This window comes from Jaculus jaculus, chromosome 1 (assembly GCF_020740685.1).
Source record: "Jaculus jaculus isolate mJacJac1 chromosome 1, mJacJac1.mat.Y.cur, whole genome shotgun sequence".
Classification (NCBI taxonomy): domain Eukaryota; kingdom Metazoa; phylum Chordata; class Mammalia; order Rodentia; family Dipodidae; genus Jaculus; species Jaculus jaculus.
In genome coordinates this window covers 130,975,821-131,034,732 of record NC_059102.1, presented here as the reverse complement: position 1 = coordinate 131,034,732, position 58,912 = coordinate 130,975,821, and the positions used below count along the sequence as shown (strand labels likewise).

Sequence of the window (58,912 nt, the reverse complement as noted above, 5' to 3'; positions counted from 1 at the left end):
GAACTCCTTCCATTTTCTTATCTATTAGGTCTAGTCTAATGATGGCAGCATCCACATGATTATTGGTCCTTTGTTGCTTTTCTGCAAGTACTACCAGTAGCTTGGTCAGGGTTGTATTGCTCATAGCTTCATTTTGGTGTTCTGATCCTAATGACTCTTCTATGTGTTGATTAGAGATGTTCATTGTAGGACTGGGTAATCTAACTGAATTTTCTTGCATTTGATTTCCCATGTTATTTCTTTTGCACTGTGGTCTGTCCATTGCAGTGTATGGGCACATAGGTGGTGGACCAGCCTTGGATCAAGCACAATGGGAATCTGAAGCAGCCTGAGGCTGTTGCTAAGCAGCCTGGGATTTGGCTCTCACTTGCCAAAGCCACCTGAGTTCCTGCCTGGCCAGGGCGCCAAAGTTGCCTGAGCTCTCAGGGAGTAATGTGCCAAAGCTGCCTGTGCTTGCGCTAGCATGCTCCACTTTTTTCATCTGGCTTTACATGGGTACTGGGAAATCTAATCCAAGTATTAGGTTTTCAAACAAGTTCTTTGACCACTGAGCCATCTCTCTAGCCCTATTTTTATTTTTATTTTTGTTTTTTTGGTTGTTGAAGCATAGAGTTGTGTATTTTATGAATGGGGATGTTGACACAGAAGTCTCTCATATTTCAAAAGGATGCAATCATTTAACTTACTTGATTTACAAAAAGTAGCAGCTTTTCCAAACCATAAAGACTAATACAAAGATAGTAGATGCGGAGGAAAAATCAAATTATCCAACTAGGAAAAAACACTGTCATAAGACTTCACTTTATTACTTTTGGTTTTTTTCAGTTTTCAGGTTGCTGTGACAAAATACGAGGCCAAAGACAGCTAATGGGAGAAAAGGATTTATTTTGGCTTATGAAATTGAAGGGAAGCTGCATTATGGCAGGGGAAAGCATGGCATAAGCAGAGGCTGGTCATCACCTCTGCCACAGCAAGTAGAAAATAGCAGCAGGAGAAGTGAACTGAGGCCTGACAAGGAGGAGCTGGCAATAACACCCCTAAGTCTACCTCCAACCACAAACCTCCTCCAGCAAGACTTTCCACCCAAAATTGCTACTAACTGGGGACCAAGCATTCCAAGCACATTAGTTTACAGAGGACATATGATTCAAGCTACCACAATTACTTACACATTTGTATTTTGATTGTATTTTATTTATATTGTTGTATTTTAACTTGTATCTCACCTGAATAGACTTTTATGGCTGTCCTTTCTTTCTCTACACATACTGTACAATATTTTCTTTCCTATACTTATAATCCACATACTTTGCTTTAGATTCTTACTTTACTCCCTCTTCTCTCCATATTTTACTACTAAAATATTGACAGCCTTAGCTTTAAATCTACAGACTACATTTTCCCCAATGAGTACTCTAGTGCCACCAACTCTGAACTTCATCCATTATGCAAGTGAAGTACACAAATGTCTTCTACTGCAAGTCAAACCAGGACTGCGGGCACATCAACATGTTTGTCACTGCATTTGGATTCTCCCCTAAGCAGCAGTGGGGAACACTTGGATTCTCCCCTAAGCAGCAGTGGGGAACATTTGGATTCTCCCCTAAGTGACAATGGGGCACATTAATCCAAGTAAAGACAACTCACCAAGAAGGCATACATAAAATAAGACAAAAAAGAAGTTGAAGGAAAGGAAAAAAATTAAAAACCAGAAGAACCATTCACCCCAACATCAAATAAACACCCCCCAAAGTGATAATATGACATCTCAGTAGGCACATATCAGTAACAGAAACTGATGTTAATGAGATAGCTGAAATGCCAGAAAGAGATTTCAGGGTCCTACTTTTCAAAAGTATCAGTGACAACATGGAGAACTCAAATGAGGCAAAGAGCTAACACCAACACTCCTCAGACTACTCCCAAACACAAAGAGGGAAAGCACGCTACCAAATTCACTCCTTGAAACCAGTATTATCTTATATTATTAACCTAAGGACAAAAAACATACAATTATCTCAATAGATTAAAAAAAGAAATTTGACAAACTTAAACATGCTAGAGCCTTCATTTTTGGAGCAGGGAGTTATAATGGAATGAATGATGTGGCATTGCAATACTCCTGTCTAACATCACAATTTCAAAATATGACATTACAATACATCATTTTGACATCATAACCTCCTCATGTGATATCATACCCCACTGTAACATCACAATACCCTACTGTACAAGCTAGATGTGGTGGTGCATGCCTTTAATTCCAGCACTCAGGAGCCTATCAGATCTCTGAGGTCAGCCTGGGCTGCAGAGTGAGCTTCTGGTGAACCCGAGCTAGAGTGAGATTCTCCTTCAAAACAACTGAAAATAAAAATACCCTAGTGCGACATTATAATACCCCACTGTGACATCACAGTGTTTGACAGTATCATCATAAAACCCTGCTGTGACTTCATAATACCCCATGGTTTCAACACAATCTAGCACTGTGACATCACAATGCCCTGATGTGCAGTCACAATATCCTATTGTGACATCACATCATCCTACTGTGACAACACAATAGCCCATTGTTAATCATAATGCCTTACTGCAATGTCACAATGCCCCACTGTGCTATCCCAATATCACGTTGTGACATCATGGTGTACATTGTGACATCACAGTGTCTATTCTGACATCATAATACCCTATGACAACACAATGATTGACTGTGATTTCACAATACTTTGCAACATCCCAATGCCCAGTGTGACAACATAATCCTCCACAGTGATACCACAATGCTCCAATGTGACGATACCCATTGTGACATCAACATCACAATACTGTACTATGACCCATTAATACCTCACTGTGCCATGATAATGCCCTACTGTGATGCTAGAATGGCCTAAAAAATACCGCATTTTATCTCATATGTAGATCCTAACACTTAAAAAAATACTTTACTTATCCATTGGTTCTGCACCCCTTTTAATCCCAGCATTTTGGAGGCAGAGGTAGGAGGATCACTGACAGTTCGAGGCCACCCTGAGGCTACATAGTAAATTCCAGGTCAGCCTGAGCAAGTGTGAGACCAAAAACAAACAAACAAAAAAAAGAGGCAGGATCCAAGCATGGTGGTGCATGCCTTTAATCCTAGCACTCTGGAGGCAGAAGTAGGAAGATTGCCGTGAGTTTGAGGCCACCTAGAGACTACAAAGTGAATTGTAGGTCAGCCTGGGGTAGAGTGAAACCCTACCTCGAAACTGCCCCCTTCAAAAAAAGAAGAAACAGGGCTGGAGAGATGGCTTAGCAGTTAAGGCACTTGCCTATGAAGCCTAAGGACCCATGGTCCATATTTCTCCAGATCCACATAAGCCAGATGCACAAAGGTGAGGCAAGTGCAAAGTCACACATGCCCACTAGGTAGTGCAAGCATCTGGAGTTCAATTGCAGTGGTTGAGGCCCTGGAGCTCCAGTTCATTCTCTCTCTCTCACTCAAGTAAATAAAAATATTTTTAATGCTGGAGGAGGTGGTGCACCCTTTAATCCCAGCACTCGGGAAGCAGAGGTAGGAGGATCACCCTAGTTCGAGGCTACCTTGAGGCTAAATAGTAAATTCCAGGTCAGCCTGAGCTAGAGTGAGACCCTACCTCAAAAAAACCAAAAACTATGTATTTTTTAAAATAAAGATATTTTATTTATTTATTCATATATTTATTTTTATTTATTTATTTGTTTATATTTATATATTATAGAAATACATATTTATATGTAAATATATAATGTATAATATTATATATAATATATTTATATTTATTTTTATTTAGATATTTATTTATTTTAAATAAAGTAATAAAACTCATTACTCTGTTCTAATTTTAACAGGATACAAACAATAAATACAAAGCACAAAATGTTTTAAAATTATTAAAATTGTTGATTGATATTACAGAACAATACCACTAAGACATTAAAAAGCTCTGGGTGAGGTGGACCGGGCTCGCAGGGGACGGAAGTGGCGCGCGGAGGGTCTCTCGCGGGCGGTGACCTAGCGGCGTGGGGAGGAGCTGAGGCCAGCGGCTGTCCAGGTCCTGCGGGCGGCCATCGGGTCCGAGGCTCCGGTGTGGCAGAGGCGCCGCATCGCATGCCGCCAACCCAGCCAGCGGCAGAGACGAGGCGCGCAGGGCCCAGCAGAAGGAGCGGCCCCGGGGCCATGGAAGCGGAGGGCGCATGCAGCTATTCCCTTGAGCAAGCTCAGGGTTTGTATTCGTTTCCATTTCAACAATAATGATGGCTAAAACTCCTAACGTGGCCCTCACGATTGAACAGCAAGTGCCAGCAGAAGGTCCTACCCCAGCTCCCACCCAGGAACCAGTGCCAGCGGCTCCTAAACGAAGGAAAAGAAACGCCAGAACAACAGAATCCCAGGCCCCAGTGGAATCCAAAAATCCGGCTGCATCAAAAAACATCTGATTGGCGTTAACACAGGACTAATGGCTGCTTACAAAGGGCATCAGTATCCTGGACCTGGAAACCATTTTTGGAAGTGTCTGTTCATGTCTGGACTGAGTGAGGTGCAGCTGAATCATATGGATGACCACACCTTACCTGGAAAGTATGGTATTGGATTTACCAACATGGTGGAAAGGACGACACCAGGCAGCAAAGATCTTTCCAGTAAAGAATTTGGTCAAGGAGGGCGTATTCTAGTACAGAAATTACAGAAATATCAACCACGAATAGCAGTGTTTAGTGGAAAATGTATTTATGAAATTTTTAGTAAAGAAGTTTTTGGAGTAAAAGTTAAGAACTTGGAATTTGGGCTTTAACCCCATAAGATCCCAGACACAGAAACTCTCTGCTATGTCAGGCCATCGTCCAGTGCAAGATGTGCTCAGTTTTCCCGAGCCCAGGACAAAGTCCATTACTACATTAAGCTGAAGGACTTGAGGGACCAGTTGAAAGGCATTGAAGGGAACACAGACACTCAGGAAGTACAGTACACATTTGACCTGCAGCTTGCCCAAGAGGATGCCAAGAAGATGGCTGTCAAGGAAGAAAAGTACGATCCGGGCTACAAGGCAGCATACCGTGGTGCCTGCGGCCAGAAGTCATGCAACAGTGTGCCCCATGGCCTACCTTCAAACGGGCTGCCTGACAGGGCAGAGTGGAGAGGAGAATCAGCTTTGACTGACATTCCGGATGGGCAGTGGATGACCCAGTCATTTACAGACCAGATGCCTACCTTTAATAATGGTGTCGCTCCGGAGCAGGAAGAAGGCAGCCGTGCCTAAGGATGGCTTCTCGGCTCTGCCTCAGTGCTGCGGTTTAATGCAGGTACCAAGACATAGACCTCAGTTTACTAACTGAAGTATTATTAGTGCTTTACTCTAGCAGTGTAATACAGTACAGAACAGTTGTGTGGTAGAATCAACTGTATGAACCCAAGTAGTTTGGGATGAAAAAGTAGAGGTTTTATATGTGAGTTTTTGTATTTGAATAACCATCATTCCAGATTTTTATACACTATATTTTCAGTTATGAAGAAATCAGTTTTCTTTGGGGAGTTGCTTTGATCAGTAATTTTAAAATGTAACAGTCTGAATCTTTATAGTTGATTTTTCACTGTGCATAACAACCCTAGATATGCCATTTTCCCTTTCACTGCCTAAGATGGGCATGCTGTTCATAATTATCATTGGCAAAGAGGCACATGTGCTGTCGTCCTATATGAAGCCGGCCTGGCTAACCCTCATTGGAGTCTGACCAGTTTCTTTCAGTGGCTGAGGGTAAACTCACAACTCCAGGTCAGAGTCATTCAGACCTCTCTCCCAGTGGCGAGTGTGTGTGAGAATTGCTTAGTAGAAACATAAGAGTGTGGCCTTGTAGGGACACAGCTGATGGGGCCACAAGCCCTACCTTGGGCCTCACTCCTGTGTGTCAGTCCTCCTGGTGGCAGAAACTGTTCTGCTGAGCTGCTAGGTGCTAGAGAATACAGTATACTTTTCACAGTTTGTCACTCATCTGTGTCTTACTTAACAGAGAAGAAACTGAATTTCTGTCAGGATTCATCGCCTCTTTTTATCCTTCACTTGGAGGTTGGCATGGAAGGTGATAGGAAATGAACTTTCAGGGTGAGCAACAAGATGCTCCACGTGTTTGATAATCATATTTAACTGGTGCTTTGTGTACATGAGATGTACTAAAATAATTCAGAATTCCTCCTGGTAGTAAAATTAATAAGCCAATAATTTTAACAAAGTCTGTGCATCATTGCTGTTGGTTACTGTGGACAAGTGAGCCTCATGAACAAGTTGGCTGGAATCATGTACCTTTGTGGTTTTCTAATGCATTTCCCATGGTGCTATAAATAGTCCAGTCTATTAGGTCTGGTGGACATTAAAGCTGGGTATTCAGAAATGCCATTTGCTTTCACTCCTAATCACTCCTGAGCATTCTGGTTTGATGTGTTCCCCAAGGAGCATGCTGTTTCTACAATATGAATTATCAGTGAGGTTTTTGTGTTCCCCACAGGAGATTGTGTAGTCTGTCCTTCTATTTATAAGAGAAACATTCTTCTGAATCTTAATATGCTTTTTTAGCTGTGGCAACAATGGATATTATTTCCCCTTAAGTCTAGGTCAAGCTGTGTTCAAGTCATTCATGTTATGCACTGATGGTGCACTGTACTGCTGTTTACGTGGACGTTTTGTGTGGGTGCTTTGAAGTGCCTTGCAGCAGGGATTAGGAGCAACTGAGTTATTTTTTCTTGGGACTATGTAAAGCATGTAACTAGGTATTGCTTTGGCATATAACTATTGTACCTTTATCATAGATAACCTTATTTGAGTGGAGAAAATACCCTTTAAATTATGACAAGTATGCTAGAGAATGGGTGTGGAGATTTTCCAAGCATATAATCTTGGTGTTTTAGTTGTGTTGGTATATCCTGTACATGACAGGATGGGACTTTTCATTAAATAATATTGAGAAGACTTTTAAATCCATATGGAAGTCTGATGATTTTTACAATAAATGATATGAATGGCAAAAAAAAAAAAACCCTCTGGGTGAGGGCTGGAGAGGTGGCTTAGTGGTTAAGGCACTTGCCTGCAAAACATAAGGACCCATGTTCGACTCTCCAGATCCCACATAGGTCAGACACCCAAGGTGACACAAGCATATAAGGTTGCACATGCACACAAGATGGAACAAGTGTCTGGAGTTTGATTGCAGTGGCTGGAGGCCCTAGTGCACAAATTCTCCCCCACCAACCCCTAACATAAAAAGTGCTTTAAAAAACTCCTGGTGAAAAATGGAGTTTGAAGCCGGGCGTGGTGGCATACGCCTTTAATCCCAGGACTCGGGAGGCAAAGGTAGGAGGATTACTATGAGTTCGAGGCCACCCTGAGACTACATAGTGAATTCCAGGTCAGCCTGGGCTACAGTGAGACTCTACCTTGAAAAAAAAAATTGAGTTTGAACTATTTTTAATACATCTAGAAGCCTAACTTTCTGGTCTTACCTCCGGCCACACCAGCATATTCACTGTAAGCTTGAGTTACCTGTATCCATTCACAAATGTCCAGATAGAACAAGCGTGCCCACAAGATGGCCCTCTGACTTCCACAGCCTGTCTCCATAGTTCTTCCATGTTAAATGCTTTTGTCAACCCATCTCTAATCCATGGCTCCACCCAACATGAATGCAGAACTCATTTTTTTCTGTATGTCCCCAAATTCCTACATATTTTTATTTTATAAAACTGGTCATTCCACATTATAATTGCATATTGTATTGCTGTCTTCCAACTAAACTGTAAGAATAAAAGCTCAGTGTTATTGGTTAATTTCTAGCATCTAAAATAGTATTTATTTATTAAACCAGGCATTGTGGTGCATGCTTTTAATTGCAGCACTTGGGAGACAGAGGTAAGAGGATCACTATGAGTTCAAGGCCAACCTGGGACTACAAAGTGAGTTCTAGGTCAGCCTGGGTTAGAGTAGACCCTACCTTTAAAAAAAACCAAAAATTAAAAAATAAAATCAAAGCCAGGCATGTTGGTGCACAGCTTTAATCCCAGCACTTGCAAGGCAGAGATAGGAGGATCTTTGAGAGTTTGAGGCCACCCTGAGACTACATAGTGAATTCCAGGATAGCCTGAGATAGAGTGAAACCCTAACTCGAAAAATAAAATAAAATAAAATAGTATTTACTGAAAGTTTGATTGTATGTATGTATGCGCCTGTGTGCACAGTTGTGCATACCCTGTGCACAAACATGAGGAGGCCAGAGAAAAATATCAGATATCTTCCAGCACTCTTCCATTTTTTCTTCTTAGTTTCCTGAGATAGAGACTCTCACTGAACCTTGAGCTACTCATTTTTTTTTTCAGTTTGACTGGCTAATCAAAGAGCCCCAGCAATCCTCTTTTCTCTGACCCCATTGGTGCTAGGATTACAGACATGCACAGTCACAATAGGCTTTCCAAATGGTTGCTGGGGATCGAACTCGGGTCCTCAGTCTTGAAAATTTTAATCAAAGGAACAGCATAATCAAAGTCAAAAAGTTCTTTCAAAGTATGTAGATTCTTTTTCCTTTTGAAAATTTGACTGATACAATGTCTGCATTATATCAGATATGGTAGGAGTATCTATAGAGTTCTCTCATTTTGATATGTCAGAATATAATATTGTCCTTTATCTTAAAATATTAATAAATATAATTATTATTTTGGTAGTAATAGCATGAATTTCTTCCCATTGAGTATTCGTTTTTAATTTCTTTAAAGAGAAATTATGTGTCCAACTTAACTATTTAATAAATGGTTTTTAGACCCTATTTCAACGCTGAAGGATGCATCCATGAATGAAAAAGAAGACATGATGTCACCCCCCTGAAGCCATGAGACCAGTGCATAAACCTCATGGTCAGTCATCATCATCAGAATAGGGAATGGGAGTAGGCAACATCTCAGGATGAGCCAGTACTTTCAAGGAAAAAATGTCATGGAGTTATTAAAGACATTCCTGATATAGTCTGCCAAAAAAAAAAAAAGAAGAAGAAGAAGAAGAAGGAGAAGAAGAAAAAAGAATGTGTGTCGAGTTTAGGAGCAACATATCTCTCGATTTAGACATAGCTCCGTATTTTCCCAGCTATATGACTGTAATCAAGTTATTTATTTAATAAGAATGAGCCTCAATTCCTCCATCTATAATCATCAAAGATACTGCACTCCAGTAGTTGCATATAAAGTATCACTTGAGCACTCAGTTTACCATCATTCTTGTCCTTGAGTTTATTTAATTCTCCAGATTACTGGCATTACAAAACCAATGTTATGGACAAGGAACCTCAAATTGAGAGGGGTTATGCGCTTGACCCGAGTTACAGCTCCTCATTGGCTAACTAAAGACCATGGATCTTCATTCCCAGGATCCTTTCCATGACACCAAACATCTTCTACCAACAGCCCCAGGCCTAAGCCTTCACTACCTACCCCAATTTCTCAACATCACAATGACAACGAACCACTAATTATCTAAGACTGAAGAAGCATGTGAATCCTGAGGTTCCACCGTCTCTACTCTTCTCCCAAGTCTCCTTCTTAATGAGATCCCTGGGGCTTGTTGATGGAAAGACTGCCTGTCTCCTTGGAGTGAGGTCACGTGAAGGGCAATCATCTTCTTCCCAGTCCCCTTTCCTTTCTCACCATTGACGAAACCTGAAGAGGCCACTGGAGGTAACAGGTATGGGGGAAAGCCATGTGCTCCTCATATCTAGAGCCACAGCTGAAAGATTACTACCATAAGAAACAGAGGGAAATGGTGACATGAAAATCACACACTTGACTCTAAGGGTATACTGAATTCTGTAATCCCCAACACCAAGCTTGAGGAACCCTTTTCTTCCTAGCCTGATGAAAGTTCTGCCTTATCTCCATAACCCACCCCACTTCTTCTTCTAATCACCAGGGCCAATGGCACTGAGAGGAAAATGTCTGGACCTTCAAATGACTTCCCTGGAGGTCATCAGCACTTGTCTGAGTAAGTAGCTCTTACCTTTAATCCTACCATTGTCCTCAAGTCCTATTATAACAGAAATCATTTTGTATAATGCCTTCTTTTGACAAGTATGGAATCTGAGGCTCAGCATAGTTGGGACTTTAAGCCAGCTCCTTTGTCTACACTTCCTAAACTTTGGGCATGCTCCAGTGTCACAGGTTCAACATCCCATAGGAAGCATCTGCTTCTAGTGGGTATGACCTTTACCCAAGATGGGACAGTTGTAGCTACAGTGATGCTGATAGACAGAATCTAGTTTCTATGACCTTAGCCCTCCTCCTGGTTGTCCTCAAAATCAAGCCTGCTAAGGATAAATCCAGATTTTATGACCTCATTCCAACCTCATAGTAGGTCTGTTCTTTTTAGGTAAATTAATTCCTTAAGCTTTAAAGTTTCTACTCTAGGAGTAAATCACGTCTTATTTATTGGATGTCTATATAGATATATACAGATATGGATATATATGTGAATGAGTAACATTGAAAAAATGTGATTTTCCATATTAATTGTGAATTGCAACAAATAGTTTCTCTTTTCTTTATTTTCTCCTTTTTCCTAGTGGTTTGTTTCTTTGTACTTTTGAAAAGTTTTTTTTGTTTACTAAGGAATTGAACTCAAGGTCTCATGTATGATAGGCAAGTGCTATACCCCTGAATGACATTCCTGGCCCTTTAAAAAATTATTTTCATATAGTCTCACTAAGTTGCCTAAGTTGGCCTTGAACTTTTTTTCCTGCCTTTATTACCTGAGTTGTTGGATTACAGGCATATGCCATGACCACATTCACCCTTCACTTTTCTTTCTTTAAGGGGGCAGGTGGGTGCATATGTGCATGAGTACAGGAAGGTGCATGCCATGGCATGCGTGTGGTGGTCAGAGGACAACCTTGAATGTCTGTCCTCACCTTCTACCCTGTTGGAGGAAGGGTCTCTCATTCACCTCTCTATTCAGTAGGCTAGCTGGCCCATGGGCTTCCAGCAGATTCTCCAGTCTCTGTCTCCCATCTCTCCATAGACACAGGGTTTCAGACACTTGTACTTCAGCATCTTATTTTATGTGGATTCTGGGGACCCAAACTCAGGTTATCACCCTGGCACTTCATCCAGGAAGCTACCTCTCCAGTCTCACTTTTCTTTCTTGAGTGCATTTTTTTTTATTGCTTTTTTTAAGCAAAATAAATTTTATTAAGGTGTTTTCCCATGTTGACATTCTATACATATTTTATATCATTCCCTTACATGTTTTCTCAACCTTCCTCTAAAAATATTTCAACTTGTACCTTTGTGTAGGGAGTCTTCTCAGGTTTATATGCCTGATTCCTTCTGTATCAGGCTCAGATCTAAGTTATAAGCCTAGATATAAAAATTTTTTGTACATCCTTCTTTATTCATTAATTTGACTCAGTTCTTAAAGATACACCTCTGTTATCTTAGACCCTACCCTGGTTAACAGGGAAGTCTTCTGTTTTATACAGTCATACATCATTTTAGAATGACTTGTCTTCTTGTTCTTGGGATCTTATTCTTTCTGCCCTTATGCAGACTGTTGACTCAAACATACATATTTTTTTATTTTTTAATTAGTTTTGTACTCAGTGAATACAGTCCAGTTGTCACCATTGTTAACCTCCTCTCTGCCCTTCCCCTCCACATGGACCCTCCTTGTAGAATATGGGTCATGCATTGTGAGGTTAGCCATCAGTTATGGGTAGGAGGAAATGTCTCTGTGTATCATGACCCAACGTGTGGTTCTGACATTCTTTCCACCCCCTCTTCCACAAATTTCCCTGAGCCATGTTGGGTTCATTTTAGGTCTGTTTCAGTGAAGAGGTCTTGGGAGCCTCTGTGTCTCTGGATATCTTATTTGGTAGGAGTTGAGTGTTCTCTGTGTCTATCTCCTTTGCCCTTGTGCTGGTACCAGGTTCACCAAGAAAACAGCACTCTTGCTTGCTTCACCAATTATTCTTAGTTTCAACTGGGGTCCTTTTGAGGTATGATGGGGTGGTTCTCTCCTTAGCATCTGCATCTACCTGGAAAAGAGAAGCAGATTCTCAAGCAGAGAGTAAAGTTAGAACTATTATGTTTTTAGAGAGAATGTAATAGGTGTAGACGCTCTTGTAGCCCATGATTGGTGGGAGCTTGATAATGGAGAGCAGGCTCATTTTGGGGTATGATTCTGACTTGTTTCCCAGCTCCAGCTATGGGCTCCATTCCACTGAGCAGATCAGTTAGCCAAATCAAGAGCAGTTGGTTGCCCACAATGGCTGTGCACTAGTATTGCACTTGTCTAGATATAAAATTTTAGTCTTCAAGTCACTTTTATCCATCTTTGAATGCTACTGGCCCACCACCCTATCTCCTCATGCATACCCTTGCACAGAGACACAAATCTTCATTTGTGCCATATTCCTTGACCTAACTTTGTGTTTTCTTGCTTCTCTGTCTCATTTCTCACTGTCTTAGCTTGGCACAGTCTACTTTATAACCTAGAACATTTCACTGTACCTAGTAAACTGATGGCAAACCGGTCTCCACACCCTTGTAAACAAGGCAAAAATTATTAGAAGAAGTGATAACTGTAGTAAGACTGAAATGGTTCTGTTAAACTACATGAGAATGTCATCCATTGCCAGTTCATGGAAATGGCTGTCCAGAGTTCAAAATCCTGATTATTTTTATCATTCTATAGTAGCCACAACAATAGCCCCCCAAAGATGTTCAAATTCTAATTTTTCTGGGCCTAATGAATATGTTATGCTGCCTGCCAATGGGGAATTAAGGTTGTAGGGAAACTTAAGGGCACAATAAACTTTCCTTAAATGAGATAATCTGAATAATGCAGATGGACCTAGAGTAATCATAATGTCCTTAAGTGAAGAAGAGTGAGGTAAAAGAAAAGAAAAACACTGGTGGTAACATAAGAATTCCCCCAGTATTTTTGGCTTTAGCGATGAAGAATGAAGGTCACCAGCCAAGGAAAGTGGACAGTCTCTAGAAGCTAAAATAGACAAAGAACTGTATCCTTCCATAAAGCTTCAAGAAAGAAGCTAGGTCAGCACTGGATTTCTACTCCCATGAAACCTGTATCAGACTTCTGACCTGTACCATGCAAGATAGTGAATCTGCTGTTTTATGTCAGAAGCTTATGGCAATCAGTTGTAGCAGCCATGGAAAACTAATGCACATCCTGATAAGAACTGTTCTAAAGAGAAGAAAATGCTTAGGAATTTTTGTCTTTTTCCTTCTTTTCCCAAGAATGTCCAATATATTCTAGGTCTATGCCATGTTTCCCTTTTGACCCCTTTAGTTTGGCACCCAAGCTCTTCCCACTGACTATTTTAATCTCTTCCTTCCAAACACATATGTTCCATGCATCTCTGTCTCTCTTCCTTGAGATTTCATCTGCTATTTTATACCAACACACAAATAAGTTTGGGTAGCCAATATCTTTATTGTTTAAGTAACATTTGCATATATTTTTATTTATTTATTTATTTATTTGATAGAGAAAGAGGGAGGGAGAGAGAGAATGGGTGCGCCAGGGCCTCCAGCCACTGCAAATGGACTCCAGATGCATGAGCCCCCTTGTGTATCTGGCTAACATGGGTCCTGGGGAATCAAACCTGGGTGGTTTGGCTTTGCAGGCAAACACCTTAACTGCTAATCCATCCCTTCAGCCCAACTTTTGCATATAATAATAGATCTCATCATTTTCCAAAGGTCATCTCACTGAACTTCACAATAAGATTCTAAAGATAATACTTTCATACTTTCATTTCCCAGTTTTTAAGATTAAAAAGAGAGAAAGAGAGACATGGAGATGTCCTTCCAAGTGTCAATAACCATCTGGACCATAATGAGAAACCAGATCTTCTGATTGGAATCATGATGGCTTTCCTGATTCTAGGAGACTGGACTTCCAGTTACTTGTAAAAGACCCATAGTCTTTAAAGGTTTATTAAGGGTGATACATCTGCTCCAATCTGCTATTCAGCATTTATCATATGCAATTTCTATGTATCAGGTTATGCCAGAACCAGTGAGCAAAACAAACTTGGGCTCTGGATTTTCACAGCTTTCATCATGCCCTACCTCCAGATGTCCATATCTCAGAGATCCCTTTCCTAGGAAGGATCCATTTGAACCAACCACCAAGATCTCAGAAAGAAAGGAAATGCTTAAGAAAATGTTGCAATTCATATTCTCATTAAAGTTATAAAAGAGAAACAGGGGCTGGAGAGATGGCTTAGCGGTTAAGCGCTTGCCTGTGAAGCCTAAGGACCCCGGTTCGAGGCTCGGTTCCCCAGGTCCCACGTTAGCCAGATGCACAAGGGGGCGCATGCGTCTGGAGTTCATTTGCACAGGCTGGAAGCCCTGGCACGCCCATTCTCTCTCTCTCCCTCTATCTGTCTTTCTCTCTGTGTCTGTCACTCTCAAATAAATAAATAAAAATTTTTAAAAAAAAAAGAGAAACAGCTTGGCCTGTTTTAAATAGAGTGATGAGTTTAATTAAAGGGCAGTGAGGACCCAAAACACAGGAGTAGTACTGAGGTTTGCTTTTTTTATTAGTTATGTATATAGTGTGTATACAGCCATGATTGTACCATCGTTAGCCTTCTCCCTGTCATTCCCCCCCACCACCACCCTGTGGATTGTGGGCGTTGCATTGTGGGGGTGGCCATCAGTTATGGAGTAGAGGCAATGTCTCTATGCATAATGACCCAACTTTGGCTCCAACAATCTTTCTGCCCCCTCTTCCATGAATTTCCCTGAGCCATGTTGGGTTTTTCAGTGACAGGAGGTATTAGGAGTCTCTGTGTCTCCAGATATCAGATGTGGTAGGACTTGAGTGTTCTCTGTGTCTGTCTCCTTCACCCTTGTGCTGATACCAGGTTCACCAGGAAAGCATCTCTTGCTCATTACCCCACTAACTCTATGGCTTCAGCTGGTGCTCTGGTGGGGTGTGATGGGCTGATTCTCTCCTCAGGTTCTGCGTCTATCTTTTCTTCCCCGTGAGGTGAGGCAAGGTTAGGCTGGTGCCATCTTGACCAGAAGTCTTCAGGTTTGCTTTTGTCTCCTTGTCAAAACTTCCAAGAAGCTGGAGAGATGGAAAAGCAGTGAAGAGCACTTCCTGTGCATGCCAGGAGGGCCTGAGGAGAGCACATAGTATGATACCCAGGACCCACATAAACAGCTGGGTGTGGCCACACACATCTGTAACTCTAGTCCCATATGGAGAGACCTTGGAATAGCCAAGGCTTATTAAAACAACAACAACAAAAGGAAAAAAAAAAAAGCAGCAAGCACAGAGATAGTAAAATACAGGCTTGAACAAGAATGGGCAGAAGAGTAAGGAAGGTAACCCTATGCTCTGCTCTGGCCACCACAGGCAAGGGAATGGAACATCACATGGGCACATACCAATGCATGCACCACATCGCGCGCACACACACACACACACACACGCATGCACATAATGCATACATACATACAAAGAAGCAAAAATAACCACTTTAAAAAACTTTCAAGTGGACTGGAGAGATGATACTATCAATTTTTTTTTTAAAAAATCAGCAATTAAAGGTACTTGCTTGCAAAGTGTGACAGTCCAGGTTCAGTTCCCCAGGACCATGTAAAGCCAAATGCACAAAGTGGCACATACAGTTAGAGTTTGTAGTGACAGATGGCCTTGACACACCCATAATCTTTCTCTATTTCTCTCTCTCAAATAAATAATTAAAAATAAATTTTAAATCTTCCAAGAAAGGTGATGAAGGCACAGAGCACAGGACATGAACTTTCTCTGATTCAGAATCTGCGTCCTTAATTCTGCCCTTTTATCTGGGATTACCTGACCACACTTGTAGGAACTCTTTTCTGCCTTATTTTTTTTTAAAGCAAATCCTGCCCTTAGACAATAAACTAACAAGCAACCCAGTGCATTGCTGGCTTGTTTTAACATGAGGCCCTGACAGCTTTCATCTTATTCCTTTTCTCCTGAGTCTCTACCTTGCCAAACAAATGACTGTCTCCTCATTCTCTGCCTGCCTGGAGGCTTGACCTGTTTCCCCTTGCTTTTGTCATTTGAAGATATGAATCAGCTCCTGAATCTCAAATTTCCTGTGCAAACCTCTCAGAGTATATCATTATAAAATGCAATATCTTTTCACATTTCCACTTCCCATTCTGCCACCTCTTGTACTGTGCTTGCTCATAAAGACATTCACTCAGTCTTTGTTTCTCTGTATTCCTTAATACCAACTACCTGGGTGAGACACAAAGTCCAATGTTAAGAAGGTGGACTCGTGTGAGGAGCAGTTCTTCACCTTCCCATCTACTCTGGCTAGTTATACATCTGGATTGCATGTCAGATTTCCAAGTCACTCCTAGTCTGACCTTGCTGCCCACATGTGAACCTCCAAATAAATTGCAAGGCATATTTTGAAAGGGGTTTTATTGAGGAACACAGTCCCTGCAATGTTTATTTGATTTCTTTAGGGAGAACTTAAAGCACCCCATTTTTCCCTACAGAGGAAGAGAGAAATCTTTGCCTGAAGCACTAGATAGAGACTGATGCTACGCAGAGAAGGAATACCAGAGACCAAGCAGAGAAGAAAGATGCATCATAGCCACACATTTGGAAATTGAAAAAAAAAATGACTATTTTCTGCACACCTTTCCCATTTATCTTCAAAATAATCTAAAAATGTAGCCATTGTAAGTTTTTTATTTAAGACAAGAAGCAAAAGGTGAAGGGCTTCTTCAAGTTCACAAAATTATATGCAAAACTGGAGATGAGGCAAAGCACACAAATGCCAGTGAAGTCATATCGTAAACAACATAGCAACCAACATGTATGTCCCTCCCCCTACCAACACAGCGTATCCCTCCTGCATCAAAGACCCCAAGCCAAGACACACACCTAACGATCTTTTTATTATTTTTTTGTTTGTTTGTAGGATGCCCATGCTGAGGGGAAACCAAAGCCATATGACTGAATTCCTCCTTCTGGGATTGACCAATGACCCCAAACAACAGGCATGGCTTTTTGCCAGCTTCCTTGTCATGTACCTGGTCAATGTGATTGGCAACTTGGTCATCATTGCAGCCATCTGGGGAGATGCCCACCTCCATACCCCCATGTACTTCTTCCTCTCCAACCTGTCCTTGGTGGATATCTGCTTTACCACAGTCATTGTGCCACAAATGTTAGTAAACTTGTTGGCTCAAAGAAAGACTATCCTGTTTGCCCAGTGCCTTGCCCAAATGTATTTCTTTGTGGCCTTTGGAATCACAGACAGTTTCCTCCTGGCAGCTATGGCCATTGACCGATATGTGGCCATCTGCAACCCACTGCGTTATACCACAACCATGAGCCCCAGGCGCTGTCACCTGATGGTGACGGCATCCTGGGTGGTGTCCCACCTCCACTCACTAGCCCACACAGTTCTCATGGGCCGCCTCTCCTTCTGTGGACCCAATGTTATCCACCACTTCTTTTGTGATGTCCAGCCACTGTTGACACTCTCCTGTTCTGACACCTCTGTCAATGAGCTTTTGGCCTTCACAGAAGGCTCCTTTGTGATCATGAGCCCCTTTATCTTTATTGTTGTCTCTTATGTCTACATCACCCGTGCTGTTCTGAGGGCTCCTTCAGGGGGAGGCAGGTACAAGGTCTTCTCCACCTGTGGATCCCACCTCACGGTTGTGGCACTATTCTACGGGACCATAATATCTGTGTATATTCGCCCCTCATCCACCTACTCAGTGACAAAGGATCGTGTGGTCACCGTCATCTATACGGTAGTTACCCCCATGCTGAACCCTTTCATCTACAGCCTCAGGAACAAGGACATGAAGTGGGCCTTGAGGAAGCTAATTAGAAAAACAGAGTAGGATATGCATATTGGACTACTCTAGGAGCTCACTTGCCATTCAACCATGAACCTCCATGTTTGTGCCACGGCCACACTTACACAGCCTAGCCCAAGCCATGATGGAGTCCTGCAGGGGTAGCAGGACAGCCTTGTTCCAGAAACACATAGGAATTTTATGAAAGACTACAAAGTCTGGGGTCCTTCATTTTCCAAACATTTCTCAGCACTTTGTCACCCTCCAAGATGCTCTTCTTATCCAAATCTTCCTTCCCTCCCTATTTTCTTCAGCAGATCTCAAAATGAATCTGAAATCAATAAATCTTTTTCACGTGGTGGTGATTTGTTTTTAATGTGTCAATTGGGTTATGCTAAGGGATGTTCACATAAACCTTGAAAACAGGTGTTTCTAAGAGTATTTGTAGAAAAGATTTTCATTGAATCTGTAAAGAAAATCACACCCATCCATGTGAGTGAGTATCAGCTAATCGATTCAAGGCCCACAGCACAAAAAGTCAAAGAAAGGTTACATCGTTCTCTTTGCTTTTTTGTGTGTACGGGTATGTATGTATGTATGTATGGTATGTGCATATGTATGTGGGCCTGCATAACAGTGCATGTGTGTGAAGGTCAGAGGACAACTTTGGGGGATGATCCTTGCTGCCCACCTTGTCTGAGGAGGGGTCTGTCATTGTTCACCACTCCATTCACAAAGCTAGCTGGACTGCAGGCTTTTGGCAGATTCTCCTGTCTCCACCTCCCTTCTTGCCATAAGTGTTCTGGGAATATGCACACCCACTACAGTATTCAGCTTGTACATGGATTCGGGGAACCTGAACTCAGGTATTTGCAATTGCACGCAGCAAGTGCTTTATACACTGACACTCCTCCACAGCCCTTCACTCTGTTCTTCACTAATACCTCTCTCTAGAGCAGGCTGACCTACAAATCACTGTGTAGCCCTGACTGCCCTTAAACTCACAAGGATCCTTTTATTTTAGCCTCCCAAGTACTGGGATTAAAGGTTTGAGCCCCCACACCCGGCTTCCTTCACTTTCCTTGAGCTGAGGCATCTATCCTCTTCTACCCTTCGTCATTGGCGTTCTTTGTTCTGAAATCCTTTCGGACTCAGGCTGGGTCTTAGAGTGCTGGCTCTCTTAGTTCATAGGGCAGTACGCTACTGGCTTATCTGGGTTTCCAACTTGCAGACAACAGGTTATGAGAAGTCTCAGCCTCCATGGTCTCTCTCTCTCTCTCTCTCTCTTTTATTTTTCCCTTCTAGAGAACACTGTCCAGTGCATACTCTAATCACATTTTGACATCTACTTCTCAGAAGACCTGAAGTAATGCAACCAATGACCAATGACCCAGTGAACAGTTCCACTCCTTAATAGATACTACAGAAAACAACTTTAACAAGAGACTGTGCTATATATTCATGGTGTAAGTTAAAAGGAGAAAGAAAAACTATGTTCTGGCTTCATTTAGTGTGATTTTATTCTGTCACCTACAGAAATAATCTAACTTGACATAATAAAAGAATAACAGTGAACATAATACCTGTTTCCTGGGCATTTATACTAAAAATAATAAATCTCAGGCTATCACTGGAATGGCAGTAGTACAGCAAAAGAATAATACAATTATTATTATTATTATTATTATTATTATCATCATCATCATCATCATCATCATCATCATCATCATAGATATGTTCTTGTTAGAAGATGGTGCTCTCAAAATGTTTCGCTAAGTCATATACAAGTTTTTTAAAGAAATACACAAGGGGAGAGGCCAGGACATATTCATTCAACTGACATTTGGGTATTTTCATGAGATTAGGAGGAACTTTCCACTTGAGGCAATATTATTTTAGAAATGGAAAACATATGGCAATAAACACAAGTGTTCATCAATAGAATGGACAAATTATGATACAATCTTTAAGAAATTGTGGAATAGGGGCTGGAGGAATGACTTAGTGATTAAGGCATTTGCCTACAAAGCCAAAGGACCCAGGTTCAATTCCCCAGGACCCACGTAAGCCAGATGCACAAGTCTGGAGTTCATTTGCAGTAGCTGGAGGCCCTGGTGTACCCATTTTCTCACTCTCCCTCCCTTTTTCTCTGCCAAATAAATGAATACATAAAGATAAGTGTTAAAAATATATACTTAAAAAATAAATTGTGGAATATAAATCCACAATCCCTTAGTTGCGATATTGAAATCCAAAACTCACTGAAAATTTCGTACAGCAAACTTATTTTAGGGGCAAATCTGACAGATTTATATGTAATTATTTATTCCATTTGGCATGAACATTTATTTGCCATTAACTATTAATATGTTTTTATTACATTGCGCCACCCCAGAAACTATAAATTGTACCACATAATAGATGATATATGCAATGTACTCTTTCCTAAATTAGAAACATGAATAAATGTCCTATTAATGGTAGTGGAAAGGATCGTGTGAACCTTTACTTTAAAGTTATGAAAAAAATGACCTATAGCTACAAGAATCAACATGAGTATCAAAAACAGCATGTTGACTGAAGAAAGATGAATGATTCCATTCATTAAAAAAAAAAAAAGAGCAGGACTGGGTAGATTGCTCAGTGCATAAAGCTCTTGCCATGCAAGCATGAGTATGTGAGTTCGGATCCCCAGAACCCACATTACAGAGCATCTGTAATCCAAGGCACCTCAGGGAGGGAATTACCATGGGATATTTTTTTATAATCATGGAAAATGCTAATAAAATTTTTTTTAAATGAGGTAGAACCATGGTATATTGTTTACAATTATGGAAGTTATCAATAAAAAAATAAAAATTTTTAAAAAGTGAGGTGGAGACAGGAAATCCCATGGAAGCCTACAGACCAGTTATCTTGGTAAACACAAGGTGAACAAGAAACTCTGTTTCAAGCAAGATGGAAGGTAAGGACTGACACCCAAAGTTGTCCTCGCATGTCCACACATGGAAATGTAAATCATGGAGAAGCACCTATTGCCTCTGCAGATTGTCTTACTTGTGCACATGTGTGCATGCATGAATGGATGTGTTTTTTATGTGTGTGGGTGCACTTGAGTGGGCAAGTGTATATGCATGTATGTGAACATGCATGTGGAGACCAAATCCTCACTCACTCATTCTCTGCCTTATTTTTAGAGACATGGTTTTTCTATGAGCCCAGCTGGACTAGCTAGCTAGTGAGGAAGCTCTAGGAAGCCTCCTTTCTGTGTCTTCCGAGTGCTGGGATAATAGGCATGGTCTTCCCCACCCAGATTTTCCATGGCTGCTAGAAATCTGAACTCAAGGTCTCATACGTGCACAGCAAGCTCTTTACTCACTAAGCCATTTCTCTGGCCCAGTTCTACAGATTACAAAAAGAATTTCAGGCTGGAGAGATTGCTTAGTGGTTAAGGAACCTGCATGTGAACCCCAAGAACCCAGGTTCAATTCTTCAGTACCCATGTAAGCCAGATGTGCATGGTGGCACATGCATCTAAAGTTTGTTTGCAGTGGCTAGAGGCTCTGTCATGCCCATTCTCACTTTCTCTCTCTCTTTCTCTTTCCCCATATCTGCCTGTTTCTCTCTCTCTCAAATAAATAAATAAAACTTTAAAAATAAATTTTTCATGTAACTTATCCATGCATGTATAAAATATGTTTTGATCCCACTCCTCCACCCCCCATTACCCTTTCTTTTCTCCCTTCCCACCACACTAGAACCCTTCTTTTTCCCACTAGACTCCCTGCAGATTTTATATGGATCATATTGTTGCAGTCAGGTTCACATTGCTGGCAGAAATCACCCAACCAAGAACAGCTTTTGGGAGAAAAGGGTTTATTTTGGCTTACAGGTGCAAGGGGATGCCCCACGATGTCAGGGAAAACTATAACATGAGTAGAGGGTGGACATTACCCTCTGGCCAACATAAGGTAGACAATAGCAACAGGAAAGTGTGCCAGACACTGGCAAGGGGACACAGGCTATAATAACTGTAGGCCTACCCCAAAAAATACACTGCCTCCACTAATTCACAAATTCACTAATTCACAAATCTCCATTATCTGGGAACCTAGCATTCAGAACACCTAAGTTTATGGGGGACACCTGAATCAAACCACCACACATATCTACTTTTGGAGTCACAAAGTACAAAACTTTACTTTTCCTATGTGACAGAGATATAGGCATTTGAAGATAATCACTGTGGTACTGCTTACTTCATGCCAAATATGTTCTATTTACAATTATTCATTTTCTGGTAGTTGATAGATTTCCTTCATGAATGGCAGGTTAAGGTGGGGAAAGGTATACTTGGAACGGGTAGCAAGAGAAGTATTCTCCAACTTCCCAGACTTGGTTACTCTGAAATAAACATGATCTTGACACTGCTGAGTCTCAGGGCTCCACAGCCCGGAGGGACACCTAGGAAGTTGGACATCTGCCCCATCTTGCCTCTAGCTACCAGGTTTTGGAGGTACCCCAGGAGACACAGCATGTGCAAAGGCCACAGCTCTTCCTGGCTTCTGTTTCTAAAGACAGGTTGCTCCAGACTTGAGTTAAGAAAGGAACACCTAGCTGGGCATGATGGTGCACGCCTTTAATCCCAGTACTCGGGAGGCAGAGGTAGGAGGATTATCATGAGTCCAAGGCCACCCTGAGACTACATAGTGAATTCTAGGTCAGCCTGGGCTAGAGTGAAACCTTACTTTAAAAAACCAAAAAAAAAAAAAGAAAGAAACAAAGGAAGAAAGAAAGGAAGGAAGAAAAGAAAGAAGGAAGAAAGAAAAGAAAGAAGAAGGAAGGAAGGAAGACCTAGGATCCAGTCTGTCCTTCTGAGGAGAAGTAGGGAAAGCAGATCAAAGAAAGGCAGATTCTGAGGATGGTCAAGATTTCCAGGTAAGAAGGGATAAATATCTCTGTGTGTCTCTCTCTGTCTGTCTGTCTGTCTGTCTGTCTCTCTGCTCCTCTCTCTCTCTCTCTCTCTCTCTCTCTCTCTCTCTCTCTCTCTCTCTCTCACACACACACACACACACACACACACACACACACACCTCACTCCTCCCCTATTCCTTCCTCATTTTCTGTCCTTTCCTCACTTCAGCCAAGTACAACCTGCCTTTCCTGATCATCGTGAGAAAGGTCTTGACTTAACATTCACAGTATTCACTTAAGAGTCCAGCCTGAAGTTGACATAGATCAGCTGTATCCACGTTCCTGGCAAAGCCAAGACATTAAAACTGTGTACTGATGGTTCTCACCCCTGTATTGTGCAAACACTTCACTCTCAGCCCGCTTGATCATGCGTAGTCCTCACAATCATTCTGTGCCAATACCTAAGGACCTTAACAACCTCAACAACTGATCCCCTCTCTCCATACAACCACTCATCCCTCTATCCTTCCCTTTCTCCTGCCTCAGAGTCATTTGAGGTATATGAATTTAGGTTTGTTCTATAGCTGGGATCAAGGAAACATATCCAAAACTCGTTCTGGGGTCTGTACCCTCACAAGTGGATGCTCTGTCATCGCCACTCAAAGGTCATGATAATGGTATTGATGATCATGACAGCTACAATGTCATATATTTTAGATATTCAAAATCCAACTTCACACAGATGCTAACCATGAAAATGACAGGATTAACAGTCATTCCAATTTACCTGAGGATGAACGTATTCCCCCAGGAGTGTGACTTTTCCTCTTAAAAGCAAGAAAGCCCTGGGTAAAACATAGAGGTCATTCTAGAAAGCATTCCCATTTTGTTAATTCAATTAAGAGAAATTTAGGATAAGATAATGTTTCATGAGCCAGCCATTGTTCCTAGTTCTGACAACCCTTATCTAGTTGAATATTCACAACAGCTTCAAGAGCTAGGAATTGTTCTGCTCTAAACAGATGCAGAAAGCAAGCCCATCAAGCCTGAGTAACATGTTCAATGTCACGACCCATAGGCTGGTGGCCACATAAGGTGTGTCAGACCCAGGCAGAATGTGTATATAACTACATCCAAGAATATAACATTATCCCAGACAGGCAATGTTTGCTCATCACCCAACTGAGTGAAAGCATTTCATTTTGAGTTTTAAATCATAGGTCCTGAAAAAAAAAACAAAAAACCTTCAGTGGATTCTGACATTTGGATTCTCTCAATAGTACATAGTAGGTTTATGAACACATCTTAGAGATGAATATAACGAGGCTCACATGAAGTAATTTACCCAAAATATGAAAGGTAACTGAGATTTAGAGGGAGGCAAGTCATCTAGCAGGCTTCAGTTTATCAGGAACCCCGGCTCCACTTTAGCTATGACTACTAACAATATGTAGTAACTCTTACCATAGTTTATCAAAAGCCTACTCTATACTAGAAATGTGGATATGTGATTTCACTGCTTATCTATAACAACATAACTATACATGCCATTTACGGGTTGTGGAAGTGGAGTTCAGAGAGGATAAGAGCATGTTTACACTGCAGAGCAGATGACACACTTAGAAAGGACATATAATGGAAGATACCAGCCCCACCCTCCTGCTCATGGAGGCTACCAGGAACACTGTTGGCAGTGACTGATGGTGGGAACTTTTACATGTTAAGTGAGTTTAAGTTTATAAAGCTATTTTATCCATATTAGCTCACTTGATGGAGCTTCAGAAGAAAAAAGGTCAGATGCCCCCATATACCAATCATATCTGAGTCCTATGACCTACTTATGTAAATTGGAACCTTGTCTCTGCACACATACACACACACACACACACACACACACACACACACATCTCCAAAATAATTTTCTAGTAAATGAATATCTTCAAGACATCTCATTCAAATCTCACAAGCCTATGAACTTAATAGCTTTCCTATTTAAAAAAGAGAGGAGGCTCAAGGACCAAGGCAAGTTCTTCCTAGCTGAACTCCATGTCAAGCTCATCTAGGAGGACAACAGAACAACTGGCTAGAGAGCTAACGTGCAAAAGTCACTCCCAAAGTCATCTTCCATTATCACTGTCCAGAGTTCTCACCACTACCCATGTTTATGTGCACCACAGAGCACCAGTGCATCTTTGTGACCTTTGAGGAAATCACAGAAAACAGATGAGAACCTTGGGATGATATAATTTTGGAATATATGTATTTTAATCAATATTTACCACATATTATTTCCACTTTAAATGGAAATGAGAAACCAAAGCACTCTCACTGACTTTTTGCTCCTGGGCTTCTCTGGATACCCAGTGCTACAGCTTTTTGTATTCTGGATCTTCCTGGGCATGTACCTGGTCACTCTATTTGGGAACCTGCTCATCATCCTAGCTATTGTTGCTGACCAGCACCTCCACACACCCATGTACTTCTTCCTGGCTAACCTGTCCTTCACTGAGATCTGCTTCATCTGCACCATTGTCCCCAAAGTACTAGTAAACATCTGGACCCAACATCATACCATCTCCCATACTGGGTGCCTCATGCAGATGTATTTCTTCATGACATTGACCCTGCAGGATGATTTCCTACTTGGCGTGATGGCGTATGATCGCTATGTAGCCATCTGCCTTCCTCTACACTACAGTATGAGCATGGGTCCCCAGTGCTGCCTGCTGCTGGTGGCCACATCCTGGCTCTGCTCCACCCTCTTGGCCTTTTCACTCATTCTCCCAATAGCTCAGTTTTCCTTCTGTGCCTCCCATTCCATCCCACATTTTTTCTGCGATGTACCCCCACTCCTTAAGCTTGCTTGTTCAGACACTCATACCTTTCAAGTCACAATGTTAACTGAAGCAGTTCTCTCAGGCATGATTCCTCTCATCTGTGTCTTAGTTTCTTATGCCCACATCATGCATACCATCCTCCGGATTAACTCTGCCGGAGGGAAGCACAAAGTCTTTTCTACCTGTGGCTCTCACCTAACAGTGGTCGCTCTTTTCTATGGGACACTCTTTCTGGTTTATTTCCAACCATCATCTTCCTACTCTGCAGACACTGGAATGGTTGTGTCTGTGATATATACAATCATCACCCCCATGTTAAATCCTTTTATCTACAGCTTGAGGAATAAGGACATGAAGGGAGCTTTGTGGAGACTCTTTGGCTTGGGAAAATACTGTAATTACTAGAAAGCACTTTCTCGGAATAGAAGCCCAGGCTTATCAAAATGCCTTCTACATTGCACTCCTCTGTTAATATTTCTGAAGACTTCAAAGACATAATGGATGCTCAACTGACAAAAAGGTTTAACAGACTAAGCATGACTGACATAGAAGAGCTGGAACAAGACAAGCTGTCCAAGCGTAGAGCTGCATCTTGAGGAGAAAGAGTAGCGAGATATGCCTTCAGAGTGACCCAGTTAGAGAGTTCAGGTGCCCAGGGAGAGGGTCAGAACCACTGAGAGAGAAATCTGACAAAACTTCATTTCTAAAAAGAAGGTCAGATTACAGCTCATCTATAACTAAGGCTTGTTCTCTCAAAAGACAAAGAAATGCAGACAAAACTGGAGAAGGCTCAAGGGCTCTGAGCTTTAAGGACCATTTCCAAGCCCAGCTTTGGTAGTGGCTGTCTGAAAGAATTTAGCATCTACATGGAGAAAACTGAACCAAGAAGACATGCTATTTGCTGAAACTAAGAGAGCAAGACTAATTGTTAAATAAGGCAGTAGGCATAGACAGATCATCAAACTGATTCAAATCCTGGGATGTGGATAAAGATGTTAAAACAGAGTTTATTAGTTATGAAAACAAGTCCTTGATTCCTTAGTTGTTATGCACAGGTTTATTTTACTGCCTATAACACATATCGTAATAGTAACTTTGTAAAATTTAGAAACATAGACAAAAGAAAAGACAATAGTTACAATCCCACAATTTAAAAACATTGAAACTTTACATAATTTATCTCTTGTCTTGTTCTCATCACTTTGGTATTTTACATTGTTGATAAATACTATGGACAAAATCATAAATACTTTTTCCTGATTTTTTTTTTTTTTTTTTTGGTTTTGCTAGGTAGGGTATCACTCTAACCCAGGCTGACCTGTAATTCACTATGTATTCTCAGGGTGGCCTCGAACTCTAGGCGATCCTCCTAACTCTGCCTCCCAAGTGCTGGGCTTAAAGGTGTGTGCCACCACACCCAGCTTTTTTCCTGATTTTTTTGTCTAAGATTTCCTTAGATTAATATAACACTGTTGTCAGATGACTGAGGTTTTATAAGATATGACCTAATAATACATTGAAAGTCTTTGAAAACAATTCTTATTTTGGTCTGTTATCTTTAATGTATTCAAAAGTAATATGTTTAAGCCAGGCATTGTGGCACATGCCTTTAATCCCAGCACTCATGAGGCAGAAGTGGGAGGATTGCCATGAGTTTGAGGCCACCCTGAGAGTACATAGTGAATTCCAGGCCAGCCTGGGCTAGAGTGCAACCCTGCCTTGATAAACAAAAACAAACAAAAGCAGTGTGTTTAAGTAGAACATTTTTTAACCCTTCCAGTATTTGTTTTGAAATAAAGCCAAAATCTATGTTACAAAGGATGGTGATTTATTTTGATTGTCAACTTGACAGGACCTGGAATAACCTATGAGGGATTGTCAAGATTAGGTTAGCTTCTGACATTCCTTAACTATGGGCAAAACCATTTCATCAGCTGGGGTCCTAGACTGCGTAAAAAGTAAAGGGCTGGCTGAGCATCAGCATTCATCACTCCCTGCTTCCTTACCATGAGCTAAATGTGACCAGCTGCCTCCAGCTCCTGTGACCATGCCTTCTCTGACCATGATGGACTGTGACCTAGAACTGTAAGTTGAAATAAGCCCTTCTTCCCTTAAACAGATTTTTGTCAAGTATTTTTGTCCCAATGAGCAATGAGAAGATAATTAGTACACAAATACATGTGCACGTGCATGCGCACGCACACCCACACCCACATGCATACACCAATTTCTCTTAGAGGCTCTGATGTGGAAGCAAGAAAGGATATTGAAATAGCCAATGCTCCCAATTTTCACTCTAATGTATCTTCTTGGCTCACTGTGGACCATATAAAAACCCTGTACATAGTATTAGGTCAGTTTTTTCTTTTTCTTTTTCTGGATTTTTTTTTTTTTTTTTTTGAGGTAGGGTCGTACTCTAGTCCAGGCTGACCTAGAATTTACTTTGTAGTCTCAGGGTGGCCTCAAACTCATGGTGATCCTCCTACCTCTGCCTCCCAAGTGCTGGGATGAAAGGCGTGTGCCACCATGCCCAGCCTAGGTCACTTTTTTCTCTCTATTTAAACACAGAACAAGATGTTTAAAACTTCTTGAGTCAATATCTGAATTACAATATGCCCTCAGCGAAGGAATGCAAAGGGCTACAAGAAGCACATGTGATATACATATATGCTTTTTATCTGAATCCTCTAAGACTTCGATGCTCATACTTTCCACATGGTTATAACTACAATATCATGTATATAATAACTGACTATATAATATAATAATATGATACTAAAAATGGCATCTCCTTTTCATTATTTAGTTAGTAGCAAGGGGACCAATTTGCTATGCTAACACACAATTTTTTTTTCATTTCTGTTACTGTTAGTTTGTGTCATCTTCCCATTACCTTATTGGAGACTTTTGCTGAATTTTACAAGCCCTTTTACATTAACAATATCATCAGTAGATATCTGGTTTTGTTATCTAAATGCCTCAGTTACCAAGTATTCTTTGTGGGCAGGGAGTTATTAATCTTTTTATCTAGCATACAAAATGGTGGGTTTCATTATGACTTCTTCATACATAGATCACTGTACCTTGCTCATATTCAACTCCATTACCCCTCCCCTATCACCCTTGATTCCTGATGATAATCTACTTCTTCCTCCAAATAATCCCTCTTTGGTCTCATAGAGAAAACATGGGGTATTTTTTTTTTCTTCCCTCCTCATTATCCTCTCTTTTTTCCTCCCACTTTTGTGATTTTTTTGCATGTTAGGTCATTTTTAATTTTGTATATTATCAAATCAATAGTCTTCCATGCAATGTTTTTCCTGAGTTTATGACTACAAAATCCTTCTCCATACAAGCTTCCTACAAATAATCAGCATGGTTTTTGATTTCCTAGTAAAATATATTGTTTTCAACAGCAGCAGATATTACCTTAGAATGAAATCATACAGTTAAATTGGTCCTTTCTCAATATGTCCCTGTAACTGTCTGTAAATTAGTCATATGCATATTGTACAATAGATTTGTCAACCTTTATAAATGCTATCTCTGAACAGGGACCTCCAGAGGGATTCTGTGTTGGTGAGCCTGTTCTGTGTAATGATCTGGGGGCTGGTGATATGAGTGTGTTTACTTTCAGAAAATCTATTACACTAAAAACATGTGATTTTAATGATTTTCTGGATACTTTAATAAATACTTCTTGAATAAAATGTTTATTCAACATACATAAAAATATAGAGTGGTTGAAAATGCAAGAACTGAAAATAATGTCTTAAATTTGGAGGGATCAATCTGCTGTTATCAAATAAATAAACTTAAGGAGATTATTACAAATATAAGGTTTATTTTGAAATAATTAACCCTTTCTTTTATAGGAAAATATAACAATTTTAATTGTTTTTATAAGCATACAGTAATAAAATGAGTAGAACAACAAGGAGAAACAGGCAAATCTGTTCTTAATAAGAGATTTTTTAACACACTTGTAATTCACTGGATAAGTAGGTTATTCTAAATTCAGCAACAATATAGAATATTTGAAAAGTACAATTGGCAATATTTTTAAATGTTTATTTGCAAGCAGAGAGATAGAGAGAAGAAAGATACAGAGAATGGGCATTCCATGTCCTCCAGCTGCTGCAAACAAACTCCAGATATATGTGCCACTTTGTGGCTTTACATGGACACTTGGGAATCAAACCCAGCCCATTTGCAGACAAGCACCTTAATCACTGAGCAATCTCTCTAGCCTATCAAGGGAAATACTCTTTCTTCTCCTTCTTCCTCCTTCTCTTCCTCTTCCTCCTCTTCCTCTTTCTTCTTTTTCAAGGTAGGGTCTCATTCTGCCACAGGCTGACCTGGAATTCACTATGCAGTCTCAGGCAAGCCTCAATCTCACAGTGATTCTCCTACCTTTGCCTCCAAAATGCTGGTATTAAAGGCATGCACCACCACACCCAGCAGCAATATTAACCTAATGGACATATATACAATAATGAATACATCATTTGTTAGAACTCAAAAAGGAAATTGCAATCTTTGTCCACTTACTGAGTCACTAAACAAATCTCAATAAATGATAAAAGGTCAGTCATATAGACCACATGCAGTTAAGCTAAAAATCATAACAAAATTATAACTAAGATTACCCATATATTTGGGATTTAGGACCTCAGTAGGAATAATCTAGGGGTGAGAAAGGAAATCATAATGATTATTAGAAAATGTTTTCATCTGAATAAAGAAAAACACAAAGCATTACTGGAAATTTATAACTTTACATGTAAATACTAGAATGAAGAGTTATAGCTGCAAAATAGGGAGCTACAGCTGGGCGTAGTACCACATACATGCCTTTAGATTTAGGATTTTTTTAAAGTTGTAGAAGTGTCCAAAACTCTTTTCTCAAAGAAAATTCAAAATGACTAAACCAGTGTGTTCTGCTAGGTGTCTTGGCACATACTGTTAATCTCTACACTTAAGGGATTGAGACAGAAGGATCAAGAGTTCAGGGTCAATTTGGGCTACATAATAAGACCCTGTCTCAAAACAAAAACAAAAGACAATTAAAAAACAAGTTACTTCTAAATTATGAAATTGTTTCCTTATTAGTGCCTGTAAATTGTACAAAACAAATAGACACAATAAGAAGAGCAGCATAAATATAGAATGAGATAACCAAGAAAGAAAACCATACAACTGTCTGATTTTTCAAGAAAGGATTCAAGAATTTATATTATGGGAGGGAACTCTCTAATCAGTGGTACAAAAGGCTGAAATTTAACTACCTCATCCCCGTACAAAAAGCAACTCAAAGTGAATCTAGCCTGTAACACAAGACATGAAGCTGAAACTTCTAGAGAAAAGTATCAAAGAACCTTCAGGACATCTGCATAAAGATACATGTATAGCCAATGACTATGGGGAACACTCCAGAGATAATAAGATCAGAAAATAATAATTGACCGATGGCACTGCATCAAATTAAAACCTTTACATCAAAGGAAACAAGAGTAAAAACACCACATACAGAATGTGACAAAATGCTTGTCATCTAATCCTCCAAAGGCAGAATAATAGCCAAGAATATAAAGAACTCAAAAAAGTAAACACTGAAAGAACAAACATTGCAATTAATAAGTTGCAAAAGACTTAAGGCCATCTTAATGAAAGGCTACAATCTGGTTTCATTACGGGCCTAAAGGAGGCGTGCTGCTTTCGGTTAGAAAAGGAAGTCCATAGCATCCTTTCTCCCTCAGAACTTCCAAAGCATCCTCCAGCCTCTGCTTAGCTCCTGGTGCTCCCTCCAATCAGTACCTTCTTCCTTTTCATTTATACAGCCGGAGCTGCAGAAACCTCCCTGATGTTCTGCAAACACCTCTTAACCCTTTGAAAGTATGACTCTTATACACTATCCAGCCAAGAAAACATGGAAACATTTATAAACAGACTGACCTTTGGAGGAAAATCATACTTGCAGTCAGCTATGTGGAGTTTGACCTGGCATGATAAGAGTTTTGTACTAAAGTATGAACCATGAAGACATAAAACAGTTTAATAGGATAAAAATGATGGATTAGATGGGGGTGATGGGGGGAAAAGAATCATTAATAAGGACAGATTTCTACAGAACTGGTATAGTCAGTTGCTAAAGAGATCAGTCATATTCAACAGTAAATATAAAGGTCAGAGAAATCATCTAGGATACAGATGTGCTACTTTTTAAGGTTTAGAGAGACTTTATTAGACTAAGAGAAGGAAGTATAGAGAGCTCCTGCCATATGTAAGGCAAGAGGGGGTAGAGAGCCCATGTGGAAGTAGTGTTGGGGATGGGATCTCCCCTCATCTCAGCTTACCAGGACCTGAAACTTTAGAAGCCAGCAAAAAAGGTGTGAAATTTAAAGTAAGTGCCAATATTCATATTTAAAGCAATATTATTCACACATATGGTCTACACATATCACTGCTGGTGTCCCAACTGTTTATAACTGGTCCCTGATGATATAAACACTGAAACTGACAAGCATTTATAAAGTTCTATAACCATGGTATAAAGCATTTTTATATAAGTTGAATCTAATTAAAAACTGGTGCCTTAACCAGGCATGGTGGTGCACACCTTTAATCTCAGCACTCAGGAGGCAGAGATAGGAGGATCGCTATGTGTGAGTTTGAGGCTAGACTGAGACTACATAGTGAATTTCAGGTCATCCTGAACTAGAGCAAGACCCTACCTCAAAAAAATAAAATAAAATAGGAGGCCTTTCCATTTTCTCAAGTCCTCCTCAATTTCTTTTTTGAGTGTTTTTATGTTTTTGTTGTATAGATCTTACACTTCCTTAGTTAACGTTATTCAAGGTATTTTTGTTGTTGTTGCTATTGAAAATGGGACCATGTCCCTTATTTCTTTCTCTGTATCTGGCTGGAAGCTGGAAGCGAGTCAGCCCCCAGACAGTCAGCCCCATCTAGTGCCAGAAGGTACTACATGGGTGACTGGGGGAAATGACCAATATCTGTCCAAGCAACTCATGGTCTAACCTACGTAGCAGCAAATAACCTGTCGTGATACCCACACAAGTGCAATAGTGGCACACAGCCATGGTGGGGAACCAACTGCTCTAGATTGGCTAATTGATCCGCTCAGTGGTACTGGACCCATAGCTTGAGCTGGGAAACAAGTCAGAACCATAGCCAAACATAAGCCCACTCTCCACTATCAAGCTAACATCAATCATGGGCTACAAGAGGGCCTACACCTATTAAATTCTCTATTAAAAAAAAAAAGTAAGTTATCTCATTTCTCTGGTGCTAACATACTCTCCATTGGAGAATCTGCTTCTCTTTTTCAGATAGATGTAGATCCTAAGGAGAAAGCCACCCCATCATACCTCAAAAGGGCTCTGGCTGAAACTAAGAACAATTGGTAAAACAAGCAAGGATGCTGTTTTCTTGGTGAACCAGGTACCAGAACAAAGGTGAAGGAGATCAACACAGAAAAATCAACTCCTACCAAATCAGAGATCCAGAGACCCAGAGGCCCCCAACACCTCATCACTGAAGCAGACTAAAAATGAACCCAGCATGGCTCAGGGAAATTTTGTGGAAAAGGGAGTGGAAAGAATGTCAGAGCCACATGTTGGGTCATGATATGCAGACATTTATCCTACCCATAGCTGTGGGCTAACTCCAGAATGCATGACCCATATACCTCAACAAGGAGGGGCCAAGGGGAGGGAGTAGGTCACGGATGAGCCTAATAATGGTACCAAACTGACTTTATTTGCTGAATACAAAACTAATTAATAAAAAAATTAAAATTAAAATTAAATAAAAAAGAAGCCAAGCATGGTGGCACATGCCTTTAATCTCAGCACTCAGGAGGCAAGGTATGAGGATCACCATGAGTTTGAGGGCACCCTCAGACTACATAGTGAATTCCAAGTCAGCCTGAGCTAGAATGAGACCTTACCTCGGAAAAAAAGAAAAAAGAAGAAAAACTGGTGCCTTTATTAGCATCAACTTGATAACCAAATGCTAGTAAGAAATGGTTAAAAAAGAAAGTAAAACAGACGAACTTATTTATTGGTACAAAGTCAGCAGTCCAAGTAAAGTATTAACAATCCAATTATAACAATGAAGAATATATATGTCATCTACTACTTGATATTCGACAAAGGCCCAAACAATATAGGCTGGAAAAAAGACAGCATCTTCAACAAATGGTGCTGGACAAACTGGATAACCACATGCAGGAAACTGAAACTTGATCCACACATTTCACCATGCACTACACTCAAATCCAAATGGATCAAAGACCTCAATATAAGACCAGAAACTCAAATAGTACTCGAAGAAAATTTAGGAAGTACTTTCCATGATATAGGAATGGCAAAAGACTTCCTGAACAAAACCCCAGTAGCTCACAAACTTAAACAGTCACTCAACCAATGGGATCATATGAAGCTGAAGAGTTTCTTTACAGACAAGCATGCAATAAGCAAAGCCAATAGATTACCCACAGAATGGGAGAAAATATTTGTGGGTTATCTAACTGATAGAGGCCTAATCTCTAGGATCTACAAAGAACTCAAAACTCTAAACAGTAAGAAGCCAAACACCCCACTCACAAAATGGGGCAAAGAAATGAATAGGCAGTTCACAGAGGAAGAAATACAAGTGGCAAACACACACATAAGAAAATGTTCATCATTCCTAATCATCAGAGAAATGCAAATTAAAACAACTATGAGATTCCACCTTACCCCAATAATGATAACAAACATCAAAAAATCAAACGAAAATAAATGCTGGCGAGGATGTGGAGAAGCAGGAACACTCATCCACTGTTGGTGAGAATGTAGGATGGTACAACCACTTTGGAAAGCAATCTGCAGACTCCTGAAAAAGCTGACTATAGAGATACCAGCAGACCCAGTTATTCCTTTACTGGGCATCTACCCTAAAACCTTCAAACCACAGGCTAGAGAGATTTGCTCAACCATGTTTGTAGCAGCCCAATTCGTAATTGCTAAGAGCTGGAATCGACCCAGATGTCCATCACTAGAAGAATGGATAACTAAGATGTGGTATATCTACACAATGGAATTCTATACAGCAGTAAGAAAAAAATGACACAAAGAAATTTGAGGAAAAATGGTTGAATCTAGAGCAGATCATTCTCAGTGAACTTACCCAATCACAGAAAAAAAAAAAAAAAAAGCCACATAGTCTCACTCATCTATAGCACCTAACCTGAATCTACCCAAGATACCTTACATACCCAGCAAACATCTCATGGATTAGACACTAGTATGGATGGGGAGGGAGGGGAGGGCATCGAAAGGGTGGGAAACACTAATCTAGATCCAAATGGCAATGGTACCATAAAATTCTACTTCCTAAAAGGCAGACCAAATGGCTGAACCTTCACCAGACCCTTACAGGAAACACCTGAGCCACAAGACACTGGAGAGTGTAGGATCAAGTCTAACCTACATCTTCTACATCTTCCCACCCTCTCTCTCCCCCTATCCCCCGCCCTCCTCTCTAAATCTTGCATATTAGTTATCTTTTCCTCATTTTCTTAGTGGGCACTGACTTGTATCCCCCAGTACCAGCATGGGGCTATCATCCACGATTAAGATGAGTTTTCCAAGATTGATTAAAGACTCCAAAGTTAGAGTGAGTCAATATGCTAATAGAAATGGGGTAAAAGAGTAACATTATCTCAATAGATGCAAAGAATAAATGATTCAACTCAAATTCTGTTCATAAAATGACTTCTTGGCCATATAGGAAATCAGAAAGCATCCTTAAGCTGAAAAATTTACCTGTTCTTTTTTTTTTTTTTTTTTTTTTTGAGGCAAGCCCAACAGACCGCCTTTATTTATTTATTTATTTATTTTTTAATCACAGAGAGAGCAAGAGAGAGATAGAGAAAAATCGGCATGTCAGGGCCTCCAGCTACTGAAATTGAATGTGTGTGCCATTGTGTGCACATGCGTGAACTTGCGTGATGGCATCACCTTGTGCATCTGGCTTACATGGGACCTGGAGAGTCAAACATGAGTCTTTAGTCTTCACAGTCATGTGCCTTAACCACTAAGCTATCTCTCCAGCCCTTTTTTGTTGTCGTTGTTTTTTGTTTGTTTGTTTGTTTGTTTGCTTGTTTTTGAGGTAGGGTCTTGCTCTAGCCCAGACTGGCCTGAAATTCACTATGTAGTCTCAGAGTGACCTCAAACTCATGGCAGTCCTTCTACCTCTGCCTCCCAAGAGCTAAGATTAAAGGTGTGTGCCACCACACCTGGCAAAACTTTTACCTTTTTAACCAAACATATACCATATATTTTACGTAGGAAGAGACTTTTAAATCATCTCTGTCTAAATGATAAAAAAAATAACCATTATAACTGTGTCACATTTTCCTTGGATTTATAGCCACTGAAACAAGAAAAATAAGTAAATGGATAAAAGATGTCAGTACTGCAAAGAAATACAGGTGATATTTTTATATAATCATGTATTCCATAAAAGTTTATAGATACATGATTAGAATTTATAATTATATAACTTGAGGTAATATATAAAATAATTAATAATATACAGACTATGTCTACATCACACTATTCATCAAGATCAGTCTCATACCTCAGTGTGGCTCAGAGATAGAGCAATTGCCTACCACATGTGGGGCCTTGGTCTGATCCCCACTACCACAAAAATATATTAATTCCAGTACCTGAGTTCCAGAACTAATTATTAAAAGCAAAACTATTAAAAAAAATTCCCACCTAAGGTAAAATGTAAGACCCTATGCTAAAAGTGTCACATGCTACCAACACAAAACGTCAGGGGATATGGCTGGAATTTGGATGGAAGCCAGTTCTCAGATAGTTAGCCTGTATAATGCTGGAAAGTGCTACATGACCTACTGGGGGAAAATGGCCAACAATATTGCTAACAAGCAGGTGACACTTCTATATGAAACAACCAACCTGACAAGGTGTACACACCTATGCAATAATAGTACCCAGTCTAGGTGGGTAAGCAATGGCTCTCTGATTGGCTAAGAGATCTGATCACTTGGAAACGAGCCCATAGCTGGAACTAAGAACCAAGTCAGGATCCTATGGAGACTGAGATCATGGACTCCAATGAGAAGTTCCCACTAATCTTTGGCCAAAAGAGAAGCTACACACATTACAATCTTTCTAAATTACCAATGCTTATTCCCTTTAACACATGTTAATCTCACTTTCTGTTGGAGAATATGTTTTTCTTTTATAAAAGGCAGCAAGAAGAGAGGACAATTAAAATCTACCAACAAGACATAAAAGATAACTGACTCCCTGTCAAGAGATGAGCCACCCCTTGCATGTCAGCCAGGGCTAGGTAAAACCACAGAGGAATTGGCAAGATGAGCAAGAGTGCTGCTTCCACAAACAGCCTGATAACCTGCACCACAGTGATGGCAATAGACGCTAAGGATACTCAAAATGTACCAAAGGAGAAATCCAGAAGTTGCAGAGAGTACAACACTAAAGCGGATTTAAAATACACCCACCAAGGTTCAGGGAATTCTGTGGAAGAGGGGATGGAAAGATTGCAAGAGCCACAGCATGGGAGGGAATATCCAGAGGCATTGCCCCCTCCAACAATTACTGACTACTGCTGTAACAACTCATAACCTACAATCCCATGGTAAATACCAGCAATTCCACTGAGGAGGGCCCTCAGTGGAATGATGGCAAGGAAAAGGGGAAATGATGGTGCCAATGAACACATGATGTGTCCATACAAAGTGTCTGCTTAAACATGTGTGTGTGTGTGTGTGTGTGTGTGTGTGTGTGTGTGTGTGTGTGTGTAGTTTTTAAAGAAATTATAGGAAACCATCTTCCTGAACTCAGGATAGGAAGGATTTCTAAAGCAGATATAAATAGAACCCTAACAAGGGTAAAGATGATAAATTAAAGTGGAAAACACATCTATAGGACATTGCTTTGGAAATAACTACCATACAACTTCCCTGCTGTAGGTAATAAATCTTTCTCTATTCCATTTCTTTTTTAATTTGTGTGTGTGTGTGTGTTTTTAAGGTAGGGTCCCACTCTAACCCAGGCTGAACTGGAATTCACTACCTGGCCCCAAACTCACAGTAGTGATCCTCCTACTTCTACCTTCTGAGTGCTGGGATTAAAGGTGTGTACCACCATGCCCAGCCTTTCATTTTTCAACTTTTTATTGTCAACTTCCTCACATATAGGTGATGTATCCTGATCATAATCCCCTCCTTCCACCTTTCCTTTTATCCCCTCCCAAATCCCATCTCCACTGAATCCCTTCTTCTTTCCAACTAGTCTCTTTCCCATTTTGATGTCATTTTCCCCCTTACTATACAGGTCTTACATAAGGACATTTAGCCACTGTGAGGTCATGAATACTGTGATGGTTAAGATGCTGTCAACTTGATCTGTCTCATGTAGGCTTAATATCTATAGTTTATAGGTAAGAAAAGCAAGGCTTAAAGGAGATTAGAAGTTCCAAAAACTAACACTGGGGAATGGGGTGTAATGAACATAAAAGGACTAGAGAGCCAGGCATGGTGGTGCACGCCTTTAATCCCAGCACTCTGGAAGCAGAGGTAGGAGGATCATAGTGAATTCGAGGCCACCCTGAGACTCCTTAGTGAATTCCAGGTCAGCCTGAGCTAGGGTGAGACCCTACCTCAAAAACAGAAAAAGAGAAAAAAGACTCCAAGGTTAAGAGCACGTCCTGTGCAAGCATGAGGGCCTCAAGAAACCTGAGGCATAGCTCCAGTTCAAGCCCCAGGACTCATATAAACAGCTGGGCATGGCCATCCACATCTGTAGTCCCAGTCCTGTGGGCAGCAGAGACTGGAGCATTGTGAGAAAAAGAAAAAGCCAGCATGCTCCAGGATCAGTAATAAACTCCAGCTCACCTGTACATGACATGGCCACTACATTCATGAACTCATAGCAGCAGTGGTGACCTGCACAAGCCCTGCACAAAATAGGGACAGTCACCTTTCTGTCATGAATAGAAAAGGGACCTTTGAGTCCTCTACCCTTCCCTGAACACCTGAGCCCATGCTTGCTGGGGGAGAGGGAGTCATTCTCTTCAATGACTGATCTACTAATATGTGGGAGGAAGAAGAAAGGGTTCAGTGGCAGTGGGACGGGGACAAGACAGGATAAGGGGAGACGTATATGATCAAATTACTATATATTTACACAAAGAGAGGAGGCAGATAGATTTGCCAAAATTTAAAACACAAGCAAGGCACAGAGCTGAGAAACACACCAAGGTTGAAACTTATCCCAAGGGCTTTTATGAAAGAACCAAAGCTGAAGAAGTGTTTTGAAGAGCATCCCTATTCGGTCTCACTCAGACAACCTACAGGAAAAAAAAAATCCCATAAAATCATAATGAGGAAATCACATTACATCCCTGTGCCAATGCATCATGCTGATATTCCACATGCCTTATATTCGTACATGTTTGCAAATAGAAAGTTATAGCAACAAGTCATTATCACTCAGTTTCCTCAGAAACAGAAAACTCAAAGTCCTTGGCATCTGTACGTTTCAAAGCTATAGCAACTACCTGTTGATTTCTCTGCCTCAGAAAGAAAGTAGAAACCAAACCATCATCTCAGATTTCCTGCTCCTGGGTTTTGCTGAGCACTCAGAGCAGACTCTCCTATTCAGGATCTTTCTGGGCATGTCCCTGGAATCTACTGATCATCTTTGCCCTTGGCTCTGACCAGCACCTCCACATACCCATGTACTTCTTCCTGGATAACCTGTCCTTCATAGACACCTGCTTCACTTGTTCCCAAGGTGCTGGCCAACATCCAAACTCAGCACCACACCATCTCCTATACTGGGTGCCTTGTGCAGATGTATTTCTTCATGGCATGGCTCTCCTGGATGACTTCCTGCTGGCTGTGATGGCATATGATCGCTATGTAGCCATCTGCTTCCTTTACGCTATAACACAACCATGTGTCCCCAACGATGTATGCTGCTGGTGGTCACATCCTGGCTCTTTTCCAACTTCCTGGCCTTTTCACTAATGCTACAAATGGCTCAACTGTCCTTCTGCGACTCCCATTCCATCCCATACTTTTTCTGTGACCTCTCACTTCTCAAACTTGCCTGTTTAGATATTCACACCTTTCAGCTTATGATGTTCACTGAAGCAGCCCTCTCAGGTGTTGTCCACTCAGCTGTGTCCTGGTCTCTTATGCACACATCATGCACACCATCCTTATGATCCCCTCTAGTGGGGGAAAGCACAAGATCTTCTCTACCTGTGGGTCTCACCTAACAGTTGTCTCTTCTATACTGTCTTTTTGGTATATTTCCAGCCTTCAGCCTCCTACTCTGAAAACACTGGGATGGTGGCATCCATTGTATACACGATGGCCACACCTATGTTAATTCCTTTTATCTACAGTTTAAGGAACAAAGACATGAAAGGAGCTTTGTGGAGACTGTTTAGCTTGCGAAACACTCTACTCTGTAAATGACACTTCTGTAGAGTAGAAGTCCAGGCTCTTCTATTACAACTTTTTTTTTCTTTTAGAGAATTCAAACTCAAGGCAGAACAGATGCCTGCCATCACAGTTTTAACCAGTGGAAAAGTGCCTGTTGGCAATATTGAACTAGAACCAACTGATCAAGCATAGAGCCCCAGCTTGGAGAGAGAGGGGAGCCAGCAACACCTATGAGCTTCAAGGCAAAAATGCAGGCAAATTTAAACCAATAAGAAAGGCATCATTCAGGGTCTTTTGATGACCTTGAATAACAATGGAGTCTAACTTGAGTCCACTGAACCAGCATTAGGAGGATTTTAAAGTACTGGGTTGAAAGGAAGAACATATGTCCAAATGGCTCTATGTCCACTAGTAGGTTTTACCAAAATTAAAACTAAACTCAAATCATTTTTTTGTTTTTTTATTTTCCTCTGGCTTTCAAGGTAGGGTTTTACTCTAGCTCAGGCTGTCCTGGAACTATGAGGTCTCAGGGTGACCTCGAACTCACAGTGATTCTCCTACCTCTGCCTCCCAAATGCTGGGATTAAAGGCATGTGCCACCATGCCTGGCTAAACTCAAATCTTTATGACAAGAGGTTGTTTTTCAACTTAGAACAAAACATTATCCAAGAAATTTAGGGTCCACCCTGTCTTGGAGCCTGAGAGATATATGTATCACTTTCTTGACCATTGCATTTCAAAAAAGACAATTCCCAGGTTCTTGAAAAAGACATGCCTAGGTTGTTTTTTAAAAGTGGAAGGAGGTTTGTTTGTTTGTTTGTTTTTTAAATCTTTTGAAAAGGAGGCAGAGAAAGAATTTAGAAATGCAAGGTTTTGTGTTTTTTTAATATTTTATTCATTTATTTACTTGAGAGGAGGCAGATAGAGAGAGTGAGCAAGAAAGAAAGAGAGAGAAAAAAATGGGCATTCCAGGGCCTCTAGCCACTGCAAACAAACTCCAGATGCATGCACCACCTTGTACTTCTGGTTTACGTGGGTCCTGGGGATTTGAATCTGGGTCCTTAGACTTCACAAGCAAGCACCTTAATCACTAAGCCATCTCTCCAGCCCAGGTTATGGTTTTTGTTCATTTTCTTTTTGTTGTTGTTGCTGTTTGGGTTTTCTGAGACAGGGTTTTCTCAATTGCCAAGGCTGCCTGAAACGTGGTATAGAGCTCAGATTGCCTTCATACTTGTGGTCTTCCTGCTTCAGCCTCATGAGTGCTAGAATTATAGGCATGTGTCACCATGATCAACAGAACAATGCAAGCTTTCCAAAGTAAATGTTGCAAGAATTAAGGTTATCGGCATGGGGTCAGGAGAAAAGTCATATGAAATTTTCCAAGCTAACTTTTTCTTGATGAGTTTTCTTGATAACTTCCCAAACAATTCAAACCAGAGGGTGGGAATGAACAAAGTCATGATGTTTGACAGCAATTGGAATCAAGGGTAAAATCCAGTTAACAACTCAATCTTTAATTTAGAGGTCCCACCAAGTGAAAAGAAGCTAGAGAGATCTAGTGCTCTGAGCCTCAGAGTACTCAAGTTTTGGAAGTAGCTTGTTCTCATCTTAAACTTCCCCATGAAGAGAGTTGACAAGAAAACCCACTTTTTGGGTGAGAGTAATAATACGAGAATTCGGAGGTGTTTTTGAGAGTGACAGAGACTTTTTCATTGTTTGGTTGGGCTCATAGTCACACAAAGCTTCCACTGAATTAGTGGCCTCCAGATTCTTATGAATTCAAAGAATGACATTCACAGACCATAGAGGGATAAGTTTAGAAAAATGTTATTATCGAGCTCATAGGGTTTAAGAGAAGAAAAGAAGACAGAGCTCCTGCCCAAGAGGAGGCAGGAACAGAGTTCCCAGAAATGGGGAACCCCACCTATCGATGGGGGCTGAACTGAACAGTCTCGCCTCAATGGCAGGTTTCTAGGTAGGGGGATCAGGTTTTCAGGGAAAGAGTGAATAATCTCCAGAAAAGGGAACTATCCTTTTGGAAGTGGGTTATTATCTCTTTTAGGAAGCATGGGCTCCTTTAGGAAAGATAAGAGATAAGAAAAGAGAATGCCCTGCTGATGCTTCTGACCTCTAGCAAAATGAAAGCTATAAGGACTCCTTTAGGAAGAGGAAAATGGGGATAATTCAGATTCTCATCCAGACTGAGGCCTTGCTACCTCTAAACTGTCTAAGAGAGCAAGAATAATTCCAAGAGAGGAAACTAGGTACCAATAGAGCAGGAGATGGGACCATATCACCCAACTGGAACTATATCTAAAGGCTCTGACAGTGTGTAATGATTACTTATCTACTTTGATTCTTTAGGGTTTTTTTGTTTGCTTGTTTGTCTTGTTTTTGTTTATGGAGGTAGGGTTTCACTCTAGTCCAGGTTGACCTGGAATTTACTATCTCAGGGTGGCCTCGAACTCACGGCAATCCTCCTACCTCTGCCTCCCAAGTGCTGGGATTAAAGGCGTGCACCACCACGCCCAGCTTCTTTAGTTTTTCAAACTCTACTTTGTTGTGTTTGCCTCTACTGCAGAACAATATGTGTGCCACATAGTAATAATGTAAAATATAAAAAACCAAGAAAGGGGAATCACCCATAATTCCTCGATTTAAGGATGACCACTGAAAGGAAATGCAAATTAAAATGACTTTGAGAGTCTGTCTCATTCCAATAAGAATGGCCATCATCAAAAAATCAAATAACGCATGCCTTTATTCCCAGCACTCGGAGGCAGAGGTAAGAGGATCACCAAGAGTTCGAGAATACCCTGAGACTACATAGTGAATTTCAGGTCAACCTGAGCTACAGTGAGACCCTACCTCAAAATACCAAATAAATAAATAAATAAATAAAATAACATGGGCTGGAGGGATGGCTTAGCTGCAAATCAAAGGACCCTGGTTCAATCCCCCAGGACCCACATTAGCCAGATGCACAAGGGGACACATGCATCTGGAGTTGGTTTGCAGTGGCCGGAGGCCCTGGCACACCCATTCTCTCTCTTTCTCTCCCTCTCTCTCTCTCTCTTCCTCTATCTCACTCACTTTCTCTCTATCTGCCTCCTCTTTCTCTGTCAAATAAATAAATAAATAAAAAGACTTTTTAAAAATCAAATAACACAAAATGCCTTTGATATTTATGACCTCACAGTGGCTGAGCTACATGTACAAGACCTAAAAAATAGGAGGAATAAAAGATGGCATCAAAATAGAAGACAGACTGCTTGGAAAGAAGAAGGAATTTGTGGAGAGAAGATTTGGGAGGGTGAAAAGGGAGTGTGGTGGGAGGGGACTGTGATCATGTTATATTATTTATATTTATGGATGTCAATTAAAAAGTTTTTTTAAAAAAATCAAATGAAGAACGGGAGAGATGGCTCAGTGATTGCTGTTTGCAAAGCCTGTGGGACCAGGTTCAATTTCCCAGTACCCATAGAAAGCCAGAACCACAATGTGTCAGGAGTGTATTCACAGTGGCAAGTGGCCCTGACATTCTCTCTCTCTCTCTCCCTCTCTCTCTCTCTTTCCCTCTCACTCTATCTCTTTTTCATAAATAAATACATTTTAAAAAATGACAAATCCAGGTGTAAGTGGCACATGCCTATTGTGAGTTCAGGCCCAGCCTAGGACTACTTAGTGAATCCCAGGTCTGCCTGGGCTAGAATTAGACCCTACATCAGAAAACAAAACAAAACAACAACCAAAATAAAAAGATTAGATGCCAATGAATGCCGATGAGGGTGTAGGGAAGAGAAAGAGAGAACCTCATCAACTGTAGGTGGGAGTGCAAACTTGTGCAGCCACTATGGAAATCAGTATGAAGGCTCCTCAAAAGTCTGAAAATAGAGAACTTCCAGGTAAGATGGCAACATAGGAGCCATGCCAACCAGCCTAGGGATGGACTTAGGTAAAACCACAGCAAAATACACTCTTCTTCTGAAAAGTGAAGGAATACAGGTTATTCTTAGACACAGCAGAGAAGTTGGAGAGACCGAGATCCACCAGAAAGGAGGAAAATGGCCAGAACCCCACTGAGGCACTTGCAGCCCACCAATCCATGGGACCCTCACACCCATACAGCACCGCCCCACCAGGCACACCAAGCCACAGCAGCAGCAGAGACCAAACAAGGGGTTTTTTCAACTTTATCAGCCTTCTTGCAAAGTTAAGAAATCTGAAGATCAACTAAGGAGCTACTGAAAGGGATGCAGGTGGGACTGCTAGAGAAACTCCAGGAATCTTCCCTCTCTCATCCCCCAACCGCCAGAACCTCAAGCCTCCAGCATTCAGACCCCTGTGGCAGCACAGCAGATCAGAGCTCCAGCTGCACAGCACAACACAGAGGGATTGAGGTGGGCACTCAGCATTGGTGAGGTTGGAAGCCACCCCAAAACGTAAAGGGGCTGACTGACAAAAAAAAAAAAAAAAAAAAAAAAAAAAAACAGGTATATAGGCCTGCATTGGAAGAGCTAATCTCTCTTTCCATGTCAGGGCAGGTTATGGGTTGTATATTCTTGGTTGGCTTTACCATTTTCAAATAATCTGTATTTGGGGGTTGAAAATCGTTGCCTTTGATGCTTTCATATTTATAGGGCCTTTGTCTTTTGCTTTGTCATTATTGGGACAGGGTCTGATCCAGATCCAGGCTGACCTGGAACCCAATTCAGAAAAGAAATCTCTACCTCCCAGCTGACAATATTAAGGGTGTAGAACAACACACACCCTTACAGATTTGGGCTTTATAAGACTGTTTGTTTTAATCCCCACAATTGCATACTCTGTGCTAATTTTGATTGAATGTGTACATTGCTCAGTTGAAGTTTAGAATTTGCCAGTAAATTGTTCCATCCAGTCCCCTAGAATACTTGATTAGCAAGCAAACTCAATGCCTAGGATTACTTCTGTGTCTGGATTGGGGTACAAGAGCTACACCTGGCACATTAAACTTATATCTTAAAAGTATATAAAGGTGGATTGCCACATCTAAGAACACTGCAGGTAAGTACAAAATCCAAGCATCAAATCAATTCAGAATGCAAAAATCACTACATTATAATATAAGAAACACAAAGAATCAAGACAATACAGTCTCACCAAAAATCATAAATCCATCAGAAATGATCACCAATGAGAATGTTTTAGATGAAATGCCTGAAATATTTTTTTTTAAATAATTGTGTCTATACTCAAAGAAATCAAAGAAGAAATGAAATGAATCAAAGAAGAAAACAAAGGAATTAAAAAGAAAACAAACTTCTGAAAGAGAACACAGAAAACCAGCTTGATAAAATAAGGAGGTAATTACAAGACATAGGTAAATTAGAAATACTGAGGAAAAACCAAGCAAAAATTCTAACTCTGAAGAACACAGTCAATCAAATAAAAAACTCTGTGAAAAGTCTCACCAGTAGAATGATGAAGGAGAGAACAGAATATCTGAACTAGAAGACCAGATGGCAAACCTAATACAGCCCAACAAAGAGAAAGACAAGCTAATAGCAAGGTATTAAGGGGAATTTCAAGATATCTAGGACACTATGAAAAGATCAAACATTAGAATTCAGGGTATAATAGAGGAGAAGAATTTCAATCCAGAGGCTTAGTAGATGTTTTCAACAAAATCATAGAAGAAAAATTTCTCCAAATTGGGAAAGAAATGCCTATGCAGATACAAGACACTTTTAGGACACCAAACAGACAAAACCTGGGAAGAACCTCTCCTTATTATGTTATAATTAAACTACTAAACACGCAAACCAAAGAAAATATATTGAAAGCACTTAGAGAGAAAAAGTTAGTCAACTACAAAGGCAAGCCCATCAGAATAACTGCAGATTACTCAACACAAACTTTAAAAGCCTGAGGGGCGTGGAATGATGTATTCCAAGTTCTGAAAGATAACAACTATCAACCAAAATTACTTTATCCTGCAAAGCTATCTTTCAAAATTGATGGAGAAATAAAGACATCCCATGACAAAAATAGGCTAAAGGAATTTATGACAACTAAACCAGCTCTACAGAAAATACTTGAAGGAATTCTTCATGCTGAAGAGAGAGCAAAACAGACACAGGAGGGAATAGGAAAAAATAATCACACTCAAATAACAATTAAAACAACCAAGTAAAGGAAAAACATGAAACACTACAAAATAAGAAGAATAGCAAGAATAAATGCATGCCTTTCAATAATAACTCTTAATATCAATGGCCTCAATGCACCAACCGAAAGACACAGGCTTGCAGACTGGATTAAAAGGCAGGATCCTGCCATTTGTTGCCTCCAGGAAACTCATCTCTCAATACAAGAAAGACACTGTCTTAGGGTGAAAATATGGAAAACAGTATTTCAAGAAGATGAGCCTAGGAAACAAACAGGGGTTACTATCCTAATATCTGACAGGATAGACTTCAAACCAAAATTAGTGAGAAAAGATAAAGAAGGTTATTTTATATTGATTAAAGGAATACTCCAACAAGAGGACATTACAATTCTAAACATATATGCACCCAGAATGGGGGCTCCCAGTTTCATCAAACAAACACTATTAGACTTAAGGTCACTGATAACATCAAACACGATTGTAGTGGGTGACTTCAATACCCCACTCTCATCAACTGACAGGTCATCCTGGCAAAAAAAAAAAAAAAAAAATACAGAGAGACATCTGAATGATATCATGGAATAAATGGACCTAACAGATATCTGCAGAAAATTCCATCCAAATGCTGCAGAATATAAATTTTTCTAAGAAGCACATGGAGCATTCTCTAAAATAGATCATATATTAGGACACAAAGCAAATCTCAATACAGGAAAATTGAAATAATCCCTTATATTCCTATCTGACCAAAATGAGACTAAACTGAAAATCAGCAACAAGAAAAGCTACAGAGCATACAAGAGTTCATGAAGGCTAAGCAGTACACTATTGAATGATCAATGGGTCATTGAAGAAATCAAAAAGGAAATCAATAAACTCGTAGAATCAAATGATGATAATAATAAAACATACCAAAACATTTAAAATACAATGAAGGCAGTCCTAAGAGGGAAATTTATAGCTCTAAGTGCTTATATTAAAAAACTAGAGAAGCCAGGCATGGTGGCACATGCCTTTCATCCCAGCACTCAGGAGGCAGAGGTAGGAGTACTACCATGAGTTCGAGGCCACCCTGAGACTCCATAATGAATTCCAGGTCAGCCTGGGCTAGAATGAGACCCTATCTCGAAAAACCAAAAACAAAGAAAGAGAGAAAAAGAAATCAGAGAGTTCACAAACAAACAATTTAATGCTTCACCTTAAGGCCTTGGAACGAGAAGAACAAGGCAAATCAAAAATCAGTAGATGGGAAGAAATAATAAGGATCAGGTCAGAAATTAATGAAACAGAAACTAAATATCCAAAGAATCAATGAAATAAAGAGTTGGTTATTTGAAAGGATTAAACAAGGTTGATAAACCCTTAGCAAATCTGACCAGAAGAAAAGGAGAAGAGACAAAAATTAATAAAATTAGAGATGAAAAAGGCACCATTACAACAGATTATAGGGACATAATTTAAGAATACATATGCTTCTAAGTTTGAAAATCTGAAAGAAATGGATGATTTCCTTGATTCATATGACTTACCAAAATTAAATCAAGATGAGATAAACCATTTAAATAGACCTATAACAATTATGGAGATCCAAGAAATTATAAAAAGTCTCCCAACTAAAAAAAAGTCTAGGCCCAGATGGAGTCACTGGTGAATTTTACCAGACCTTCAAGGAAGAACTGACACCACTGCTTCTAAAACTTTTCCATAAAATAGAAAAGGAAGGAATTCTATCAAACTCCTTCTATGAAGCCAGCATCACCCTCATACCAAAACCAGACAAAGACAGAAGAAAAAAAGAAAGAAAACTACAGACCAATCTCCCTCATGAACATAGATACAAAAATTCTCAACAAAATATTGGCAAACAGAATACAAGAATATATCAAAAAGATTATTCACCCTGACCAAATTGGCTTTATCCCAGGGATGCGGGGATGGTTTAACATATGCAAATCAATAAATGCAATACATCATATAAATGGTCTGAAGGACAAAAATCACATGATCAAAGGTATTCAACAAAATCCAACATCCTTTCATGGTAAAAGTATTATGGAAACTGGGAATAAAAGGAACATATCTCAATATAATAAAAGCTACTTATGACAAACCTACAGCCAACATAATACTAAATGGAGAAAATTTTGAAGCTTTTCCACTAAATTCACATACAAAACAAGGGTGTCCACTGTCCCCACTTTTATTTAATATCATACTAGAAGTCTTAGCTATGCAATAAGGCAAGAGACACTCATAAAAGAGATACAAGTTGGAAAGGAAGAGATCAAAGTAGCATTATTTTCAGATGACATGATTCTGTACATAAAAGACCCTAAAGATTATACCAGTGAACTGTTAGAGCTGATAAACACTTTTAGCAACATATCAGGATACAAAACAACTACACAGAAATAAGTAGCTTTCCTATATACTAACAACAAACATATGAAAGAATTGCCTCAAAAAAATAATAAAGTACAGTTGAATAAACTTAACCAAGGAAGTGAAGGATCTTTACAATGAGAACTTTAAAACACTCAAGTGAGATATTGCAGAAGACACAAGGAAATGGAAAGATACCCCACATGCTTGGATTGGAAGAATCAATATTGTGAGAATGTCAATCTTGCCAAAAGCAATCTATACATTTAATGCAATTACCATTAAAATTCCAATGGCATGCTTCACAGAAATAGAAAAAACAAACCTAAATTTCATCTGGAAGCACAAAAAAACTTGAATACCCAAAACAATTTTGAGCAACAAAAATAAGGCTGATGGTATCACCATACCCAATTTTAAGCTATATTACAAAGCCATAGTAACAAAACAGCATGGTATTGGCCCAAAGTCAGGCATGTAGATCAATGTAACAAAACAGAGGACTCAGATGTTAATCCAGGCAGCTAGAGCCATCTGATTTTTGACAAAAATGCCAAAAATATTCACTGGAGAAAAGACAGCCTCTTCCACAATTGGTGCTGGGAAAACTTTTTTTCTCTCTCTCTCTCTCAAGTAAAAATTGGGTAATTACATGTAGAAAATTAATCTAGACTCACTTCTCTCACTATGTACAAAAACCAACTACAAATGGATTAAAGACTTCAATATAAGACCTGAAACTCTCAATTGCCTAGAAGAAAAAATAGGAGGAACTCTCCACAATATAGTAGTGAGGAAAGATTTCCTGAATAATACTCTGGCAGCCCAAAAAATTTAACAGTCACTCAACCAATGGGATCTCATGAAGCTAAAAAGCTTTTTTGTACAGATAAACGTCATAAACAGAGTCACCAAACTACCCACAGAAGGCGAGAAAATCTTCACCAGCTATACCAGTGACAGAGGGATAATATCTAAAATCTTCAAAGAACTCAAAAAACTAAAACAATTTAAAAAACCAAACAACTCACTCAAAAAATGGCTCAGAAAACTGAATAGAGAATTCTCAATAGAAGGAACACAAATAGCTTATATCCACTTATGAAAATGTTCAACATTTTCAACCATCAGGGAAATTCAGATTAAAACAACAATAAGTGTCCACCTTACTCCAGTCAGGATGGCAATCATTAAAAAATCAAATGTCAATAAATGTTGGTGAAGATGTGGGAAAAGAAGAACCCTCATTCACTGCTGGTGGGAGGGCAAACTTGTACAACTACTATAGAAATCAATATGGAGTGTCCTGAAAAAGATGAAGATAGAGCTACCAACTGACCCAGCTATTCCTCTACTGGGCATCTACCCTAAAGGCTCCACTCTTCACTGCAGAGATATTTTCTCAATCATGTTTATAATTGCTCAATTCACAATGTCAAAAAAGTAAAATCAACCCATATGCCCATCATTTGATGATTGGATGATGAAGATGTGGTACACATACACAACAGAATTCTACTCAGTGGTAAGGAAACATGATAAAACGAAAATTGTAGGAAAATGGATGGACTTGGAACAGATCACAGTAAGCGAACTCACACAAGCACAAAAAGACAAATGCCACATGTTCTCCCTCATCTGTGGTTCCTAACCTGAAACACCTTGAGTTGCGGGTATACCTGACAGGGAACTCAAGGGTCAGATAATAGGGATGGAAGTTTTCCAGCCAAGGGGAATAGGAGGGAGGTGAGATACGAACAAAACTAAATCCAAAATACATTTGTTCCATAGAGGTCTGGAGGGATGGCTTAGCAGTTAAGGTGTTTGCCTGCAAAGCCAAATGACCCAGGTTTGATTCCCCAGGACCCACGTTAGCCAGATGCACAAGGGGGCACATGCATATGGAATTTGTCTTCAGTGGCTGGAGGCCCTGGCGTGTCCATTCTCTCTCTCTCTCTCTCTGCCTCTTTCTCTCTCTCTCAAATATATTTTTTTAATTTTTTGGTTTATTTTTATTTATTTATTTTAATTAATTTATTTATTTGAGAGTGACAGACAGAGAAAGAGGCCTCGAACCGGGGTCCTTAGGCTTCACAGACAAGCACTTAACTGCTGAGCCATCTCTCCAGCCCTCAAATATTAATATAAATAAAATATTAATAAAATAAATCCTAGATGGACAGTCCAACATTCCAAGTAGTTTTTGTTTTTGTCTTTGTTTGGGTTTTTGTTTTTGTTTTTTAAGGCAGGGTTTCACTCTAGTCTAAGCTGACCTTGAACTCATGATGATCCTCCTGCCTCTGAATTCTGAGTGCTAGGATTAAATGCATAGGTCAACCCCCCCCCCCAGCTCCAAGTAATTTTAAATCATAAGACCTTTTAAAAATCATATGCTCTGGGTGTGGTGGTGCATGCCTTTAATCCTAGAAATTGGGAGGCAGAGGTAGGAGGATTGCTGTGAGTTCAAGGCCACCCTGAGACTACATAGTGAATTCCAGGTCAGCCTGAGCTAGAGTGAGACCCTACCTCAAAAAAAAAAAAATCACATGCATCAATCTATCAAAAAATTCTGATTTATTTTCCTGAGTATTTATTCCATGCATCAGTTTGCCTCCAGTCTAGCACAGGCATAATCACCTGTGATCATGTCGATCTCTGATCTATGCTCTTTTATGGATATCTTCAAGATGTACAAGGGTGACAGTTGTGGTAGCCAGTCTGGGAGATAAAAAGACCTTGTATCAGAAAAATATACGCAGGCTGGATAGATTGCTTGCCTGCAAAACCTAAGGACTCAGGTTTGATTGCCCCGTACCCCCTGTAAGCCAGATATACAAGGTGGTGCATGCATCTGGAGTTCATTTGCAGTAGTTAGAGGCCCTGGCACACCCATTTTTTCTATCTCTCTCTCTCTCTCTCTCTCTCTCTCTCTCTCTCTCTCTCTCAAATAAACAAAATAAATGAAATATTTTTTTAAATGTGGAGTTCAAGTGCACCCTGAGACTACATAGTAAATCCCAGGTCAGCCTGGTCTAGAGTGAGACCCTACCTAGAAAACAAAATATGCACAGAGGGAAGGAATCACTCTACCTTGGAGAAAAGAAGCCATCCTGCAAAAGGTGACATTAGAGCTTGTCCTGTAATGAACAGGAAGAACATCACAGAAAAACAAGGATGAGGTAGACATTACAAATGAGAATGGTATAATTAGTTAGATGAACCACAAACAACAAGTTTGTGTAGGTCTCAAAAGATTCTAAAGTATAGTAATCATAATATGTATATATGCCTATGTATGTAATGCAACATTATATATATAATCAAAAAATAGGTATGACTCAGGGTCCATTGCAAAAGAGGTGGCAGAAAGAATGTAATAGCCAAAGGAAGGGTAGGAATCCTTACAACGTGCTCCCTAGACACAAAATGGCCTGGATATTCATGACCTCACAGTGCCTGACACTACCTACACAAGACCATCATAATAGGAGGAAAAGATCATGACATCAGAATAAAAGAGAGACTGATTGAGAGGAGGAGGGAATTGATGGAGAGTGGAGTTTCAAAGGGGAAAGTGGGGGGAGGGAGGGAATTACCATGGAATATTGTCTACAATTATGGAAACTGTCAATAAAAAAAAATAGGTATGAAAAGTGAGCCAAAAGGACTCACACAGAGCTTTGCAGAGCCTTAAGACCCACTCAAGCCAACTTCTCTGCATCCGCAGAAACCAAAGAGTGAGTCATCACTGGCATTCCCCTGCCACCAGCTACCACAGAGTCCCCAAAGGATGTGGAGGTAAAGTCCCCATGGACTCTTGGGATCATGGAGAGGAAAAGAGGAGACAAAAAGAAAACAGAAAGATCATTCCCTCAGGATCCAGAAGGATTATATGTCCCCCGTTACTACCTCTGGGTGGGGCACATCCCTGCTATCTCCCCCTGCCATTGTCACATCAAAGGCTGGACTGAACCTGCCCTGCTGGAAGGACTCTCCACACACCTCTACTTCTTGGTATGTCCTTAAGCCCATAACCACACACTACCACTGGGAAAGCCACTGGTTAAAGCATATTAAATGTCAGCCTGCTGGGGGGTGAGGGAGCTAAGAATTCAAGGTTGTCAAGGAAATGACAAGCCATGCATTGAACAACACCAGGCCAGCCTCACCTGACTTAAAAGCACTCATTAGTATACCAGGACCTATAAAGTTTAGCAGACAGAAGGGAACTGGCAGGAAAAGATCCCTTCAGTAAATGCTGAGCTACCAATGTTGGAAATACTGTCCCATATCGCCTAGGGTCACTGTGATGCCCAAACCAGCAGCATAGGCATCTCTAGGTCTCTGTTGAAATAGCAGAATTTCAGGCCAGCTCCAGTCTTTTGGTGGCAGACGTGGTATTTTACAACATTCTCAGGTCATTCTTAAGCACGTTAAAGGCTGGGAAGCATTCTTTGGGGGGTGGAAATCAGATGCATCTTAGAATTGGCACATTTTTTTTTAATTACAGATTTCTGAGCTCTACTCTAGATAATTGTTGAGACTTTCTGATCACAGCTTATAACAACCTACTTTCCACAAAGCTCCAATAGCAATCCTAATGATACCAGTCCATACAGTAGAGCTAGAACCACTGGTCTGGTCCAAATAACAGCAACTAACTTGGTAACCTATCAAAAGGCCTAAGGCTCTCTGCTTAGAGACAAAATTTAGAGAAAAATAGGGCATTTTAAGTTCATATCCCATCTTTACTCTCTTCATCGAGCTATATGTCTTGGGATAAGTCTCCTCTTCTTTGAAACTCAGTTTTCTTACCTCCATGGTAAGTAAGATTTGCCTACATGGATGGATAAGGGAAGGGACTTCGCTTGGGGCAGCTATGGATAAGAATCCCAGACATCCCACCCACAGCTGCCCCAGCTAGAACAAAATCCTTAAGGAGCACCAGAAAAGCTAGAGGCAACATACATTGATCCAGACTGGGCCAGGCTGTTCTCAATGGATGCTATCAGAGCTGGAAAGTGAGGCACATGAAACCAAAGCCTTCAGTTGAAGTGGAAACTACATGAGCTTTCTCTCCAGGACTGTGTTCCTCATATTCCTGGGGCCAGTCACCCTGGTTTGCCTGGAACTGAGAAGTTGGATAGTTTTAGGCAAACTAACACTGTTTGGTCACCATGATCCTAGGGGGATGTGGGTGGGGTAAAGTTTCTTTGTTGCAGAAATGAGTACAAAAAGGCAAGTTCCAGGAAGCATGTAAAGAAATTTCTTTCATTATTCCATACGAATTCATTGAATACATGTTATGCACCCAGCTGGATCAGGTGCTTGTAAATAACACTGAAAAAGACATGACTTCCATCTTCACAGAGCTGATAGCCAAGGGATGTTATACCTCACAACTTTACCATAAATTACCTTCTACATTTTTTTTTTTCTTTTTGAGGTAGGGTTTCACTCTAGCCCAGGCTAACCTGGAATTCACTCTGTAGTCTCAGGGTAGCCTTGAAACTCACAGTGATCTTCCTACCTCTGCCTCCTAAGTGCTGGGATCAAAGATATGTGCCACCATACCCGGCACCTCCTACATTTTTTGATTTAAAAAAATTATGTTGAAGTCAGGCATGATGGCACACCCCTTTACTCCAAGCACTTGGGAGGCAGAGGTAGGAGGATGACTGTGAGTTCAAGACCACCCTGAGACTACATAGTGAAATCCAGAGCTTGAGTTAGAGTGAGACCCTGCCTCAGAAAAAAAAAAAAAAAAAAACAGAAAAGTGCTGGAGAGATAGCTTAGTAGTTAAGGTATTTGCCTGCAAAGCCAAAGGACCTTGGTTCATTTCCCTAGGACCCACATAAGCCAGATGCAGAAGGTGGCACATGCATGTGAAGTTTATTGGCAATAGCTGGAGGCCCTGGCACTCCCATTCTCTCTCTCTCTCTTTCTCAAATAAAAAATAAAAATAAAATATTTTAAATTTAAAACAAAACAAAAAAGCAAAAATTATATTTAGTCCTTACTTTATGTAACTTGTACAAAATAACCAGATGAGCTAATGTTTTTTGAGACTAGCCTCAAGTTTTCTATGTAGCCAAGAATGACCTTGAACTTTTCTAATCATACTGCCTCCAGGTTCCAAATGCTGAAACTGCAGATATGTCTTACCATGCTAGGTTTATATAGCACTGGGAATCAAACCCAAGACTTCACGAATACTAGGTAAACATACTACCACTTAATCAATTGAGCTGCATTCCTAGCCACTGGATGGGCTAAATAGCATAAAAATAAAACCATTATGGCTGGAGGAATGGCTTAGCAATTAAGGCCCTTATCTGTGAAGCCTAAAGACCTAAATTCAATTCCCTAGTATCCACATAAGCCAGATGTGGCACATGCATCTGGAGTTTGTTTACAGTGGCTGGAGGCCCTGGCATGCCCATTCTTCCTTCCATCCCTCTCTGTGTCTCTCTCTCACACTCTCTCTCTCTCGCAAATAAATAAATAAATAAATAAATAAATAAATACTAAAAAAATAAAACTATTAAAGCATTAGGAGAAAACATGAGAGAATATTTTTATAACCTTAGAATAAATAGGAAGGTGCATACATTCATACATAAATTGTACAGACAGACTTCATAAAGTTTAAACCCAAGGCTTAAAAATAATTGTGAAACTACACCCCCCCAAAAAAATCAGGAAACAAAGCTGTAGAGATGGCTCAGCAGTTAATGGTGCTTGCTTGCAAAGCCTGATGGCCTGATTTTCTAGTACTCACATAAAGCCACATGCAAAAAGTGGAATCTGGAATTTGTTTTCAGTAGCAAGAGGCCCTTATATACCCATTCTTATGTTCATTCTCTCTCTCTTTCTTGATAAGTAAAATAATAATAATTATTATTATTTTGAGAGAAAGAGAAAAAAAAGTGGCAGACAGAGAGAGAGAGAATGGGTGTGCCAGGACCTACAGCCTGCTGTGAACAAACTCCAGATGCTCATGCCCCTTGTGTGCATGTGCAACATTGTGTGCTTGAGTCACTGTGTGCCTGGCTATGTGGGATCTGGAGTTTTGAACATGAGTTCTTAGGCTTCACAGGCAAGGTGCTTTTTCTAAGCCATCTCTCCAGGCCAAAATAATTTTTTTTAATCAGGAAAATTGGAAGAACCAGAAAAGACAAGAGAGTCAGCTTTACAGTTTAGGCTAAATGGGGTCAGGAATCTGAAAGTCCAGGAGTCTGAAGGCTTCCAGTTACTTCCTAGCACTGAATAGCACCTTGGAGCAAACCCAGAAGCAGTTCCTCATAGAATCCTGGTCATCCTGTTTCAGTGACAAGTCCAATAGGAAGGGCACATGCTAATACTGTAATGTTAGGATTTCTCCTTATGGGTATTAAGGCAAGAGAGAAAAATAAATGGAGAATTAATTATATTTTGTGTCCATGTATGATGGGAGAGAGAAAACATAAGGCCTGTTTAGCTAATGTTTGAAGATCCTGGTGTCAAAAAATCTGAAAGTGGGCTGGAGAGATTGCTTAGCAGTTAAGATGCTTCCCTGTAAAGCCTAAGGACCCATGTTCAACTCTCCAGATCCCTGGTAAGCCAGATGGACAAAGATGAGGCAAGCACAAAGTCACACATGCCCACTAGGTGGTGCAGGCATCAGGAGTTCTATTGCAGTGGATAAAGTTCTGGCATGCCAATTTTCAATCTCTCTCTCTCTCAAATAAAAAAAAAAAAAAACATTAAATTTAAAAAGGATTATATCTAAACAGCTGAAAGTAACTTAAAAGTCCTGATTTCCTTTTCCCCATGTTACAGATGGAGAAATGAAGAGGTGCTGGAGACAGCCCTGCTCCTCAAGTTTGTACACATAGACCAAAACACACAAGGGGCCAGCCATCTACTATCTTCTGTGTACACAGCTTCTGCCACACGGCTGGCTTCTTTGGCAGACAACATGCCTTACTATTGTTTTCACTCCTAGCAGCTATGTAACATCCACCAGTGACCTCATGAAGGAAAAGAGGAATGGCAAAATTAGGCATATTCCCAGAACTCCAGTTGCATAATTAGGGGATGGGGGAGAAATACTCAGACACAATACTTCTAAAACAATGCTGTGCAGCAGAGCACTCAAACTTCCTCCTGCAGGCTAGCTGAAGTAGTGTCCTTTGGTCAACATCTCCTCTTTCCCTATTATTCCCACCGCCAGCCCCTAGTAACTGCCTTTCCATCTGTTTCTAAGGGATCAACTTCTTTATATTCTATATTCTACAAGTGTGACCACAGCTAACACTTGTAGCATTTCAACATTGCCACAAGAATAGAATGCTGTGTTTTGTTTTGTCTTGTTTTTTGTATTATGTGTGTGATTGTGTGTATTCACGGTGTGTGTATGGGTATGTACATGTCACAGCACACTTGGGGAGGTCAGAAGACAATCAGGGTATTGGTTCTTGGCTTCTGCCTTGTTTGAGACAGGGTTTCTCTTCTTGTTTGCTGCTGGAAGGCCAGAATAACTGGCCCACGAGCTTCATAATTCCCCAGACTCTACCTACTATTGACATAGGCATATTGGGATTACACACATTTATATACCTACAATTCTACCTTTACATGGGTGCTAGAGGATCCACATTCCAGTTGACAAGCTTATGGAGCAAGCACTTTTGACTACAGAATCATTTTCCCAATGCCTAGATTAGATGTTTAATGTAGTCACCAAAAAATAGATGTAAGTTGTAAAGTGATAGAAAGATTAATTAGTTTGACTGAATCTTTTTTTTTTTTTTTTTTGGTGAGGGAAGGGTTCAAGATAGGGTCTTACTCTAGCCCAGGCTGACCTAGAATTTATTACGTAGTCTCAGGCTGGCCTCAAATTCACGGCCATCCTCCTACTTCTGCCTCCTGAGTGCTGGGATTAAAGGCATGTGCCAACATGCCCAGCTTGACTGAATCTTTCTAACATGTATCCATGTATCCAAACATTTCACTCTTAATTACAGTTACCTAGCCATTAAAATAATTTTAAAGGGCTGGAGAGATGGCTTAGCGGTTAAGCGCTTGCCTGTGAAGCCTAAGGACCCCGGTTCGAGGCTCGGTTCCCCAGGTCCCACGTTAGCCAGATGCACAAGGGGGCGCACGCATCTGGAGTTCGTTTGCAGAGGCTGGAAGCCCTGGCGCGCCCATTCTCCCTCTCTCTCCCTCTACCTGTCTTTCTCTCTGTGTCTGTCACTCTCAAATAAATTTAAAAAAAGAATAATAATAATAATTTTAAAAATAGATTCCAGCATGAAAGGTTGAGTGGTCAGATGTTCAAGTACAGCTTTTTAGGAAAAATGACTCCTGAGTTAAAATATAAGATATATAAATATTTTATATATATAAATATATAAAATATAATATAATATCATATATATATATATAATAACCTGGAATGTAGCTCAATAGTAAAATGTTTGATTAGCATACTCAAGGCCCTGGGTTTGGTCACCATACCACAAAAAAGAGCCATCTTGGAGCAACCAGTAGTATGTTAGATTCATTTATCATATTATTGTTTATAGCTTCTTTGTTAGACTATATTTTTCCACATTCATATATATGCTGACTCTGTCTCTGCTTAACTTCTATGAGCCTGATCCTAAACATTTTGGTTTCACTAATGTTTGGTCATTATGAATATCTCATGAATTTGTTCACCCTGATGCATGCCTCCTGTGAGAATTTTACAAAGGAAACACCAAGAAGTAGAATTTCAGCTGGAAGTGGTGGTGCACACCTTTAATCCCAGCACTTGGGAGGAAAAGGTAAGAGGATCACTGTGAGTTTGAGGCCACCCTGAGACTACATAGTAAATTCCAGGTCAGCCTGGGCTAGAGCAAGACTATACCTCAAAAAAACAACAACAACAAAAAAGTAGAATTTCTAGTTGTTACATACTGATTGAATGTTTATGCCCCCTAAAAATTTCTATTTAGATCATAATCCCAAATATGATGATATATGGAGATGGGGCCTTTGGAAGATAATTAGGTTTCAACGAAGTTCTGAGAATGGGGCCATCATAATGGAATTAATGCCCTTATAAGAAGAGACCAGAGAAGTGCACATGGTGCATGCCTGTAATCTTAGCAAAATGGAGGCAGAGTCAGGAGGATTGCCAAAGGGGCGTACATAGTGAACATCAAAAAAATATTTTCTA

At 40.3% G+C, this 58,912-nt stretch overlaps 2 protein-coding genes and 2 pseudogenes across 2 annotated transcripts; all 4 read left to right on the top strand.

The window, feature by feature from the left end:
• Positions 1–4,201: 4,201 nt before the first annotated feature.
• On the top strand, positions 4,202–5,282 carry LOC123457710 (annotated as a pseudogene).
• Positions 5,283–17,017: 11,735 nt separating this feature from the next.
• LOC123455613 (olfactory receptor 1L6-like) lies at positions 17,018–17,947 on the top strand. Its single transcript, XM_045137033.1, has one exon. It carries the CDS (start codon positions 17,018–17,020, stop codon positions 17,945–17,947), a length of 930 nt encoding a protein of 309 aa, XP_044992968.1.
• Positions 17,948–25,116: 7,169 nt separating this feature from the next.
• LOC123453641 (olfactory receptor-like protein OLF4) lies at positions 25,117–26,058 on the top strand. The gene has a single exon (XM_045130844.1). The coding sequence runs from the start codon at positions 25,117–25,119 to the stop codon at positions 26,056–26,058; it is 942 nt and encodes a 313-aa protein (XP_044986779.1).
• Positions 26,059–26,096: 38 nt separating this feature from the next.
• Positions 26,097–40,204, top strand: LOC101612778 (annotated as a pseudogene).
• The last annotated feature ends 18,708 nt before the right edge of the window (positions 40,205–58,912 follow it).

What these genes read in the sequence shown, in the direction of transcription:
- LOC123455613 (XM_045137033.1), top strand. Translation starts at nt 17,018, where the DNA reads ATGCTGAGGGGAAACCAAAGCCATATGACTGAATTCCTCCTTCTGGGA.
- LOC123453641 (XM_045130844.1), top strand. Translation starts at nt 25,117, where the DNA reads ATGGAAATGAGAAACCAAAGCACTCTCACTGACTTTTTGCTCCTGGGC.